This window comes from Adiantum capillus-veneris, chromosome 19 (assembly GCF_014529385.1).
Source record: "Adiantum capillus-veneris isolate H3 chromosome 19, ASM1452938v2, whole genome shotgun sequence".
In the NCBI taxonomy this organism is placed as follows: Eukaryota; Viridiplantae; Streptophyta; class Polypodiopsida; order Polypodiales; family Pteridaceae; genus Adiantum; species Adiantum capillus-veneris.
This window is the reverse complement of record NC_140949.1, coordinates 108,569,265-108,641,353: the sequence shown is the minus strand read 5'-3', so window position 1 is coordinate 108,641,353 and position 72,089 is coordinate 108,569,265. Positions and strand designations below refer to the sequence as shown.

General features: G+C 40.9%; 1 protein-coding gene, 1 long non-coding RNA gene and 1 pseudogene across 2 annotated transcripts; 2 read left to right on the top strand and 1 right to left on the bottom strand.

Annotated features, from left to right (window-relative positions):
- Positions 1 to 52,978: 52,978 nt before the first annotated feature.
- On the top strand, positions 52,979 to 56,025 carry LOC147434633 (uncharacterized). The gene is made up of 3 exons (XR_015185248.1): positions 52,979 to 53,234; positions 55,329 to 55,602; positions 55,705 to 56,025. It is a non-coding gene; the product is annotated as an uncharacterized LOC147434633 (long non-coding RNA).
- Positions 56,026 to 60,736: 4,711 nt separating this feature from the next.
- LOC147434632 (uncharacterized protein At4g28440 pseudogene) lies at positions 60,737 to 61,110 on the bottom strand (annotated as a pseudogene).
- Positions 61,111 to 66,840: 5,730 nt separating this feature from the next.
- Positions 66,841 to 67,026, top strand: LOC147434631 (uncharacterized). The gene has a single exon (XM_086489996.1). It carries the CDS (start codon positions 66,841 to 66,843, stop codon positions 67,024 to 67,026), a length of 186 nt encoding a protein of 61 aa, XP_086346122.1.
- The last annotated feature ends 5,063 nt before the right edge of the window (positions 67,027 to 72,089 follow it).

Below are 72,089 nucleotides of genomic sequence, written 5' to 3'. Positions count from 1 at the left end.
GCCGACATTAAGGGTAGCACAGAATCTTGAGTGGATTGTACATGAATTGTCAAAAATACTTGAAGATTTGAAAAAGCTAGACGAGCAAAGGCTAACTGCTGTAGCTCATATCTATGCACAAAAGCAGAAACAAAAACAATTTTTTGATTCCCACTTAAGCACAAAAATCTTCAAGAAAGGGGACTTAGTTTTAGTCTATTCCCTTAAGCAACACATTCCCAAGTTTAAGAAAAAGGGAAACATACCATTTATCATTGAAGATGTATCTCCAAGTGGAGCAGTAAAATTGTCCACCCTAGATGGTGAACCAATTGATAATTGGATTAGTGGATGTCGTTTAAAGAAATACAATTTGCCACTAACCAATGAATTGCTAGAGAGAATGCATGCAGCCAAACAAAGGAAGATCAAATGAGAGCAGGTTATTGATGAATCCCAAGAGGAAGCTAGGCTTCGGGTACTCAAGTGGAAAGCTACTCTCAAGAATCAACAGATATCGATTCCCATCAGCACTTTGGAAATAGAAGATCGACAATGGGAATTACCTAAAGATGCAATTTCAACAGATGATGACTGGTTAGATGGAATGGACCTACGCATCAAAGTACAGCTCAACAATCATAGCACCAATGCTTTGGTCGACACATGAGCTAGAGTAAATACAGTCAGTTATTCCATATACAAGAAGGCCACAAGTCAAGCATTGATGGCAGGAATAGCGACAATCAAAGGATGCAACAAGAACCCAACTCCAACATTGGGAGTAGTCAACTTGAACGTGATAGTACATGGATGTTCATGTCCTCATTAGTTTGTATGCTTACCACATGAACACATGAATGAGACGATGATTCTTGGAATTCCCTGGATGCAAACATACAAAGCAGTCCCATATTGAAATACAAATCAGCTAAAGCTATCACCTAGAGGAGGGCAACTCATTGTTCCAATTGCACCAAGCAGGGAGGAATGGAAAAGAAGCAATCAGCAGACCAAACCACGAAGTAGTCAATCTTCTCCATCCCCTCGACAATCAAATGCTACATGTAGCATGCAAGGACCAAAAGCACAGCTTAAGAATAAACCGACTCAAATCTGGGTGCCTGAAACTTCACCGATAAAACAAAAGAAGGTTCCAAGGGTAAAACACAGAAACGGGCATCTCCAAGCAAGGAACCTAACATGGGAATGGTTTGGAAGAAAAAGGAGCACTTATCTTCTCCACAAACTGAGAAACCAATCAAGCAATGGCAAGTTAAGTCTCAAAAGACTTCAACACACCATGCAGCACCAAGTCGACCAAGCTACCAATGGCGAGAAAAAGCTCGACAACAGTCAATAGTGCTACCAACAACTCAAGCAATCATAGTGCTAAAGCATCTTGATGTTACAATCAAATATAGAGCACACAAGCTACAAGATTTTCTCTTTGGAAGACATCAGCAGCAAACCTCGACACCGAAAACCCTTGAGTTAATTACTCAAGACCCAGCTCTTGCACAGCATATTGGTTTGAATTGCATTGATCTTCATATCATGGTAGATCCAATCACGGCTATGCATAGACACGATTGTTCAACCCATGCACACAGTCGTCCCGGAGTATGCCATCTAGGAGGGGTGGAAGGGTACTAAGTATTAATTACTAAGTAATTAAGGGCATTGTTTGAAGAGGGAGGAGAAGGTTTGATGTTAACGTGTGATTTTTTGCAAAATTACCTAATAATGCCCTTATAATTCATCATCAAGGGAAAATTCACAATTAATATCTTCCCGATGAGTGTAAATAGTGTATATACTATCAGAAAATCATCAAAATTAGTCTCTTTTTTGGGTATTTTTAATCATTTTTGTTGATAATGAGGCTTAAAAATAGAAAAATCCAACAAAAAACAATAAAGCTGTGTTTTTCAAGGGATTTTCTTAATTATTGGATTTTTAATTTACTTTTTTAGAGCATTTTGCTATTTTCTTTGATTTTTTAAAATAAACATGTCAAAAATTAATAATAAATAGTAGGGAAGCTCAGATAGAAAAACGAAAGACACGATGGTGATAAAAAATACAAGGCAGACAAGCACAAAAATTTTCAATGAAACCAGAAGATGGAAGCGGGAAGCCTAAATTAGGCGGCCAGGCCTACTTTTGCAAAATTCTTGCAGAATGAGCTACAGGAATCCGATCGGGGAAATTTTTGAGTCTAGCATAGATATCATGGCCTAGGAGGACTAACGGGGGAATCTGGGGAAATTTTGGTTCGGGAAGTCCGGGTTTAGATATCCAAGGTAGGCTAAACCGCCTCATTTTCACTTGGAGCCCTTGCAAAGAGAGATTTCGGCCTCTTTCGCGCAACTTTTTCGGAGTCCGCAGTTGACCATTTTCAACGCCTTCTCACACGAGACATAAGGGGTAAGTTCTTTACTTGACAATGATCCATTTTGCACGGCCGGTAGCTAGTCTAAAGCCCTTAAAAAAACCCTAGAAACCGAGCAGTGCACGAAGACCTACGACCTAAAATTGACCATAGCGGTCTGCCAGCTTGGCCAAATCATATGGGATTTGAACCATAGCATTCCCTAACATAATAGAACCTTTCTTTATCATCAGATGACCATTCAGCATGATCCAGGGGGTCCCCAGTAGAAAAGTTAGGTTTTTGGTCAATGCCAGAATTTCGACCTGACTCCACAGATGGCTTGCTTATGAGGTCCATATACAATGTATATGATTGGTTTGGTGAAATCCATCAAGAAAATCCCTCGAACAACAGAAAACAGCTTGAAGGTTACAAAGCGTCAAATTCGACATACGAGGTCAAACTAACTCCAAATGAGCCGGAATTGGACAGGTTGCTTCACGACTATGTTACGGAAAAGTCCAAAGCCTCAAAGTTGACCGTCCAACGCAACAGACAGAGTAGTCACAAAAAACTAGGATTTCAGAGTTTCCAAAGCACAAAGTGATGTCAGAATGACCAAACTTGACCAAATTCAATTTAGGACTTGTATTAGGTGTATGAAACATGTCTAGGTCAAAATTTGTAGGTTTTGCAAAGTTTTTGTCACTGTTGTAAATAATCACGATTATTTACTTTTGCATCAGTTTTTCTTGGAAATTGTCACCTCACCTCACCTATCATCTGTACACACCTATTACATGCCAAACATCAAGTATGAACCAAAATGACCACCCACTACTTGTAAAATTGTCAAAAAACGCAAAGAAGTCTTTGCAAGCCAAAGTATGGGTTATGGACAACATTTCTTGATCCAAATCACTTTATATCTCATACCCAAGGTCTATACAATGCTTATAACCAATTTTTACAAAAAAATGTCAATTTTGGAAGAAAAGTTAATAATCGTGATTATTTACTTTCTGGTCAAAATTGGGGAATTTTGATATTTTGCCATCATACATCCAAAGTACATGATGTGATAAGCCCACTAGCCAATTTTGAATCAATTTCGAGCTCAAAATCTCAAATTTTCTTTATATCTACTGTTTCAGAGACCTAAAGCCAAAATCTGATACCATTTTCACCATGTGCATCCAAATGAGCCCATATTTCACTCAAAGCGTGTATTTGGTATATACTTCAAGCCTATAAAGCCAGGGTTGCAAAAAGTGGAAATTTTTCTCATCTGTAAATAATCACGGTTATTAATTTGGTTGCAAATATTTGTTTTGACCATACAGCTTTGTTCCTCGCGTGTTTTTATGCATCTTTGCTTGTTCAAAAATTGATTTGAATCAAATGGGACCAAATTGTCAGCATTAGCCTGAAGGACATTTTAGAGATAATTCTGACAAATCTGCTAACTTTGCACCCTATTAACTGAACAAGAGCCATGCAAGCAGAAGAGAGGGCTAAAAAGAAGCTCAACCAAAAGGAGAAACTATAGGAACTGTCTGCTTATCAACTAGACCCCAAGTCAGTCAAAGCAGCAAAGGCATCCTACCTCTATAGAGAACAATTAGAAGAGCACCACACTATGGTTTTCACTGGCAGGTTCAAAAGTGAAGAAGGGCATCAAGTGGAGTTGCAAATCCTGCCCAAAGAAGTCTATGATGTAGCCGCAAAGCCAGAGACAAAAGAGGCTAATCGCAGGCTGGGGCTCAGGGATTTCTACGAACAAGAGCCTTGCAGAGTGGATTTTTAGAAGGCTTATGAGCTTCTATCCACCAGCAAAGAAGACGGAACCGCACAGATATCCGACACCCAAGGGAACAAGGTCGAAGTAGTGATCACAAAAGAGATAGTGGTAGAGGCACTCCAACTGCCCACAGAAGGGATGACCATGCGAGCAAGGGACAAGAAAACCACAGGCACATTTACCAAAGAGATAGCCGCGGCTACATTTGCCGACCTTATCCACAAACAGGTGGAAGAGCCAGCCCATTTGTACCACCAACACTTTCATTTTTTGGCAAAAAGGCCACCAAGGTACACTACACCAAATCACGTCCTGGCCACCACATTTACTCAGGTTCTCAAGTTGACGACAAGGTAACCAGTGGACCACACGCAGTATGTCTTGACAACCTTGAAGGGCACCAAGAAGGAAGGCAAAATCACGTACTTGGGTGCGTGAGAGGTCTTGACTAGAATAGCATGTCATGCCATTGGCATGGCCGACAACCTACCGCCTGTCCCTGATCAGAACACATGGATATTGGCAGCACAATCCTCTCCAAGAGCTACAAGGTCAGTTAAAAGATCATATAAATCTGATGAAGAGTCAGCTGACAACTCACCGAAAAGGCACATCAGCGAAAGCTCTGACAACGAAGAAAAGAGAGCTCGGAGAAAAGAAATGAAAAGAATAGTTGTGGCCGCACACCAAGAAGAGCCAGCTCAAAAACAAGCGCGCTTTGAAAGAGAGAAACAGGCGTACCAGTGCAGTAGGCAAGCACAAGGGAAGGACCCTGAAAAATGGGTACCTGCTGGACAAAGTATCATACAAGAAAAGAAACTGAAGATCCAACAGAGCATTTAGAGAGAATGTACCAAGAGGCTGAAGCTCTAAAGCTGAAGGAGGCAGAAGAAGTTGCTAAGAAAGACAAGGAGGTAGAAGACCAAAGGCAAGCCGAGGAAATGGCTAGACAAGAACAGAGTTATGGATCTCCCCGACCCACCTCACTGCCTACAGAACAACAAGACCATCCCATGCCTAGCCTGCCACCACCATCACCTGCAAGCAAAGACACCAATACAAAAGCGGAGCCTGAAAAAGAGAAAGATTCTGAGTCCACCAAACCAACAGAATCTACCACCCCGAGAGACAAAAAGAAAAAGAAGCCGAGCTGGAACAGGAGAAGGCAACAGAAGATACTTAAAAGCCAGAAGAGGAAACGGCAAGTAGATCTGAACAAGAGACTGATAAAGAAGCAAATGCGGAAAAAGAGTCTACCACTACACATGAGACACAACCTAAGCCAGACAAGGAAGAAAGGCCAACACCTGAAGAGACAGCAAGGGCGGAGCCAACACCCTCTACTTTTCCTCAGCCAGAAACTGTTGAGGCATCAAAGCCTCAGGATACCCAAAAAGAAGACCGACCATCTACCACTACAAAAGAACCACCAGCAGTTACGATGCATCATGAAGCCACACATGAGGCTGCATGCACATCTCAGCTGGCACAATAGGAGGAGTGGCAGTCAAATGATGAGATAATCGTCCAAATCAATGAATATGCACGGCAGATGTAGGAAATGACGAAGAAACTCTGCTCAGCAGCACTAAACTGTAGCACGAAGACCAAAGAACTTGAAATGGTGATCAAAACTCTCCAAGGAGAGTTAGAAGACAGGATGACTATCATCACTAATCTCGAAAGGCACGTGCAAGAGCTAAAGGCAGAAGCAGAACAACATCAGTTATCTAGAGATAGGCAACAAAAAGAAATGGAGGAGTTAAGTAATCTACTCACCAAATTATATGATGCCTGCAAAGCAAAAGACGAGCAACCGCTGACAGAAGTTATGAATGAACTTCTTACAAACTCTCTGTCACCTCAGAAAATTTAGGTCCAATTAGATGTTGCCAATGCTTCTCTGTAGTATTCTGAATAGAGGATCAATGATCAAGCCATTTTCTTACAGAAAATCAGATAAGATCCAGTCGTGGCTTCGATCAAAGGAACTGACGAAGTGTATAAGGCACTCGAGAAGAAAAACAAAGACCTTGAATTGGAATTAAGGCTAGAACAATCACAGCGTAGGGACGTGGCATTGATGCGGGTTCAAAAAGAGGAGGATCTTCTAAAGGAGATAGCAGAACTAAAGCGAATTAATCAACTCCTCAGAGATGGGAAACCAGACACGCAGGAAGAGGCAGGCACTTCAGAGCCGCCACAGATAGACATAACCTCGGTCTCGTTTGCTGAGTTTGAGACACGGTCCACAGCAGAGCCGAGTGGTGATGAAGATTTTCAGATTAACGTCACGGATGAAGACACAGTGCCAATGGTCCAGCTGTCAAAAGCTGAAGAAGACGCACTGAAGGAGAAGATCACCCTAGAGGTGGATGAGCAGTGGGAAGCTGCAATGGAGTGGGAGTTGAGAGTTTTACACTCTGCCAATGTCACTTAACTCACTCCCAATCAGATCAACACTCAATGGCACCAACAATCCCTACCGTACCCTCTCATCAAAGTGGAACTATTACAGGTGAAAGAAAGGTTGTACAAGGATATGCAAGAAGATGGCGCAGATAAAGACCACCACAAGTGCAGGTTGAGCTGGCTGAACAAGAATCTGAGATACCTGATTTTGTTCACAAGAGCACCTGTAGCCCTTCAAAGAGATCCAACATTCTGTCTTGTACCCAGAGTAACGACATGGCAAGCGCATGAAGCACTACAAAAGAAGAGGCCAACTTGGCTTAACTTCCCCAGTCTGCCAACTCTAGAGAGAGGCCAAGCGACAAAGGAATACATGGTGAAAACCTTAACGAGCACCATGTCTTTCTTCAAGAGTCTGCCATATCTCTTCTATGCCATGTTATATAAGATCCGCAGGATGCTGTTTACATGTATACAAGTTTTTAATGAGCTTGAGCAAACATGAGCCCCATGGCTATCTTTCTTGGAAGGAAACAAAGTCTTATGCTACGATCTGGGTGGGCAACCTTCAGAAGAAGTCCTTCACGGATTCTATGCCAGATGTATGTTCTTGCCATTGAATAATATGTTGGCCTTTGAAGAAGCTTTCTACATTGGATTCTTCACCTGACGAACAAAGATATTTGCACCAGTGATCAACAACCTAACATCCAGGTTTGTAGGCTACTCAGCAGTGGAGCTGAAGAATAAAGTAACAATGCAATTTCTGCAAGTGCCCGACAAAGAAAGAAGAATCAGATACCATAAGTCACTGGACGTGCTTAAAGACCGCCTCGCCAGCCATCAACCCAAAGACTATTTCAGCCCATAAAGCTGTGTCAAGGGACGACACAGGCGAGGAGGGGGGGAATGTTAGCAGTAAGCTAACACGGACACCATTTTTCGTAGTTCTCTTTGTAAAAAACATTATTATTTGATAAATCGGGAATATTGTAACTCCTATTTTCTTGGATAAACTCTGTAATTAATGAGCGGGGGCTACAAGCTTCCAGATTGTATCAGTCACTTATTACACAGCTTTGGTAGAACTCCAGATTATTAGTTTTCACCACCCAAAAACCTTGGCTAAGGTATAAAAGCCAATTTTTGTAAGTTTTTTATAAGTTTTTGGTTAAAAAAATACACAGCGTGAGCTAATGGCGCTCACTTCTCTCCTTCTCATGCTTCCTACTCCCTCTCCGATTGTCACATTGCGATTGTGTTTATTGCATTACAACCGCAGGTAAGAGCTCTATGCATTGATGTAAGCCATTCACAGTATTTCGTAGCTTTTGGCATCGCCGACCCGTGGCCTAATTTTATCATAACTAGGAATTTACAATTTTAAATAAAAAACTAAGCATAGGCGGGGTATTGGGGCATCATTGCTAAGCATTTAGATGCATTCTGGGTCGAAAACGACCAGGTCAAAAATCCATTGCTGTTATTAATCGCGATTTTGAAACTTGACCTAAAGCGGGGTTTGAGACCATAAGCATGTGTTCTTAGGTCTTATAAACTTGTCCTAGAAGTTTCTTTACGTTTGGATGTCATTTGATGCTGTATCGGATGTGATTTGCTTGCCGATGAGCGATTGGCTTTTGGTGATTTCAGTCACTTGAGTGTAGCTTGAGTTAGATGCGAGTTGTTATTTGTTTTCCGAGAGATTGACAACCTCTTGTAGACTCTATGCACTAGTCGAGTCAACTTCGTCCCATGGTTTGATAAATTAATCGTGGTTCTCGCTAATACTACAATAAGATAGGATGGTGAGGTTAGACATGCGTCCCACAATCAGCTTGTCTTATGTGCCAACACAGGACAACTTTGCAGATCTTTTCTCAAAGGCATTGTCTCGTGAGAAGTTTGAAGCTTTTCGCAAAGCTTTGGGCTTGCTCCCGTTTGTGGACTGATCCTATCCTCAAGACATGGCACTTCCCTTTACTCTGCATGCCAGTCCTTGTTACCGCATCACTCCGAGGGGGGATTTGTTACCATCATATACATGTGGTAGTGATGTGTATGAACACACTAGGACTATTGGGGCATTTTTTCCCTTTTTAGGAATTCCCCCCCCCCCCCCCCCCCCCCCCGTGCATTGCATATACGCCCATCCCTCTAAGGCTATGTATCCTTCCATTGCACACTAAGTAACACACTCTCTATTGTGTGCCTTTAGATTCCTTTGTCTTCTCCAAGCTGTGTGCATTCCCTACAACCCTAATTCCAATAGGATTTACTCAAATTCTTAAAGGTTGGATAACATCGCTTAATGAAAGAGGCTTGCAAGGTGGCTCGGTATCAAAGTGATGCTTAGGTGTTGGGCAGGTTTTATGTGGATTTTTTTTGTTAAAGGGGCATGTGAGACCAGCAAACAAAAGAGGTGGTTTGATCACCTAGAACCCATGGATTTCTCACATTTTCTGCAGCATTGTTGGGTCTAATTGTAAGATCAGCTCTGAAGATAGAAACCATTGTGGACATCGTTCAATTGTGGTGCAGAGCAATGCCATCTAGTGGTACAAAGACCCCGTAGGCAATAGATGTAGCGTTGCTTGTAGCAACAACCTTGCTATATTTCATTAGTGTTAAGTTTAGATTTTTCATCAGAGTCATGTTTTTCCACTATGGTATCAATGACTGCCAATGTTTCAGGTGAAGGCATGTCTTCTATGAGGACCTCATAGAAGTTCTAAGAAGAATACTTCAGATTCAAAGGTTTATTTTGAGGATATAAAACTCTCTAAATCCACCACTCTTTTACCTTTGTCCATTGTTCTTAGGGCTGAGGAAGAAGATGCACCATTGTGTCCCTCTGTATTGCTATGAAAGAGAGGCCTTGGATTGTAGGGAGCTCAAAAACCAAGTGTTCTAGCATAGGTTGGTGTAGCTGGCATTATCTTAGATGGGGTAATACTCCCTTTTCCTTGTTCCCCTTTAGAAATAGTTTTTCCATATATTTGATCCCTAGGAACCATAGTTTTACTACATGGGTAAGAGGCATAAGATCCACAACTTTGCTAACCAAAGGAAAAATTTTGGAGAAGTGGCCAAGATTGCCACAATGGAAGCAAGATTTAGCCAGCTTTTCCCATTAAAGATAGATGAATAATTTTCCCACTATGTCCAAGTCTATTTCCATGGTATCAATCAAATTTTTATCATCTTGCCACAAAATACAAGCTTTATTATTTTTGTTAGGACAATGGATAGTAGGGGAAAATAAAACTTTCCCTAAGGAGGCTGCTAGCTCACTGATATATAGCCACAAGAAAGTTGGAAGATCCACAAATTCAACACACACTGGGCATTTTATAAGCATTTCTTCCTTACGGTTGCCAAGGGTTAATATGCACTACTTGGCCACAAAGGGATAATATGCACTACTTGGCCACAAAGGATTATAGTAGGTGTGTTGGTATACTTGCAATGCCCACCTCTCTCAGTTTTTCCACCACAATATATGATGCAGAGTTTATAAGGCCCCCCTACGAGAAGAATCCAATGGTGCACATATATTTGTGTAAAGAATGAGGATGCAAGAGAGCTACACAAGACAAGCGCAAAGCACACAGAGATGGAAAGCTTCTTCTTCTTCTTCATAGAAAAGAGAGTACAAAATGACTAAGTGCTAAAGCTGAAAAGTAGCACATATGTACATGCGGTCACTAAGTGTGAACTCGCTAGAAGCGTACTAGGCTGGCACTATAAGTGTAGTCCAGCTGTAGAATCATTGGCAGAGATCCTCCATGTCGGTCACCTAACGCGCCAGTGAGTAAATGCCGTAAGCGGCCAAGACCCGTAGTGGATGCCAGCTCAAGGTGTAGAGCTCGACATCTCAACACTCCCCCTCGAGCTCTACATGTCGCAGAGTCCAAGCATAGTCCGAAAACGTCGAAGCTTCTCAGCTCCGAGGGCCTTGGTAAAGATATCCGCTATCTGCTCCTCTTTGCTGACGTAGACCAAGTCGATGTCGCCCGCCAACACTCGCTCTCGAACGTAGTGGTAATGGACCTCTATGTGTTTGGTCCTAGCATGGAACACTGGGTTCCTAGCCAACTGCATGCTGCTGAGGTTGTCACAATGAATGACAATCTGCTGGTCCACCTGCACTCCCAAGTCCTCAAGTAATGTGCGTAGCCAAGCTACCTCGCACGCCGCAACTGCTGCACCTCTGTACTCGGCCTCTGTGCTCGATAAAGCAACCGTAGGCTGCTTTTTGCTGCTCCAAGTAACAGCAGCACTCCCAAAAGAGAACATGAAGCCACTCGTAGATCTCCTATCAACAATGCTACCTGCCCAATCTGCATCTGTATACCCATACAATGCTAATGGTGCATCTGCTGCATAGAACAATGCATAGTCAAGAGTCCCTTGCACATACCTAAGTGTGCGTCGTACTCCATCCAAATGTGGCTTCCTCGGAAGCTGCATGAATTGACTCTCCAAGCCTACTGTGTAGCTCAAGTCTGGCCTTGTGATAGTCAAGTAGATTAGACTACCCACCATCTTCCTGTACATATTGACATCCTCAACAACATCACCCTTCTCTGCACTTAGCTTTGCATTCACATCCAAGGGAATGGAAATCGGCTTACAATCAGCCATACCATACTTTGACAACATGTCCAAAGCATATTGTCTCTGTGACAGCCATACACCCTCTGGAGTCCTGATCACCTCAATGCCAAGAAAGTAGCGCAACTCGCCCAAATCTTTCATTTCAAACTCCTATTTGAGAAGACCCTTCACATGGTCAATCTCCATAGCATTGTCACCAACAATAATAAGGTCATCTACATATATGGTAATGACCACAATCCCCACATCACTCTCACGTACATAGAGTGAATGATCAGCATGAGCTCTCCTAAAACCAATACTGACAAGATACTTGGCAATCCTGTCATACCATGCTCTAGAGCCCTGCTTCAAACCATACAAAGCTTTGAGAAGTCTACATACATAATTTGGGTAACCTGGATCGACATAACCAGGTGGCTGATCCATATACACTTCCTCTTGCAACTCACCATTCAAGAAGGCATTCTTTACATCCATTTGATGCATAATCCATCCTCTAGATGCAGCCACTGCTATGACAGCTCTCACAGTCGTCATCTTTGCCTCCGGAGCAAAGGTCTCCTCATAGTCTATGCCATACGTCTGTGCATAACCCTTTGCGACCAGCCTTGCCTTGTGACGCTCAATGTTACCATCAACCTTATGCTTGGTTTTATACACCCATTTACAGCCAATAGCTTTCTTGCCACTTGGCAATGGCACCAACTCCCATGTGTCATTTGCTTCCAATGCAGCCATCTCTTCATTCATTGCATCATCCCAATGCACATTTCCAACTGCATCCTCAAAACATGTGGGCTCCACATCCTGTATCACCTTAGCCATGTAGGCTTGGTGATGCACTAGATACCCATCATAAGTCAATTTCTGAACTGGATTTCTGACTCTATTGGATCTGCGTGGTCCTTGGTCACTCCTTTGCCCTCTAGAATCTTCTTGTACTTTCCTTACACCAGGTGTCCTGACAGCCGGAATTCCAAATTCCTCATCAAGACTTTGTTCAGAACCATCTGAATCCATGTCTACATGTGAAAAACCTGATGATGCATCAACCATAAAAGGAGGTTCATCAACCTTTTCCTTTCCTTTTCGTGATACATTCCCTGTACCTATTGGTGGAGTAACTTGCGTACGTAGTCTACCATTCCATGGTTTCTCAACAGAGCCACGAGAAGAGGACTCTTGTGGTCCACTCAAAACCTGTGACTGTGGCCTCACATTTTGTACAACCACATCATCTTTTACATCAGCCCCAATAGTGCCATGTGCATTACTGTACCAGCTGCTCATCTCATCAAAGACTACATCTCTGCTCACTCGTAATTCTCGTGTAGTAGGATTGTAGCACCTGTACCCCTTTTGTTCAAGGGAATATCCCACAAGAATACATTTCTCTGCTTTAGGATCCAATTTCCTACGCAACTCATCTGGTACATGCACGTAAGCTATGCAGCCAAACACTTTCAAGTGTGCCAAATCAGGCTTTGTACCTGTAAACTTTTCCTCAGGTGTTACATCATGCACCGCAGCTGTAGGTGTCCTGTTCATAATGTACACAGCTGTATTTACAGCTTCAGCCCAGAAATGATGAGGCATGTTCTTCTCATTCATCAATGCACGTGCAACCTCTGCAATGTGCCTGTTTTTCCTTTCTGCGACCCCATTCTGCTGTGGAGTATATGTGCATGTAAACTGCCTGTGTATACCATGCATTCGCAGAAAATCTGAAAAATCATTGGAGAAGTACTCTCCCCCTCCATCTGACCTCAATATCTTGATTTGCATATCTGTCTCCTTCTCAATCATGACTTTGAAGTCTTGAAAGTGACCAAACACTTCACTTTTGTTACGCATGAAGTAGACCCATACTTTCCTTGTATGGTCATCAATGAAAGAGACATAATACCTGCAACCATGTATACTTGCAGTATCGGTTGGACCCCAAACATCTGTGTGCACCACCTCAAGTGGCCTTTTACATACATTGCGCTCATGTGGAAATGAGCCCTTTGACTGTTTTCCAAACTGGCATGATGCACACACTTTATGCATACCATCCACCTTGAATTTGGGCAAACCTTTTACAATCTGTTTTGTTTGCATGCTGCGCAATCTCTGCTCATTGACATGGCCAATGCGTTTGTGCCAAATGTCAACATCAGCCACAACACCTGTGCCCTGTGCAAATAATGCAGCTTTTACCTCAGGCATGTCTACATTCAGCGTAAACATTCTGCCCACACATTTTCCCTCTGTGATCAGCTTACAGCCATTCTGGAAATCTTCTACATAACAGCCATTTGGATTGAAGCGAACCTGCAAATCCTGCTCAACCATTTGTCCAACAGAAACAAGATTCTTTGTAATGTTTGGGACATGAAGTACATCTGCTAAGTACTTTGATTTCCCACTCTTCGTATTTAGAGGTATGTCCCCTACATGAGCAATGGGGTGAGCTGTGTCATCTCCTATCTGCACATAGCCTGACACATCTGGTTTGCGCATATCTCTAAACCACTCTCCACGAGACGTCATGTGATTAGAGGCACCTGAATCCACATACCAAACATCATCTTGGGTGGAATTCTCTGCAGTCATTGTATTCATTACATGCTGCATAACAAACATGCGCTCGTTTTTGCTGTCATCTGCATCTCTGCTAGTAGATGCATAGTTGCCTTGTTCTCTCTTTCTACTTGCTTTTCCCTTTGGACAGTCACGTGACATGTGACCTCTTTCACCACAAGTCCAACATTCTCTACTATCTGGAGTATGTTGCTGCCTGCTTGATCCTGCACCACGACCTCTTTGACTCCCCCTGCCTTGAGACTGGTTTCCCCTGCCACCTATATTGTTTTGATTTGATTGACCTTCCAGAAATTGGCCCCTGCAACCCCTTGGGCCTCGACCACGACCTCTACCTCTACCTCTGTTGGAGTTAGAATAGAAGGCCTGTTCAGAATTATTTCTGCCATGAGAAGAAGATGTGTCAAGGTTCTTCTCCTCAAGAATAAGCATAGAAATCAAATCTTGGAACACGGGGATGTCGTCTCTTGTATTCATGGAAGACCTAAAATGTACATACTCATCTCCTAGACCATCCAAGCATGCACGGACAATGTCATCGTCTTCTACTAAGACTTTAATAGATCCAAGAGCCTCAATGATACTCTTGATCTTCAAGGCATAATCATTGATTGAGAGGTTGTTCCTCTTAACCTGATTTAGCTCCGACTTTAGTTGAAGCTTCCTGACCTTGGTGTTCACCTCGAACACTCTGCCTAAGTTTCTCCATGCAATGGCGGGGGTTTCAGCATCCTGTAGATAGCCCATCATGCCATCTGTGATGCTCATAGACAGCCAATACATCACTTTGCTCTGGCCTTGTTGCCAGTCCCTCAAAGCTTTCCTTTGTTCTACTGTAGCATTTGCCTCGGGAATCTCTGGTTCCTTTTCATTGTCTCCTTCTACATAGTCCCAATAACCTTTTCCTTTTAGGAAATTTGTTATTCTGAACTTCCATGCAGGGTAGTTATTTTTCTCAAGCTTCTCAGTAACAATCTGACTGTAACTCTCTAAATCCACCACTCTTTTACCTTTGTCCATTGTTCTTAGGGCTGAGGAAGAAGATGCACCATTGTGTCCCCCTGTATTGCTATGAAAGAGAGGCCTTGGATTGTAGGGAGCTCAAAAACCAAGTGTTCTAGCATAGGTTGGTGTAGCTGGCATTATCTTAGATGGGGTAATACTCCCTTTTCCTTGTTCCCCTTTAGAAATAGTTTTTCCATATATTTGATCCCTAGGAACCATAGTTTTACTACATGGGTAAGAGGCATAAGATCCACAACTTTGTTAACCAAAGGAAAAATTTTGGAGAAGTGGCCAGGATTGCCACAATGGAAGCAAGATTTAGCCAGCTTTTCCCATTAAAGATAGATGAATAATTTTCCCACTATGTCCAAGTCTATTTCCATGGTATCAATCAAATTTTTATCATCTTGCCACAAAATACAAGCTTTATTATTTTTGTTAGGACAATGGATAGTAGGGGAAAATAAAACTTTCCCTAAGGAGGCTGCTAGCTCACTGATATATAGCCACAAGAAAGTTGGAAGATCCACAAATTCAACACACACTGGGCATTTTATAAGCATTTCTTCCTTACGGTTGCCAAGGGTTAATATGCACTACTTGGCCACAAAGGGATAATATGCACTACTTGGCCACAAAGGATTATAGTAGGTGTGTTGGTATACTTGCAATGCCCACCTCTCTCAGTTTTTCCACCACAATATATGATGCAGAGTTTATAAGGCCCCCCTACGAGAAGAATCCAATGGTGCACATATATTTGTGTAAAGAATGAGGATGCAAGAGAGCTACACAAGACAAGCGCAAAGCACACAGAGATGGAAAGCTTCTTCTTCTTCTTCACAGAAAAGAGAGTACAAAATGACTAAGTGCTAAAGCTGAAAAGTAGCACATATGTACATGCGGTCACTAAGTGTGAACTCGCTAGAAGCGTACTAGGCTGGCACTATAAGTGTAGTCCAGCTGTAGAATCACTGGCAGAGATCCTCCATGTCGGTCACCTAACGCGCCAGTGAGTAAATGCCGTAAGCGGCCAAGACCCGTAGTGGATGCCAGCTCAAGGTGTAGAGCTCGACATCTCAACAATTTGGTGGATTCCAGCTTTGCACGTTGATGAGATCTCTATTTTTTATCGTGGATTGTACGAAGCAAGCCAAAGGGATAAAATCAACAAGAAGCTCAAGGGGAAAGGATTGAAGGAAGGTATGTTGGTTCTTCGCTATGATAACCGACTTGATACTCGACTTGACAAAAAGTTTTTGCAAAGATGGGAGGGACCTTTCATGATAAAAACAAAGTTTGGGAATGGTAGTTACAGATTAACAGATTTATCAGGAAAACTCCACAAGACCAGAGTCAATGGATGGAGATTAAAGCCCTACTTTCAACGTATCAATCCATTGATAGGCAGTTATCTACCTACATCGTCTAAGCTCCAAATTGACATGGCTCCCTTCGGCTTGGCAAATGCTCCACCTATTTTTAAAGCTTTTATGTGCAAAGAAGAACCAGCCTTGGAATCTGAACATACCCAAGGCAACCCTCCCATCTCCGATTTATGGGATTGAGGTAATGAAAAGCAGGTTTAATGGAGTAAAAGAGTGCATGACACTCCTCCTATTGAAAAAAAAAAATGGAAAAGGAAAAATGAAAAAAAAAAAGAAAAAAAGAAGAAGAAAAAGAAGCAACACCGTCCTCCTAAAGATATGAATATCTCTAGGCTTGGGGGAGGGCTAATATGAGTGGCATAAAATGGTAACCATCTTTTTGCAACATTTGTCAGCCTACTCAACGTCCTCTTCCTCATATGTGTATATATTTTTCTACGCTATTAAGTTATCTAGAGTAAATTCCCCCTCTTCGTTTAACCTTTGTGGCGACACATACATTATACTCTTCCCAAAAAATGTCACCTTAGTCATATATTTATATTACCACCCTTTTCTTTTTTGCTTTGTAAATAGAATAAGCATACAATAACCAACTATATATCCCCAAACTTTCTTACCTCTTGTGAATTAGTAGTAGAAAAATAATATATCCATCTTCCACCCCATATAGATAAATTCCCTTGGAAATCAACTCTCCACTTGTCTTTACCAAAGATTATGGTCCCTCTCTACAAGTCTTCTATGCCCCCTACATAGGTGGCCCAATATCTCTTAAGAATATACATATAGTTTCTCTCCTTTCAAAAAGACTCCAATTGTATATTCTTTTCACAAGAAAATAATATTGGGCCCTCCTCTATTTGTTTAAGCATCATAGCCTTTTGAAAAAGTATGATTCCCCTTGGATGCATACAAGCAAAGGGCCCATACAAGAAGACTTGGAAGCAAAAGGTTCCCTAGCCTAGTGTGGACCTCCCAAACCGAATTCCTTGGTGCATGGGCGTGAAGAATAGTCCAAATTCATATCAAACATGTTGAGAAGGTCAATTTTTCCTTTTGAAGCATGTCATTCCGAGCTACAAGTAAAACGTTATGGTCAAAATAGTGTAAATCTGTCAGATTCGCAGCAAAAGGGAACTGTAAATCAAGTAAATCAAGAGGGTGAGATCTTATTTTTCCCCTACTCATCTTCTAGAAGAGCAATGAGTGTTCAAGGTCACTTGCATGTGATGGGACCAACCTAAAGATGCTCTCTAAATGCCAAGACAGACAAGTTGAGATACCCCACAGGAGCCACCCGTAGGGCCTCATGGTGGGGCCCACGTACATTATGCACCCCTGTGGAGCCTTCATGGTCTAAAATGATATTTTTGGTGAATAAATAGTCCCTTTTATGTCCAATATTCAATGAGTGGTCAAAGGACACTTAATTAGGTCTAATCAATTACTCTAATTAAGTGTAGCATAATCCCACTCCTACACAACTATAAATAGCCCCCCTTGGAGAGACTCAAACACACACACCTATATTTTCAACTTCATGTTGTTTCTTGATCAATAGTAGAGAAAACCCCAACTCTCCCTCTTTCACATCCTTCCTCCTAACCCTCCTCTTTGGAGGAAGTGCAACTCTATTCTCCACTCTCTCCATTCTACAATCTCTTACTCCATCAACCCAATAAATCATTTGTAGCACCTCAATAACTTGTAAATACATCATGATCTCTCTCATGGTTATGTTAATGATCATGAAATCATCTTCAAAAACTTTCAAGTGTCGCAATTCGTGATGGTTAGCCAGCGTCTGTCCTCCCCTTAAAAGGTGTGCGAGAAATCAAGTAAGTGTTCTATTTTCAATTTACCATTGGTTTGTTTCTCCACACTTATTCAATTGGTCTAAAGAAATTTCTCACTCCAACTCTCTTTTTCTTCATTACATATGCATGTGGCTACCTCTCATGGTGATTTTATTTGTGTCACGGCATTGCATAGATGGAGATGATCTCTCTATGCAAAGTGTGTTAGTTTGATGTAAGTGATTCTCTTGTGTGTTTGAGAGGCAAGTCTTGCACGCATGATTTTTTTGATGAGTGCTTGAGAGAGGAAGAGTTTGGATGTATTATGGGTATTCTTATGGGGAGAAGGTGAATGCTATTCCACAAATTTCATATTTCATTTTGATGCACGGCATTGGGTTGCATAATTGTTGATGGTGTTCAAGTGTCCAAAGTGTATATAGAGTAAGGGGGTTTTCAAAGTGTGTTGCTTGGGTGGGTGAGTGCAAGTGTTATTTTTTTGATTGGTTTCCTTCTCCACTCCCAAAAGAAGGTGGTGCCCCAAGTAGTGTGCGTACCTCTTTACGAACATTTTGTGAGGGTAGGCCCATTGGTTTGGGTTTAGAGGCCCCATTTGAACCAATTGTAGGAACCGCTTCCCTAATACTCCTAAGATTTCAAAAACTCATTCCCATGTCCACAAAGAGACAACAACAAGATCAAGATGACGGTGGTTAAAGCACGAGAGAGAAACTTTGCGACATAACCAACTCACCATTTGCTTTGAGATTACTGTAAGTCGCTCCCATGTCCATTAGGACACACACAGTAGGATTGCCAAAGTGTTAGGGGTTCACAACCCTAACAGGTATTAAGTGCAAGAAACATGTAGTATAAAGGAAAACGACTATAGGAGACTGCACATTACACCATGAAAATTGCAAATTGTGTGAACACAAGAGACCATGGCTAAGCAAGAGAAAGTATTGTTCTACCCTGTATTCATCTTCAGTGTCTATTACATTCCCAAAAATAGCAGTACGACTGCAAACTACAAACTGCCTGTTAATTACATCTGAAAAATTGCTCTACTTCATATGACCATTCAGGTATTTCAAACTACCTAGGTATAAAGTCCTTGGGTAAACATGCTTCTAAGGTTTAAAGCTAAGACCTTAGGTAAAAGTCCAAAAAGATAAGTACCATGACACATCAGGCACTAACAGCGCATGGGTGGATGACGCTGTCACTTTGTAATAGTCGGTGCTACTCTGCTACTCTGCTTTCACATTCGTCCACCAGCATTCACCGAAGGAAAGCTTGACGGCACCAACAACACATTGTGGAAATTCATAATTTCCACAATTCTAGATTTATATGAATTTCTAGATACGGTGTTGGGGCCAAATGATGCTGACCCAAAGCCCACTGCAAAAACTGATCCGACAAATCCAAGCGTTGTAATTCCCACGGATGCTACTCTTGTACATGCCTAGAAAAGAACGAATGCAGATGCATTATGCACCATTGTCATGTATGTAAGTGATTATATCCTCACTTTGGTTCAGCATACCACTAAAGCACATGAAGCTTGAAACATATTGGCTTGCTAACATGAGGCACACAATCACACCATAATTCAAAATCTAGAAAATCAACTTGCTGACGAAGAGAAGGTGGAGGCCTTTATGAAGCGGATTAAGGACCTCCAAGATCAATTAGTTGTCGTTGGTGTGGCTATTTCTCCAAAATATTTAGCTCGGTGCTACATTGGCATACTTTCGGCTAGATATGATAGTCTCATTATGGCACTCAACACTCAGGTTCGTCCAACCCCTCTTATGTATGAAGAACTGAGTGCAATGTTTCTTGAAGAGGAGCTGCGACTCACGACCAGGGATGGTGGAGGTGATTCTGCGTTCACGGCCCATTGAAAAAGGCAAGGGGACTACAGCAAGTTCCTCTAAGAAGAATCCCAAGAAGAGAAACTTTTTAGGTAGATGTTTTTACTGTGACAAGAAGGGTCATGTTGTTAAAGACTGCAGGAAGAAGAAAGCAAATGAGACGAATGGCACCATGAAAGCTTCTTGAAAGGAAAGAGAATCTGCCAACAATGATGAGACATACCTTGAACTATGGGCCGTCATAGAAGAGGTATGATCATCAGCACAAACTCCGCTTGTTGATGGTTCTTGGATTCTAGATAGTGGTGCATCCCGACATATGAATAGTAAGAAATACTGGTATAGTCCTTGGAAGTCTCTACAAGAACCCATAAGTGTAATTTTTAGGGATAATGCCAAATTTCAAAGGGTCTAGGATAATTTCTTTTATAGCAGCTATAGGTGAAATTAAAGAGCTCTTTAACACTAGAATGGTAACCTAACAGGACATAAAAGCGTCCTTTCAGGGTTTTGGGAAAAAAATCCAAAACCATATTAGATCCACTCATTTTGAAAAATCCTTTCATGAGCTTATAGTTCAATAACTACTACATATAAAAAAAATGAGAAACTTGTAATTTTTCTCATCCCTTGGTTACTACAAGCCTCCAAAGTTGATGGACCAGTTCATTTTGCCCAAAACAACAATTTCTTACGGTTGATTGCATATAAATAAGAGTGGGGATTTTTGTAGGACATGAGATAAATGCCCCGTTAACTTCAATGGGTTGGTGACCAAAACATATGCATGGTTGCTTTTACCTCACTAATTTTTTTTTGGGCAAAAAAAATAGGTACAAAAATGCTGCATTTTTGCCATTCTGCGGACCTATCATCAAAGTTTCTATAGTCACGCTCAATACAGATACTATATACATGTTTTCTTAGTTCCCTTTGGGCCTTTGGATTCAAAAGGAGACATGGAGCATGTCAAAAGGATAATGGATCTCTTACAATTGGAACCTTGGGGGCAATGATAAAGTCCTAAATACAGCAAACATGAAAAAACTAGGTTTAGCATTATGACCTCTAGAAACCCATAGAAACTACTCAATATCTAGCCAAGTTTGTAGTCTATGATTAAAATATGGTTACTACCTACAAAATACACACAATTGGCCTAAGAAACTAGCAATATTGAGAAAGTTATACTTGCTACTCTAAAATTTATCGTATTCTTCATCAATCAAAAAACTCAACCATCATCATATACTATGCTATATAGAATATTAGGTCCCCCAAAACTCAAGGAAGATTAGATTTATGTTATATATTACACTTACACAATCAAAATTGAATTTGGATATCAAGAAAGCCCCCAAAAAAATCATAAAAGTGCTAATTTTGGCCAAAAAACAGGATTATGCAATTCTTGTAAATTGGTCATAACTTTCAACTTTAACACTTAGCTCTCCCTACAAGAATCAAAACATGTTGAGAAGTATGAAGGCCTAACCTCTAGCCATCTAAACCTCACAAACATGAAGTTTAGAGTGGTATAGTTGCCAAAAATTGAAAAAAAAGCCAAAAACAGCACCTGTTTTTTCACACAGTTTAGGTTCAAAAATGTTGTGCAAGAGTAAGGTTAATGGTGAGATCGATACTCCAAAAAAAATGCTAAGTTTTTTTCAGCTCATAAGGCAACTTTGTGGATATATAGCACCTAGAAATCCATTCTCATACTCTTCAAATAATTCAAGCAAAATGGTCACTTAACAGGACACAAAAGTGTCCAAGGACATAAAAGTATCGTGTTACCATTCTAGTGTTAATGTGTTGTATGTGCCTCAAATCAAGAAGAATTTGTTGACCATTGTTGCTGCGATCACTGATTGTGATCTTGAAGTCCGTTTCAAGAAAAGTGAAGCTGAAATCTTGGATTCTAAAGGAAACATAGTGGGAAAGGGCATAAGGTGCAACAACCTTTACGAAATTCTTGCACTTACGATCACTACAGAAAAAGGTACAACTCAATTATGGCATGCGAGATTTGGTCACTTAAGCATTGTTGTGCTAAAAGAGATGCAAAAATCTAAGATGGTGGCACACATGTTTCAAATCCTAGATATGAATGAAGTTTGTGAAGCTTGCATGATGGGCAAGCAACAAAGAAAATTATTTCCACAAGAGAGTAGTAATCAAGCTCAATTTCCTCTAGAGTTGGTACATGAAAACCTGTGTGGTAAAATATCTACGTCTGCTTTGGGTGGATCTTTTTATTTTTTGTTGTTATTTTTGTGACGACTTTAGTAGAAAGATGTGGGTGTATTCATTTATGAGAAGTCTGAAGATTTTTGAAAGTTTAAAATGTGGCAAAAGCTTGTAAAAAATGAAACAAGAAATCAGGTGAAGAAGCTTCATACAGATCGAGGAGAAGAATTCATCTCAAATGAATTCAACTACTACAACGAGCGTGGCATAAAACGTCACCTTACTACAACTTACACACCACAATAGAATGGAGTTGTGGAGCATCGCAATCAGACGGTGGTAGAATTGGCAAGGTGTATGTTCAAAGCCAAGGATATTTTAGATTCCTTTTGGACCAAATCAGTAAGTTCATCTGTTTACATTCTCAATCAAAGCTACACAAAGGCTTTGAAAGGGAAAATGCCTCAAAAAGCCTATTATGGTAAGAAACATTTGGTCTTGCATTTCAAAACATTTGGGTGTTTCTGTTATGCATATATTCTTGATTCACAAAGAACAAAGTTAGAAGCCAAAAGCAAGAAGTGTGTATTTCTCAGATACAGTGAAGAGTCTAAGGCTTATAGACTCTATGATCCAAAGGCAAAGAAAATCCTCACCAGTTGGTATGTGGTATTTGAAGAAGGGCCACATGCGGTGGCCAGGTTTGCCCACTTTCTCATCAAATGAAGAAATAACTCACCATGTGCCAGACCAAAGTCACGTAAAAAATCGAGAGGAGGAGTTGTCTCACTATGAAAACTCAAATAAATCTAACCAACCTATTGCAGCATCAGAAGAAAAGCCACTACCAAAGTGGTTTAACACCTTTTTGACGCTCGAAACCCTCAAGATCATGATCCTCATGAAGAGGAGGGGGGTTTGAGATGGTCAAAGAGAATAGAGGAGCAAAGGATATCCTTTGAACACATCATCAACATGGCTCTCATGACAAAAATTATGGGCTCTGTGAAGGAGCCAGCCTCTGTCGATGAGGCCTTGGCTGATCCAAAGTGGAAGGAAGCGATGTAGTCTAAGTACGACAACATCACAAAGAATGACACTTGGAAAATAGTGGAAGTCATGGGCACAAAATGGTTGTATAAGCTCAAGCATATAGCTGATGGCTCTTTACAAAAGTACAAATCCAGGTTAATAGCACAAGGAGACTCTCAAGTCAAAGGGTTTGATGTTAGTGACACCTTCGCTCCCACAACTTGAATGACAACTATTCATCTTGTGCTTGCTCTTGCGGCTATCTATTTATCGGTCGTCTACCAAATGGATGTTTTGTTTTCATTTTAGAATGGACTTCTCAAGGAGGAGGTGTATATTGAGCAACCACCATGGTTTGAGACGACTCGTTCAAAACAGAAGGTTTGCAGATTGAAGAAGGCTTTATATGGACTAAAACAGTCTCCAAGAGCATGGTATGTCAAAATTGATAAGTTTTTTAAAAAACTTGGCTCTAGAAGAAATTCTTCTAAAGAGAATCTATATGTGCTTAGAGAGAATGGAAAACAAGTCATTATTATCTTGTATGTCGACGACTTGACAATCACAGGTGACCACAAAGAGCTCATTTAACAAACTCGTGAGAGTTTGAGTTCTAAATTTAAAATGACGGACTATGGTTTGTTACATTACTGTTTGGGGATTGAGGTTTGAAAATCCGCAAAAGGTATCTTCATATCTCAACAAAAATATTCAATAGAGATCCTAAAAGCTTTTGGCATGATGGATTGCGAACCTATGAGCACTGCAATGGATATACCTTAGCGAACCTGTATTGTCCTACAATGACATATTTAAGAATTTTGGGAATTATTCAAGTCCCATTTTTTATAATGTTTCTCACAAATTAATTACTTTTATGTAGTTTCAACTATCATCTATTTGTGGGCATACTCAATTAAATTCCTTTGTTTGTTTAGATAGTGCCTACATTTTGACATACCTTAGCTATTTCTATGGGATCATCACTTAATAATATTCTTTAGATGATGTGATGTACTCTGCTCTACTCATAACATAATGAGGATTTTAGAGTGCTTGAACGTCACTTTGATGCTTGTTAATGAGTTCAATTTAGGGCATTTGGAGGTCTTTTTGGAAGGAGTTTGATCCTTGTCACCTATTGAAAACCAATACAGCTGAGAAGTTGTTAGAACTAATGGCCTTTTTGGTGGGAAAAAACATATATTTGATTCTAATTAGACGTGAAAAATTAATTTATACATGGAAACCAAGCTACGTAGCATGGAAATTTTAGGTATGACAAGCGCTTTCTAAACTACCAAGAATCTAGCATGGCATGTACAAAAAGGTGGGTAGGCTCGAACTTAAGTTCAAGACTCCACACTTGGCTCAAATGGAGCCTCTACTAGGTACAAAAGTGGTAGAGGGTAAAGATCTACTTGATAGAAGAATGTGTGGTGGATCGATCAAGCCTCTACCCTTGCTAGATACAAAGAGGGAAATATGAAATAGATGAGAGAGAGAGAGAGAGAGAGAGAGAGAGAGAGAGAGAGAGAGAGAGAGAGAGAGAGAGAGAGAGAGAGAGAGATCTTGATAATAGAGGGAAATTTCTTGCTAGCATTGTCCCTTGAAAATGCTTTTACATTGTTTGCGTGCAAAAGCTTGTCTTAGGTGGGAAAAGTTTCTCATGTAACCAAGGCTGGGTTCAGACTGAACTAGCGGAAGAAACAAGGTTTCCTAAATGTGCCGCCACCTAGTGTCAATAGTGTGGAGGAGGAGAAGTGAAAAAGTGAGTTGATTTGAGAGAGGCCATCACCTCTTCCGAGAGAGGGGGGGGGGGGGGGGGGGGGGGGGGGGGGGGGAAGAAAAATGGAGGGCCCAACGGAAGAGTGCCTCAACTGCAGCCAATTAAATTTTTCCATGGAGGAAGAACATCCCTTTGCTTTTTTCTTCCGTCGCCTAGTTTGAACCCACCCCAAGAGAGATAGTGTGACTTAAGAGAGGGCTTAAAGTGTGGCAATAAATATGTGTCTCCCGTCCAGCTACGTGTTTGCCTTATATGAGCTTCTTCGATCAGCTCTAGTATGCTATTAGTGATGAGCAAGGAAACAAACCCATGCATAAGGTTGCACCTTTGTGAGCGCTCTTAGCACCACATGTTTGATAGCTCAACACAACAACTATTAACTTTACTAGCTTCGTCACCAAGTTCAAGAACAAACTACATTGTCACCTTTGGCTAGCATGTAGATGAGCACTTATATGATAACTGCTGCAAGTAGAGAGAGAAAGAGAGAGAGAGAGAGAGAGAGAGAGAGAGAGAGAGAGAGAGGGGGGGGGGGGGGGGGGGGGGGGGGCAACCCCATTGTGTCAAGCCTCCGGGTTCCCACCTCAAGCACAACCCTAGCTTGCCTTGCATGGATGCATGTGATGCTCGATTAGTTCAGAGCTTAGGTGAGAGAGAAGAATAAGAAGAAGAAGAATGTTTTAATGTCGTAGAAAACTATCCCAAGAGAGAGAGAGATCGAAGAGAGCAGGTCAAGCCATTCAATAAGTGGAATACTACATTAGTGACCTTGCCTCGTAGCATTGCTCTATTGTGCAAACAACAACCTGCACAAAATGGAAGAGCAAGCGGTGTCACAAACAAAGAGGAAGAGTTCGCATGCTGCAATAAGCACCCTCATCCTCCATGAAGAGGAATATCAAGTAGCATTGCATGTAGCACAAAAGACTTTGATAGCTCAGCACGACATGCTTCTATGAAGCGATAGCTCAGCACAACATGATCTATGACTGAAATTGAATGCAAGACGATTGTTGGGGTTCCAAAACCATTGTTGAAGATTGTTCTAGGATCTTTTCAGCTGCACATGACTGATGATCAGTGAGCTCAAAACGAGAGAGCAGGAAAGCGGAGATAGCAGGAAAAAAGAGCTCTTACTGTGCAAGACTGTGGTGTCACACATGACAAACAGGTCGGCTTGCATGTGAATCCGCATCCTGCAAGAGCACAAATAGCTTGTGTGCAACAAGTGGAGCTTTTTTGTGTAGTAATGTTGTTCCCAACTGACTCGCCCACCTGCATCGTTGAAGGCTAGTGCTTTTGTAGCTTGCAGGATAGTAGTGACGGCATGCCCCGCTCCTCGCTGTCACATTTGACGTCCGACAAGTTTGAAATTCAAATTAAAGTGAAGTGGAACTCACAATAAAGTGAACCCTAAAGCCTTGCAGGTTCGACTCTCTATCATAGAAGTAAAGTGAACCCTACCTTTGAGGCAAGCCTTGGATCGGTCTCAAGTTCAAGTAACAAGCCTTGCAAGCATTCTAAAAGAGATCCAACCCTAAACCCTTGGAAGAAAGCCTTGGATCAACCTTCCGTTTGAATGAGCATGCTTGCAACCTCAAGTTCAAATGAACAAGTCTTGCAACATGCTAAAAGGGATCGAACCCTAAAGCCAGCCTTGGATCGACCTTCAGTTTGAATGAGCATGCTTGCAACCTCAAGTTTAGATGAGCAAGTCTTGCAACATGCTAAAAGGGATCGAACCTTAAAGCCAGCGGCCTCAAGTTCGAATGAACATGCCTTGCAAGCATGCTAAAAGGGATCAATCTCAAGTTTGAATGAGCAAGCCTCAAAAGCATGCATTGGCATTTGGACTTTGAGAGTATCATGTGGCCTTCGGTGTAATTTGGGAGCATGCTCCAACCTTGGAAGCATGCTTTGGTATTTGGAGTTTGGGAGTATCCTATGGCCTTTTGCAGAATCTAGGATCATGCTCTGGACTTTGGACTCTCCACTTTAGAGTGCTTATACAATAGCCCCCAAAGGCTCAACATTTTCTTGTCACAACAATTTGGTTCTAGAAAACACGAGGATTAAAATTTTTCCATCAATAAATTGTTGCATGTCTACAGTGTGTAGACTGTGTATTGTAACACTTCTTGTTTTTTCTTTGTCATCATTCAGTAGAATAAGGATAGCCACATGGTTGAATACCATGTATATTTGAGAAAGCTCAACCTAGAGTTTGGGCTTTGAATTGTGTTTTTCCACAATAGCTACTACTAGAGAATCACACTTGAGGATGAAGGTTCAAGAGTATTCATTTCTAAAAAAGTTTGTAGTTTTAAGTTTCAAAATCTTATCATCGTAAGTGATTTTACAACTCCATGCAAACCACTAAAAACCTCCTCTTAAGAAATAGAGAACAACAAGAATTGTCCCGTTTTTGTGCATTTTTTCCAAATTTCCTAAATATGTCTTTGTAACTGAAGATAATTATGTATATATATTCACCAAAGGTCTAGGGAAAGACCAGCTACTTTGAAATCTTCATCAAATTGGAGTTGGCACACGGCCAACTTAGAGCATCTTCGGGTTTCAATTGAGGGGGGATGTTGGTGTAATTGCAATGCCCACCTCTCTCAATTTTTCCACCACAATATATATGTTGCACAATTTTTAAGCCCCCCATATGAGGAGAAGCCAATGGTGCACATATATTTGGTGGATTATAGCTTTGCACACTGATGAGATCTCTATTTGTGATTGTGGATGGTACAGAGCAAATTCAAGGCCAACTTTGGGAGGGGGGGGGGGGGGGGGGGGTTGAGACTTTTTTTTCGTTGGAATATCTTAGTCGGACAACTACCCAAAGACAATAAAAAGTTGGCCGTCCAGTGGCCGGTTTTCCGTGGTCTTTGGCTAGTGATAACGGCCAATGGACTTTGGTTGATGGCCGGATTTTCTTGGCCAGTGGGGCCAAGTTCTAGGAGGACTTGTCTGCCCAAAACCGGCTACCCATGGGGGCATGGGAGAGTCCTACTTGGACTTGGTTACACAAAGGTGGCCACACACATTGACACATGGCCAAGTTCTTCATGGACTTGGCTATCTAAGGGCAGCTACACATGGTCTTTTAGAGGCTCCCTTACATCTATATAAGGAGGCCTTCTCAAGAGTAATTCAGTAGAATGGTGTGCACACTTGACGCACACAACACATCCTTGTTGAAGGATTTTATGAATCCCTTGTATTCCTACTTACTCTAGTTGTCTAAATCACCATCTAAGCTCTACCTTAAGAGCCCATGGGTGGATTCTTACTTGCTGTAGTTGCCTTCAATCCCTTGTTGAGATAAATTCAAAAGCACATGTCTCTATTATAAATCTTGTTCCCGTTTATTGTCCCACAAAAAATGATCACTTTAATCTGAGAAAATAATTTGGGTTAGATAGAGACTAGATTTTATGACATTACGTCTCTCTTGAAATCATAGTCGTCCTTGACTATGAGGTAGAGGAGATAAAGCCTTAGTCATTAGTCTATGTTTCTTAGCGGGTAGAGGATCCATTTTATCCTATGACATCACTCCAAAATGTATGACGAATCCATTTGGGGCTTGGTAGACTTAGGTGCTGCAAGAAAGTCTACTCTTGAGTCCATATCATACTCCCAAAGTAGAGTGAAAAATTCTCTTTGGTGTTTGAGAGACGTCGTCATCACAAACATGATTCTAAGCATGTAAATTACTACTTAAGTTTATGCACAATAAAAAGAGAAATAGTCTTATAAGACAAAAACATTTTTGATTTCAAAGGTATTTACATTTGCTTACTCTAATGTAGCATTGTAAGAATTAATAGACATACATAAAAATAAGGGGTTTTTAAATTCCATTTTGAAAAACAATCCTACAACAAGGGGTCATTTTATTCATTAAACATGTTAAAAGAGGGGTTTTTTTGATACCCCATGAATGCACGTTATATAGGGGATATTGAACAGTGAACCCTCCGAGGTAAGATACCATTGAATAATCTTACCAAGTCTTAGTACCTTGTCTTCATGTCGAAGAATCCATTTGGACTAAAGTACCTCTTCTTGACCTTTGATCTCAATGATTGGTTCTTGTGGTGGCTCTCCTTTGTAAGGCTTAAGTAGGCTCACATGAAAAGCATTGTGAATGAGCCAATGGTTGGGACCTTGCATTGATAGGCCATCTCATTGATTGGTTTTAGGATTTGAAAAGGAGGATAGTATCTTTTTGCTAGTTTAGCCTAATACTTTTGGTGGTCCGTAGGATTTTTGCCTGTAGTATGCCTCAATCGAGCCTTGGGAAATTTCAATAGGACAAATCATTTTCCTTGAAAGCTAACGCTCTTCTGTGCTTGTTAGCAACAACCTTTTGCCTTTGTTGGGAGATGGATATATCCTCCTTAATCTTTTGGAAAGAGTCTTATAGGTTTCATCTATACTCATTGGCAAAACGAAGATCTTCCCATGTACCTTAAGTAGCAAGTTATTTTTAGGTCTTCCTTCGATGATTTCAAAAGGTTCCTTCCCTGTAGTAGTATGGATAGTGTTATTGTAAGCATACTCTACAAGAGGTAGGTGATTTTCCCATTGGAAACATTGATCTACTTCGGTAACATATGTCTTAAGTAGATCTAGAATTGTAAGGTTGGCTATTTCACTTTGGCCATCCATTTGTGGACGATAGGCCAAAGAGAAATTGAGCCTACTACCTAGATTCTCAAAGAGACCCTTCCAGAAAATAGTAGTCATTCGAGGATCTCTATCCGACAGTATTGATGTTGGCAAGCCATGGTATTTAAAAATTTTGGATATGAAGAGGGTTTCCATTTGGTGTGCTTTAATAGTCTTTTTGACAAGTATAAAATGTGCGTTTTACTAAACATGTCTATTATTTTACATATTCTCATATTCCCAAGGATGGACTTGGGCAATCCAAAGATAAAATCCATGTATATGCTCTCCCATGGTGAATTAGAAATTGGCAATGGCTGGAGCAATCTAGGTTGCTTCCCAGAGTGAGTAACACATAGCCTATTTCCATGGAGAAGATAACCATCCTGCAAGGTGAATGGTTCTTCTTTCTTCCCCAAGGCAAGGGCTGAAATTACATCTTTAAAATTGGAGTTAGTAGCATACTCATCTATCATAGAAGATAGATCATTGTGAGTTGATATGGACACCACAATGGCTCTAGGCCATTGTGATAGTGCATCAGCTACTTGATTGTCCTTGCCAGCAATGTAAGCAATATGAAAATTAAATTGCAGGAAAAAAAATTTCCACCTCATTTGTTTGTTACAGAGCTTTGTTTGCATCATGAAGTACTTAAGACTTTGGTGATCCATGTGTAGGATGAATGGAGTCCCCAAAAGATAGTGCTTCCATGTGTTAAGGGCATGTAGGACAGCTAGTAGCTCCTTCTTGTAGATGCCCAATACTCACTTGTCAGAATTGAGTCTTCGACTCTCATATGCTATGGCATGCCCTTCTTGGAGAAAAACTGCTCCAAGGCAATCCTCACAAGCATCACATTGGACCTCGAATGGTTTTGAGAGATTCGGTAGTGTAAGCACGGGTTGAGAGGTAAGCTTTTCTTTAATCTTTTCAAAAGCACTTTGATCTTTAGCAATCCATATGTACTTAGATTTTTTCTCGGTCAAGTCATGTAGTGATCATTCTATTTGGGAGAATTTAGCTATTAGGCATCTATAGTATGCACACATACCAATAAAGTTTTGTAGCTCATGTAGATTCCTTGGATTAGGCCATCCTTTTATTATCTCAAGCTTGGTTATATCCATATAGACACCATCTTGAGAGATAATCTGACCTAAGTATTGAATCTCTTGGAGGAAAAATTCACTCTTCTTTTGGTTAATGAAAAGTTTATTCTCCCTTATAGCTTAAAAAACTACCTGGAGATGTTGCTTATGCTCCTCCAAAGATCTAGAGTAGATGATAATGTCATCAAAGTTAACTCCAATAAACTTGTTGTAGGGTCTATATATTTTCTCCATTAGGAATTTGAACGTGGCTGGAGCATTTGTCAAACCAAAAGGCATGACAAGATATTCATAAAGACCAAACATTGTGCAGAACGCGGTCTTTACTATATCTTCATTCACTATCCTTATTTGATGATAGCCACTTTTAAGGTCAATCTTACTAAAGTAAGTCAAAACTTGTAGCTTATCCCCAACAGATCTGCTACTAGTGGTATGGGAAATCTATTTTTGATATTGTATGATTTAGTGCTTGATAGTCCACACACATGAGGTATGGTCCAACTTTATTTTGCAATAAAAGGACTGGTGAACAAAAGGGAGAAGAGATAGGCATCACTATCCCCTTGTCTACCAGATCATGCACTTGCCTCATAATCTCCTCTTGTTGAGCTTGAGAAACTCTATAAGGAGGTTTATTAGGTGGTGAGCTCCTAGGTAGAAGCTCTATCCTATGGTCATCATCCCCTTGTTTTGGAGGTGGCTCCATAGAGATGTCATCGATAAATACATCTTGGAATCTATTTAGAAAATTAGAAAAGTCTAATTCTTCTTTCTTCCTACCACTTTGTTTGTTAAAACATAAGCATCATTTAGAGACTCTTTGACAAAAATCATGTATGAGGAAACCAAGCTCTTTATTGACTTATCAAAAGCATGTGAATTTACAAGTGGTAGAGTACAACCGGACTCATAAGCTCTTTTCCATATAGGTGAAATAGATTCTCCTTTCAAGGAACTTCATGTTGGTAGCCATGCGGTTGAACCAAGGTGCCCCTAGGATAACATCCTCATCTTGGAGAGGAGAGATCTTTGTCGACCTAGCTTTGGACATGAAGCCTCAACTTCCCAATCAGGGGAGTAACAGAGGCTTGTTGTCCCTTGAAAGCCCCATCAGCAATTACAGTAGCCACTTCTTTTGTCAAAAACGGAGGAAGGTGATGAAGAAGGAGAAGAGGGTGACCTCTTTCTCGGGTTTTTCTTCCTTTATTTCCTCTCTTCCCTTTTAGAGTGACGATGAGAAGGACTATAGGATGATCTTTTCCTCTTGGGAGGAGTTAGGGATTATTGAAACCGCCATCTTTGTGGAGCCATATTTTTACAAAAATTCAGAGATTCACTTCTTTCTTGCTCATTGGATTCCTCCTCTTCTCTTATCAGAGAGAGTCTTATTTTGGAAGTCTCAACAACAGGCTTCCTAAGCACTCTCTCTCTCTCTCTCTCTCTCTCTCTCTCTCTCTCTCTCTCTCTCTCTCTCTCTCTCTCTCTCTCTCTCTCTCTCTTCTTGGAGAGGTAGGTAAATCCCATAAGCACGAAGTTGTTGAGTAACTTTGTCTTGCAAGGCACGATTGCCCATAGCTTGGTACAACCTAGTAACAAGATAGTTCACAAACATTGGACATTATCAGTAGCACCTTCGTGTGCAAAATCAAAGTTGTCAATATTCATTCTACTCTCTTTATTATTGTCGCCATGCTAGCTAAACTTATGCATTTGCTACTTTGTGCTTTGGTACCCTCAAAAGCCTTAATTGCTACTCTTCTTCACCTTTGAAAATTAGCTCTCAACAAACCACACTGGTTCTTTAGAGATTGTTGATTCCAAAGAGTAATGGAGAGGGTCTAACATTGCTCGATTGATTATTGTTCCTCTTGAGCTCACTAGTAGCTCAATAATGGTTATAAGCCAAAGGCAAGCCCCGAGAGAGTCCATTATTAAGCCTATAGTTACCAACGGTGTACCTCAAACTAAGTCCTTTATAACCAAGATAATAGATCCCTGTCCCACTTACCCTCTCGCAATCAATAGGTCCAACCTTTCATGGACAACTTAAGGACCTATCTTCTTAAGCAAGAAAATACAAACCAATAGCTTTGATACCAATTTAATGGAATTGGATTGTGAACAATGAGAAATGTGGAATTTAGAGAACTATAGTGAGCATTTTGATGAGATTACTTTGAGAAAATAGAGAAATAACTTGATTAGAGGTAGCACCATATCCATTATACTTAATTAGCTTGTCATGGAAAATACTTTGCAAGAAATAGAACTAGAGAACTTGACAGCAATTGAGGACCAGATTTATGTGGAGATGATTTCCCCTCCAAAAGGCTTTTGTATTATAGCTTCTCCCATAAAGAAAGACTTGGTACAATACAAGCTTTGTGTTCCTTGATACCTTGATGGTGCAATGAAGATAGAGAGCTCCATGCACCACAATTATGCCCGTAATTTAATCTAATGAAAGCATTAACTTGTCCCCAAACTCAATCCCAATACCTCAAACACCTTTAAATTTGGTGAGAGCTAGCAGGGAATGAGGGTAGGGAAGAGGAAGAAGAAGTATTCTTACGTGAAAGAAGTAGTGTCCCATCATACCATTACTCATAGAGTTTAACATAGCATAGAGTATAGTAATGGAGATGAAGAAGATGGCAAGCATAGCATTGAAGCATGGCTCTTGGTTGGATTTTCATTCCATAGCCAAGAGTGTTGGTGTAGGCTCTCAACTTCTCAAGCTTGGAGAAGGAGATGAAGTTCTTACACTTTCACAAAGTGAGAATGAGAGCATGTGAGTGTGTGTGAGAGGGAGTATACACCAAGCACACCCCTAACTTTCCTTGGTCAACCCTTCCTTGTAGCTCATGATTGAATTTGATTGGACCCCTGCAAGCGTAGCCAATCGCATGCTTAGTGCATATCAAGCAACAAGGGTAGCATTTGGACAAGTGTCCTTCTTACCCCTTTGAGAGAGAGGGCTTGATAATTCCTAGATAATTATTTAATTAGATTAAATGCTCATTGGGCCCCTTAAAAGCCTAGCCAATAGGATTCAAGCACACCATGAGGGCAACATGAGGAGGAGCTTGACATGTGTCCCTGTTGCCTCTTGTGGAAGGGGTGACCCTTGAGAAGGTGCAAGTGGTAGTCTCTCACATCCCCTACTTGTAGGGCTCAGCCCCCTCATTGTAGGCCTTGGTTTGACTTCAAGATTCTCAAGCACCTTGTCCCATAAGCATGATGCCAAGAACCTTAGCCAGCAAGCAGGACAAGCACCTCAAGCTTGGATCCAGTTTCCACCTCAAGCTCAGCCCTAGCTTGCATAAGTTCATAGGTATAAGGACTTTTAACACTAACCTTTGGAGGTCTTTTGTAATGGAATTGGCCTATTAACTTAAGAGTAGCAGAAATTAGAGAGAGTACTTTTGAGAAATTACTTTGTGAGCATAGCGGGTGAACATAATTGAAGATAGTAACATAAACATAGCATTTCGTTAACTTGGCATGAACAATACTGTTGCAAGAGAGAAAATTTAGAGAACATGACAACAATTGAGGACCGGATTTATGTGGAGCCGGTCCCCCCTCCAATAGGCATTTGTATTATGATTTCTCCCATCAAGCGAGACTTGTTACAATACAATCTTTGTGTTCCTTGTGACCTAGGTGATGAAATGAATATTGAAAGATTCATGCATCACGAGCATAACATAAACTTTGTGGAAAGCATTAACTATCCCAAGACCTCAAACACCTTCGAAAGTGGAGAGAGCTAGCAGGGAATGAGGGTAGGGAAGAGAAAGAAGAAACATTTCATAGGAGAAAGAATTAGTTTCTCACTTATTATCACTCTTCTTGCTAGCATACATAATAGCATAGTAATGAAGATGGACAAGATGTCAAGCTTAAGCAGTAAAGCATGGATCTTGTTTGGATTTTCATTCCATAGCCAAGAGTGTTGGTGTAGGCTCTCAACCTCTACTTGCTTGGTGAAGGAGAGGGAGCTCTTGAACTTTGCACTTCACACAATGAGAGTGTGTGTGAGTGTGTGTGGGAGAGTATACCCCCTAAGCACGCCCCTTACTTGCTTTGGTCGACCCACCCTTGTAGCTCATTCTTGAAGCTCATTGGACCCCTCTAGGCCTAGCCAATCACAAGCAAGAGTCATACCAAGCAACAAGGGTAGCCTTGGGACAAGTGTCCCCCTTTCCCCCTTGAGAGACAGGGCTTGTTAAATGCTAAAACAATCAATTAAATTCACTAAATTATCATTGGACCCCTTGGAAGGCCAACCAATAGGCTTTAGGCACCCATGAGAGTAACCTAGCTAGGGGATTGGCATGTGTCCTACTTGCCTCTTGGGCAAGGGGTGCCCTTTGGGAGAGAGAGAGAGAGAGTGGTCAAGAAACCACCCCCACTTCTTGCATCGCTCGCCCCCTCCTTGTAGGGATCTACTTTGACTTTTGTGCCACCTCAAGCCCCTCGAACTTGGGCCTAGTTCTCACCACAAGCTTGGCCCTTAAGCCCCTCAATCTTGGGCTAGGTTCTAACCTCAAGTACAACCCTAGCATCTCAATCATGACAAGCATCTCAATCATCAAGCACCTCAATCTTGGGCCGGGTTCCAACCTCAAGCACAACCCTAGCTTACCTAATTTCAAAGGACATTTAGAACTAACTATTGGAGGTCTTCAATAAAGATAACTCTAAGTTCTTTATGTTCCATTGGTTAGCCTTGCTCTTTGATAGAACATCTCTCATTTGGGCCCGTTTACCATTGGCCCCATGTTGAGATAGATCTATAAGCACATGATTATAATCCTAACCCTTGTTCTCATTTATTCTTTCACATTGAATGATCACTTTAATATGAGAAAATCATTTGGGTTGGTTAGATATTAGATTTTATGGCATTACCTCTCTCTTGAAATCATAGGTGTCCTCGACTATGAGGTAGAAGAGATAAAGCATTAGTCATTAGTCAATCTTACTTAGCGGGTAGAGGATCCCTTTTTACCTACGACTTATTTCCAAGATGGATGACTAATCCATTTGGTGCTCGAGAGACATAGCTTCCACAAGCATGTCTGCTCTTTAGCCCATTTCATTCTCCCAAAGTAGAGTGAAAAATTCTACTTGGTGTTTAAGAGATGTCTTCATCACAAACATGATTCTAAGCATGCATACTATTTGAATTTCTGCACAATAAAAAGAGAACTAGTCTTATAAGACAAAAGCATTGGTCATTTAAAAGAAATTTGTACATGTGTTTACTCTAATGTAACATTGTAAGCATTGACAAGGTTCATAATATCCTCAAGTGTTGTATTCCTTACATCCATCTATCATCTTTAAAAGGATAGTTTTTGAACTTAATAAGATACCGTCGGATAATCTTACCATGTTGTAGTATCTTGTCTGCATGCCAAAGAATAGCTTCGAGTTGTAGCACCTCTTCTTGGTCTTCAACTTCGAGAGGGTCTTCAATAATTTTGGTTCACTTGGTGTATCTGCTTTGTAGGGCTTGAGTAGGCTCACATGAAAATCATTGTGTATGAGCCAATGGTTGGGAAACTTGAGTTGGTAGGCCATCTCCTTGATAGGCATCAAGATTTGGAAAGGACCATAGTATCTTTTTTCTAGCTTAGCATAATACTTTTGATGGCCCATAGGATTTTTACCCATTGTTGGCCTTAATCAAGCCTTAGGAAACTTAAGTAAGACCCTGTCATTTTCTTTGAGCGTCAAGGCCCCTCTGTGCTTGTGAGCATCAGCTTTTTGCCTTTGTTGAGAGATGGATATAGTCTCCTTAATCTTTTGAAAAGATTCTTATAGGTCACAGCTATACTCATCGACAGCAAAGATCTTCCTATGTACTTTAAGTAGCAAGGGACATTTAGGTCTTCCCTCTATGATCTCAAAAAGTGTTGTCCCTGTAGAAGTATGTAAAGTATTATCATAGGCATACTCCATTAGGAGAAATATGGATCTTGCATGGGCCTTGTAAGGAATCCTAATTTTTAGGGATTAAGGCTAATGTTGTGTAGGGTTAAGGGGACAAGGGCATTCAAGAAGCTAGTTTTGAGTAGGCTTTTCTAACCTTTTTTTTAGACACATATAGGGTGTGGACCTAGGAGGTCACCTTCTCTCTCTAGCTTTTTGAAAGTGAAGGGAGTAAAGAGGTGTGGCCACATCAGCAAAAGCATGGGTCACTAAGAGCCAATATATTTTTACTTCTTTTTTACTTAAAACTTCCCCCCAACATATATGCATATCAAAAAATCATTTTTTGACCTTTTTTAAAATCTACAAGCACTAAAAATCCAATTTTTCAAAAAAAAAACCTTTGTTCTCTCTTCCTCCTCCCTCCTTTCTCCCTCTCCTCTCCCTCCCTGCTCCCTTCTCTCCGCCTCTTCCCCTCTCTCTCCCCCACTGCCCCCTTCTCTCCTCCCATGTTTCTCCCTCTCCCTCCATGTCCCCTTCTCTCCTTCTCCTCCCCTCTCTCTCCCTCTCCCCCACTGTCCCCTTCTCTCCTCCCATGTTCCTTCCTCTCCCTCCCCCCTCTCTCTTTTCATCTTTTGCTTCCTCACGCAACAGCTGCCATGGTGCTCACCGAAATTAGAAATCGTATGCATACATGTTTGCTTGTCCGTGGCGTTTGCACCGAAGGCCACACTTAAGGGTGAGCAGAGGTCATCCCAAGAATGTCGTACCCTCGGTGAGATGAATGTTGATGGTTCTTCAATATCCTGCCAATACCATCACATATTGGAATAAAACACCCCTTTGTGCAAGGTAACAATATACTTCTTTCTTTTGGTTGTGTTCTTCTTATCATAAACTTTGAAGTATAATGTGTTGCCTCTACTTGTTTTGTAGTGCTTGGCACAAAGGTTGCTTTTGTTCACAAATAGTGAAAACCTGCAGGTTAGAGAGGCCAAGTGCCACCACTTTTCCTCTAAAACAATCTTCTTTATTACATCTTGCAGGTAGGTGCTTCAAATCCATGATTATTAGAGGTGGTTAATCTCATCATAATGTATATTTTAGGATTGTTTATTCCCAGTTGGATGGAAATACTTGCACATTTGTACAAGTTATACTTAACAAGTGTCTTTATTATACAGCTTGCAAATGTTGAATTCATACATGTTTTTGTTACAAGGTGACCTCTTAATATGCTAGTTGAGTGGTGGTGTTTTTTGAAAGAATGGCTCAAGGAGCTGGCATAATATGAAGCTTTTATGGTGACACAAAGCTCTCCTCAACACCAATGTGGCTCCTACTACACCAAAAATCATTATGCTAACATGGAGAGATCCCTAGTAGAACAATGCAACATCTGTTCATCAGCAGCAACACACCCTTTTCTAACATGAGGGCACTCCTACCAAAGATATTTTTATGTGACAGGTCACCCAATACCATGCCATATCATGGAATGGATGTAAGAACTATGACCGCACTACTCCTTGGAAGTTCTTCACAAATGTATGTTTATCAATGTTAATGAGAAGTAATTTGGACTTTTTTGTTGTTAATGTGAAAGAGCACTCTAGGTCTACCATATTTTAGATTTTTTGATAAGTTAAATAAGATTTGTAGTCATTTAAAGTGTAAATTTGTTTTTGTTTGCTAAGATTGTACATGAGAAGACATGATAAAGTAGAAGAGATCTTGACGGAATAAACCTCGATGCCACATCTCTCCTTAAACCCTTTGATTTCTATCGTTGTGGGAAGTTCAAGGGAAGTCTATTTTCAAATTTTTAGTAATAACTTTTTTTGAAATAAATTTTGGTATTTTAAAGTTTGTATAGAGTTTAGGAGTTCATTCTGATTATTTTCCTTCAGTTTCAAATTTTGACCGAGTGGAAGCCACTTTTGAAGGTGTTAGGGTGGGATTTTGGGAAAGTTTTGTATGTAGGAAATACAGTCCTTAACACAATAAAAAACATTGGTTCTTTGAGTATTTTCAGATTCCATGGTTTTAATGCTCGTTGGAGCCCGCAGATTAAGGAAAAAGTAAGAAATGTATGTTTTACATTAGTTCTTAAGAGATTGCCAACTTGCACGTTGTTTTTTAGAGAATCCGAGCAAGGTATGTTTTTTTTTTCATCAAAGTCTACAAGTTCAACACTAAAAAAGAAAAAGGTGGCCCAAGGGCGCGCGAAATGGCCATCCGGGACTTTTGGATAGCCATTTTGCACGCCCTTGTGGCCACTCTTGTTGAGGGCCCTGGAAGCTTTTACATGGCAAAAATTTACAAAATTATTGTGTATACGTATGAGATAAGGCTGTAAATTAGATGTACAGAGAGCACGAGCTCAGCCCCTAGGGCCTTTGAAGGTGTTAGAGCAAGATTTTGAGAAAGTATTGTATGTAGGAAATACAGTCCTTAACACAATAAAAAACATTAGTTCTTTGAGTATTTTCAGATTTCATGGTTTTAATGCTCATTGGAGCCCGCATATTAAGGAAAAAGTAAGAAATGTCTGCTTTACATTAGTTTTTAAGAGATTGTCAACTTGCACGTTGTTTTTTAGAGAATCCAAGCAAGGTACGTTTTATTTTTCATCAAAATCTACAAGTTAAACACTAAATAAATAAATATTTAAAAAAAAAGTGGCAGCAAGGGCGCGCGAAATGGCTATTCGGGACTTTTGGATGGCCATTTTGCGCATCCTTGTGGCCACTCTTGTTGAGAGCCCTGGGAGTCTTTACATGAGAAAATTTTGTAACACTATTGTGTATAAGTATGAGAAAAGGATGTAAGATAGATGTACAGAGAGCAAGAGCTCCGGCCTTGGGGTCTTATACTGACAAATAAGAGCTTTTTTAATGCATGGCCATGAGATATAGGTGTAGTGTTTGATGTAATCAGAGCACCCTCCCCCCCGGTCCCTTTTTCTATGTGTTCAAAGGTCTAGAACATTCACTATGTAGAATTTTCCTATATCATGTGCGTTCACCAGAATGGATTAAAGGTACCCCTTATAGACCTTATCTACACATGTTTCTGTAACTTTACAAGAATAAAAAATCCCTTATGTTGAACACGTGTGCTATGTTACATATACTTTAGTGAACTCCCCAGGTCAAAGACCTCACAAATCCTGTGCACTAAACATTCACACTAGAAATTGACCAAACAAGGAGCCAATTTTTACTTCCTTATGTCCACCTCGTGTTCTTGGGAATTTTTTGGTTAAGCCATTTGTTTGGTATTTGAAACCACATGTGACCCCTATTGTTATAGTATCCAACCAAAGGTTTCTTGATTAGCAGTTTACATAGGCTCGATTGGTACATATCTTCTATGTTAATAATGCATGTATCTATAATTTATGCTACACTTTCTCCATCCAAATGAGCTACATAGTAAAAATAAAATCCACAATTTAACAATTAAGTTCACAAGGTAATAGCTATTGGTATCAGCTTTAGCAATACCAAAGAAATAGCTACCAATAGCTCATGAATAGGGATATTTAAGAAGATTTGATACCAAAAACTTGTCAACACTACTCAAAAAGGTGGAAACTCAAAGGCTTTACAATATATGTGTGATGAAACATGAGCCAATAATAAGTCACCCTTATACATCGACACCTTCATCTCAGTTGTCATTTCTCTAAGTCAAGCTTGGCATAGGCATAGTATGAAAACAATAACATGTTGGAAAGCAAGAATTTAGCTTTCTCAACTTGTGAAACGTTGTTAATGATATATATTCAGAATCCCCAAATGAGGACATCTTGACAAAGGTTATGATCCACTTTAATAAGAATAACCATTAATGATTAAACTGAAATCAAAATATTGCTTGAATTTTTTATCAAGACTTGAGACTTGAAACATCTTACTGGCAAATAAAAATATCCATAAAGTTCAACAATAATTCTCAAATCTGTATGAAACTCCAGTAATCTAAATTAAATACTCTCACTCAATGCAACACCATTTAACAAAAAAACACATTTATATTGCATTTATAGAAGAATCCAGCCTCATGAAAATAATTACAAACGGAGACAATGTTGTTGTTATTAGGCTTCTCTTACAAGTATTTGTCTTCCTCATCTAGAGATTCATATACACTTGAGTATTTGTGTGTCTATGACACTAGGGAAGATAGTAGTACTATATGGATGGCTTTTCTAAGAGCTCCTAGAGAGTACCTATTGGTTCAAGATTCTACAAATTTCTACTATTCTTATCAAAATCCTTTAACATCGTAGTGAAAGGTTCCTCATGGAGCAAAAATAGAGTGATTTCCATCTCTGCACATGTTTGCTTGCTCATGTCCTCTGAAAAGAAGTTGACTCTGTAAGTAAACAACAGATTATGTGAGCACAAAGTTATAAAGTAGAAAACAATAATCTAATGACAACTATACAAAGAATAAATTATAAGAAAAATCTTTGATGACTCTCTATAGATAACAAAACTTACTTGCATTGTGAGACTCAATCACATGCTACACAACTATAGATGGCACGCCAAAGCCATCAACAAAATAGCACCACCCAGTGTTATGAGGTATGAAGCCTAAACATTGAAAGCCATAAATTCTCTCCAACATGATAAACTTTAAGATGGAGATGATGTTAAGCTCTGAATGTAAGCTACAAGGGTAGTTTTCTTACCATTTTATCTTTATGTTGGAGATCAACCCTTGCAAAGCCCACACACTATTCACACCTCCTATTGTTGCGGTATTCAAGTCATGTGAGCTCATATTTTTTCCATCTTCGGGAGTAGAGGTTTCCATGTAGTGTGAGTGAATAAAATTAGAAGGAGTAGAATCTTGTTTTATGGTGTAATGGAGGTGAGAGAAGGAAGAGAAGCTAGCTTGGTGTGAAACTATGTGGTGGCCAAGGGGAAGAGATGGGGGAGGAGCTTGCTTGGTGCTACAATGGAGGTGGGAGAAAGCTAGCAGAGAGATAGTGTTACACTATAGGGGGTGCATGTGGTTGTTGCATCAATGGAGAGCTTAGAAAAGAGTTTGTAGAGAGAGAAAATCACTTTTTAGCTATAGAATAGGTTTGGAAAGACTTTGGAGGGTGGAAAATGATGTTTTGAACTTTTTTGAAAAAATTCACATTTTTGTATTTTTTAGTGCACGTTTTTTACTTTTGGAGGTCAAAAATACTTTTTTGACCATGAAATAAGTTTGGGGACCTTTTAAAAAGGAAAAATTTGAAATTTGAAACTTTTTGAAAATTTGAATTTTTTAGTGTATTTTTAAATCCGGACCAAACAGTGGGGGAGAAAAGGTCAAAGTGGTCTCCCCCCCTCCCTTTCCCCTAGCCACCTCCCCTACCTTCTCACTAGGTAAGAAGCCATAAAGAGGTGTAAAGCTACCTTGTCCCCGTACTTTTTGGAGGGTATAGAGTGCGTCCACCACCCTCTTCCTATTGGCTGGCCTCTAATTAACCTTAATCCCAAAGGACCCCTAGAGGGTTCATATTTTTTCTAATCCTACAAGAGGTAAGTACTTTTCCCATTGTGAGTGTTGATCTACTTCTGTAATTACATAAGTTTTTAGTAGATCGAGTATCATAACATTGGTTGTCTCACTTTGGCCATCCGTTTGTGGGTGATAGGCCGAAGAGAAATTCAATCTTGTTCCTGAATTTTCAAAGAGACCTTTCCAAAAGTTACTCGTCATTCTAGAATCTCTATCTGACACGATGGATGTTGGTAATCCATGGTGTTTGAAAATCTCTAATATGAAGAGAGTTGCCATTTGGTGTGTCTTAATAGTCTTTTTGATAGGAATAAAGTGTGCCTGCTTGCTAAACCTATTGACTATTGTCCATATCCCCATATTCCCATGGATAGACTTGGGTAATCCAAAGATGAAATCCATGAATATACTCCCCCAAGGTGAATTTGGGATAGGCAATGGCTGGAGTAATCTAAGTTGATTCCCTATATCATACTTGGTCTTTTGGCATACTACACATTTTGAAACATACTCTTGTATGTCCACTTTTATGGTAGGCCAATAGATACATGTCTCTACTCCTTGGAGAGTAGGTTGAATGCCTCTATGCCCCGCATAGGGAGGAGCATGGGATTCATACATAAACTTCTCACAAAGGGAATAGGTAACACGTAGCCTATTGTCATGGAGAAAATAACCATCTAGCAAGGTAAATGGTTCCTCTTTCTTCCCCAAGCAGCAAGGGCTGACATTAAGTCTCTAAAGTCAGGATCAGTAGCATACTCATCTATCATAGAAGATAGATCATTGTGAGTAGCTATAGACACCGCATTAACTTTTGGTCATTTTGAAAGTGCATCATCCACTTGATTGTGCTTACTAGCAATGTGAGCAATATGGAAATTAAATTGCAAAAGAAAATTTTCCCACCTCATTTGTTTGTTTGAAAGCTTGGTTTGCGTCATGAAATACTTAAGCCTTTGGTGGTCAATTCGTAGAATAAATGGAGTCCCCAATAAGTAGTGCTTTCATGTGTCTAGGACATGTAGAATAGCTAATAGCTCTTTCTCATAGATGCCCAAGATTCGTTCATCCGTATTGAGCCTTCGGCTCTCATATGCTATGGCATGTCCTTTTTGAAGCAAAATTGCTCCAAGGAAATCACCACAAGCATCCCATTGGACCTCAAATGGCTTTGAGGGATCCGGAAGCATGAGGACTAGTTAGGAGGTAAGCTTCTCTTTGAGCTTGTCAAAAGCATTTTGCTCCTTAGGAGTTCACAAATACTTAAAGTTCTTCTTTGTTAAGTCATGTAGTGGTCCTGCTACTTGAGAGAATTTTGTTATGAATCATCTATAGTATGCACACATACCAATACAACTTCTTAGCTCATGTAGATTCCTTGGATTAGGCCATGTTTTTATTACCTCTAAATTTGATGGATCCATACAGATACCATCTTGAGAGACAATATGACCTAGGTATTGAATCTCTTGAAGGAAAAATTCACTTTTCTTTTGGTTGAGAAAAAGCTTGTTCTCCCTCAATGCTTGAAAAATCACTTGGAGATGTTACTTATGTTCCTCCAAATATTTGGAGTAGATGATGATATCATCGACAAAGAATACTCCAATGAATTTTTGGTAGGGTCTAAAAATTTCTCCATTAGACGACTGAACGTGGCCGGTGCATTAGTCAATCCAAAAGGCACGACTAGATATTCATAAAGACCAAATGTTGTGGGAAACGTGATCTTTAGGATATCTTCATCCACTATCCTTATTTGATGATAGCCACTTTTAAGGTCAATCCTACAGGAATTTGGTAGAGCTTTGTAGCTTATCAAACAGATCTTCTCCCGAGGCATGAGAAATTTGTTTTTGATAGTCATATGATTTAATGCTTGATAGTCCACACACATACGGTATGTACCATCTATTTTTTGCACTAAAAGGACTGGAGAACAGAAGGGAGAGGAGCTAGGTCTTACCATCCCTTTGTCAACCAATTCTTGTACTTGCCTTATGATCTCCTCTTGTTGAGCTTGAGAAACTCGATAAGGAGGCTTGTTAGGCGGTGATCTTCCTAGAAGGAGCTCAATGCGATGGTCATCATCCCCTCATTTTGTAGGTAAGTCCTTAGGGATATCATCAATGAACACATCTTGGATCCTTTTAGAAAATTAGACAAGTCTAGATCTTCTTGATTCCCACCATTTTTATTGGATAAAACATTAAGATCTTTTAGGGACTCTTTGACAAAAATCATGTATGCAAAAAATGAGCTCTTCATTGATTTATCAAAAGCAGGAGGATTTACAAGTGGTATAGTACGACCACACTCACTAGCATCTATATGCATGTTCTTTCCCCTGTAGGTGAAGTGGATTCTCTTTTTAGGGAGCTTCAGGTTGGCAACCATGCGATCAAACCATGGCACCCCTAGGATAGCATCCTCATGTTGGAGAGGAGAGATAAAAAAGTCTTCTTTGTCGACATAGCTTTGGACATGGAGCCTCAACTTCCCAATCAAGGGAGTAACAGAGGCTCGATGTCCCTTGAAAGCAGTGTTGGCTGTTACAGCATCTCCCATCTCAAAAGCTTGAATGCCCAGCTTGGTGGCCAACTCCATTGATATGAAGTTGTGAGTAGAGACAGGGTCAAACAAGATGAAGGCATCATGTTCTCTTACCTTTTTTCAAGCATAGAAGAGAGGTGCACCTTTTCAATGAGCATCCTCTTTTGGACTTTGATAGTGGAAGCTCTAGGAGTCTTATTGCAAACATTCTTTTTGGGGCAAGAACGATAACCATGTCATTGCTCCCCACACTTAAAACACTTATGGTCCTTGCAAAAAGCTTCAAGGCCTTCAGGAGAGAGCTTGTTTTGGCCTTTGTAAACTCCCTTCTCCTTGGACCGATTGTTGTTGTTGTTGTTGTTGGAAGTGCCTTGGGAAGAATTTTGAGCATTGGTTTTCCCCTTGGCATCACCTTTGTCTTTATTTTCCATGGGCTTGACATTCCGTCTAGCCCCTTGTTGGAAGTTGATGCTGGATTACTTAACTGATAGAACCAAGCCGTTGAGAGTTGACATACTTGGCCATCTCTTCAAATAATCCCGCAAAACATTGTTGATTTTGCTTGGCAAAGTCTATATTTTGGAAGACAATAGCCTTGAGATGTAGGGCAATCATTTGGTAAGAGCACTACAATAGTGATCCATCCACCTTAGTCTACTCCTCAAAAAGGTATGTCAAGGTACTCCATATTTTTAAGACCTCCATATTGGAAGAACTTAAAAATGTTAGAATTACACAACTCTGTTGCTTCACAAGTCTAGGGCATATAGATACGGCTAGTGTGCCTCCGGGCTGGCCACCCTTTGCATAGTCATTTAGGCTGCATCATTGTCTGGACGCCCACTTATGGCTGATTTCCCACTTCTGGGCTTATCGCCCACTTTGTTGGGGCATCCTCATATATTTCATTTTTCTATTGGGTCGTGGGGATTTTTATTAGGCATTGCCCTACCTCCTCTTGGGCACCAATATATGAGGTGAGGGGGGTACCCACTTCCACATCTCATCACACAAAGATCATTTGATGTATTAACAGGGTCTTCTTCTCATGGTAGTCATGGGAAGTTGATCGCCCCCTCTTCACCATATCTTGTGTTTGTGGTCTATTGTCTCTTGCTCTCTGTCCTCTCTCATGCTTCCAGTATGCACACTCTCACATTGTATTAGAGCTTCAGACTCTCCATCTCTGAGGTAAAATTCAGCATGAGGTTCCTCTTCCCAAGATGATTTCATCCAGCATTTTTACATCAGCTAGTGATCAACATTCTACGAGGCAAGTGAAGAATCCTGTATTGTTTTTGTCGTGGGAATCTCCATTTCCACCCGTGTTTGTGCTTCCTCCATGCGATCATTTTCTAGTTTCCAGTGTCGGCCATTTTTTCATTTGTGTCGTGGAAAACCCCTCTATATCACTTGCATTTTTTTCTAGAAAAAAGGGGTGTTACACTTACACCATTCTCCTAATTCACAGGTCTAGGGCATAATTTCTAGACTGGCCACCCGTTTCATATGCATTTAGGTTGCATCATTGTCCGGACACCCACTTCAGGACCGGCTGTCCACTTTGTCTGGGTGCCTTCATTTATTTCATTTTTTTGCTAGGTTGTGGGTATTTTTTTCAAGCCTTGCCCTACCTCCCCTTGGGCACCTGTATATGGGGCCAGTGGGGTACCCTCTTCCACATCTTTTCACGCAGATATCATCTGATGTATTGACAAGGTCTTCTGCTCATGGTAGTCATGGGGGACTGATCGCACCCTCTTCACCATATCTTGCATTTGTGGTCTTCTCTCTCTCTCTCTCTCTCTCTCTCTCTTTTCTGCACACGCCCACTCTCACAAAAAATCTCTTGGATCCCATGCACATAGTCAAGAATGTTGCACACACTCTATGGGACAAAATTACGTGAAAAAGGACTCTTTGGGGGCTAAGGAGGATCTTTAGCGCTTGGAATGTCTTCACACCTCCACCACTCCACATTGAGCCCCAAATGGGAAGATTTTGCTTCCTTAAGCCCCATGGAATCTAACCAGAGATGAGCTAGATCAAGTAAAGGGTTCCATTGCATCTATTCGCACACCCATTGGGTACATGAGATCACCAAAGGGAGCTTTCACAAAGGCAAAGAAAGGTGGAAGCATTCAACTGTATGGGTTGAAGACCCATGATTGGCACAAGATGTTACATGTGATTTTTTCTCCTCTCTATCCTCTCCCTTATTTCTTTTAGATATTGAAATTTGTGCATGACTAAAAATCATATGGTATTTTAATCTTTTGACATTGTAGTTAATTTTTCTGGTGAGTATGTGAGTGTGCCGGGAAAAAAATTGAGGGAAGCTTCAAACTCAAAGAGTTAGTAAGGTATGTACATACGTCATATCTCTATTCAACCAATCCGTCTTCTATATACACTATATCTTATAGTGTGTTATCTGACACCCCCAATACCGTGACACCGTACAAGTTTCCTAGATCTCATTAGTGCCGAGTGGATCCATGAGAGAATGATCAAAGAAAACACGTAGAGAGGAAATCATCAACAAAGAATGGGAGTGTACACAAGGTTGCATGCTAAAGGTATAGTACTCATATGCTTAAACCATTGCATATTGCATAGTTGTTTCTTGATTTTATGTTTGTGATTGATTATATAGTTTTTTCTATTTTATAGTGCCTTTCCTTTAAGTCTATGTGGTCAAAGGTTCAACATTTTCATACATGCCACATTGATGAGTTTCGAACCACCATGGATTTTGGAGTCATGAGAAACCTTTGACACAAATGGTGATGAAGCTAGATATTGTGGTACTATTGAAAGAACACTGAAGGTCAATTTTAGAACCTTTCATACCGTTATCTTTGAGTGCAATTGGTTTGAAAATGTGTCTAGACTACATGAGAATGGGCTTTACATGGTAGAATCTAGTGTGTTTCACATTGGGAGCTATGACAACTTAGTTTTGCCACGCAATTGTGAGCAGGTGAGTGTAAACATTCTTTACCCTTATTTGCTTGTAACATGATATATACCAATGTCACTCCACTTTGAACTTCTCTTCTATAGTTCATCTACATACCAGTAATCCATCAACCAAAACTTTTGTTTATAGTTCTTCTAACATCTTGGAGAAGAACCATTTTTGCCTCTAATGAAGTGGAGACAGTCTTTGATGTCCCACCTCTTACATTGGATGACGGGGAGTTGGGGGAGAGAGAGAGATTGATGATTCAAGTCCCAATGCTACCAATATCAATGAAGATGATTTCCATGATGATGATGATGAGATGGATAATTCTGAAGAAGATGAAGCCATCACATCCACAAATGACAATTCAATTTCTCTCTTTATCGATTTAAGAGCCATGGGTTGATCAAAGCTACTTGTAGAGATATTTTGGAATATGCTTTGTAAAATTTTTTTATATTTTATTCTATGAATTTTTTGTTGTGTTTCCCATTCATCTCTCTCTCTCTCTCTCTCTCTCTCTAATTTGTTCAAGCGTGATAAGTTGTCATTGCAACTACATTTTGACATTGCCCCTAGTAAGCTCTACCATTTTAATCATCATACACCAAGTTAGTAAATTTGAAAGTTAGTTTTAACTAACCTAGTCCTTGATCAGCTACCACAATGGCTAGTTCATGACAGAAAAGTGTGGAAACATGAGGGCTATGATAATGGAGATAGCGGGCTCCTTGAAACAAGAAATGTTGGTTTCCATGCCTCCCACCATTTGCAAGAGAATGAGGAGGGTTCTTGAAAAAGAGGGAGCCATGTGCACATTGTTGGAGTGGATCCACATGGTGGGATAGTGCCTACTAAGATTGAGGCTCCCTTGCATATCTTGTGTTCTTTGTTTGCATATAACATGTTGCAACATCTTGAATTAAGTTTTTCTGTAACGAGATGAAGCAGCTGCCTCTCTATCATTTTTTTTTGAAATTTTAAATAATGTTATTTTTTTCCACATGAAAAAAAGAGGGAAATACCCAAATTTGAATGTTTAAGCACCAAAGTAGAGCTTGGTAATAATAGTAGTAATAGGAGCCGTAATTTATGTGGTAAAGAACGTGGTAATATTGTGGTAATATTTGAAATGCAAAGAAATGCCCTCCCATCCCCCTCTCTCTTCTTTGGCCAGTCCATTTTCGGCTCTCTCTCCCTACAAACCGTGGTTAAAGGTCACAATAAACGCTTTCAGATTTTCATAGTGCTATTACATAAACCTGTCTTTGATGGGGGTGCTGCATGCTAGGAAAGAATGTCTTGCTCATGGAGATCTTTTTTTTTTCCCTACTAAGGATTTGTCCATGTTAGCATAATGGTTGTTGTGATGGGATATGCATTCAATTATACCATGAACTTGCTTCAAGAGGGCTTTGTGCTGCCATAGGAGAGTCATGTTATGCATGTAGCTTGAGCCATCATCACAAACACCATCACTCAACTAGCATAGTAAGAGGTCAACTTGTACCATGATGCTTTAAAGACCTTCTCAAACAAAAACATACATGAGTTCAACATTTGTAAGTTGTATAATAAACACACTTACCAAGTATATGTTGTACAAACTAGCAAGTATTTCCATCCAGTTTAGACTTAAAAATGTTGAAATATACATTATGATTAGATTACCCATTTCTAATAAGCATGGATTTGAAGCACCTACCTGCAAGATATAACAAAAAAAGTTGTTTTAAGGGAAAAGTGGTATGTAAGCTCTATTGTGTCAAAGATTTCTAGAAGGTTATGCAAGCTCTAGAATGAAAGAGAATGATATGATTGAGTGCATGTGTGTGTTGGTTATTCACATACACACAGAGGAGATTTTGATGAAAAATGGTTCAAAATTTGAATTGGACATTTTAAGAGAAAGAAAGACAATAGAAATTGAATTAGAGTATATAAACTATTAATTACATAACCCAACGAACATGCCTTTTCTCTCTCAATATATTGAATTGTGACCTATGGGAGTGGTGGTCACATGGGTACAAATGTCATCCACCGAGCGGTCCACATTGGTGTTAGCCTAAAGCACGGCATTGTTGTGATGATCTTTAGTCACCCATGTGTGTGACTTTTGATGCAAATTCTATGAACAAGAGAATTTACACATTTACGGGTTGCACAGTGCATGGTTTGTGATATTGTTGAGCACAATGGATGCTAAACTTAAGGATGCAAAGGATGAAGGCAATGGAAGGAGAGAGGGAGGAAGGGAGAGAGCTATTTTTTGGAGGGAATTTTTGTTAAAAAAATTGGCCTTCTAGAGAAGTGTAAGTAAAAAAAGGGTCAAAAATACTTTTTTTGATATGTACATAGGTTGAAAAATAAATGAAATGGATTTTTGGAAAAAAATATTTTTTAGCTTAAGATATTGAGAGAGAAAAGGACCTCTAAAAGCACCACAATCTACATAGCCCTAAAAAAGAATAGACAATCCTACTAAGAAGTAGCATATTGAATGCACGTGTCACCCAAAGTCTACATCTTGACCTAGAGAGGTATAACATACAAATTTTTATCACCAATTTCATTATGTTAATTTGTGTGTTTGTATATCAGGTTGCTAAATTTTTTTATTGTCTCTTTTTTGTTTTGCAGAATCCGATTAGAACACCCTTGCAGCTTGAGGAGACCTCCCTCATGGCCTTCGCCTCACTGCTGTGATCGCTTGGTGCCTCACCTTGCCTCCTTTGTTGATTTCCACCTGCCTACAAGTCCGGGACAACCCTTCCCTTTCCTACCAGAGGGGATCTTCTCCAATTCCCACTAATAAATTATTAAAAAAATTTGGGTCCCCCCTACCCTATGGATACTTTTGTAAAAAATCAACAGTTATTGAGATACTTCAAATGATTCAGTGTGTGTGTGTGTGTGTGTGTGTGTGTGTGTGTGTGTGTGTGTGTGTGTGTGTGTGTGTGTGTGCATGTGCGCACGGACAATACCTTGTGGCTTGTCCTAGATATCAGAATCTCTATCGACGTGGAAGAGAGGTCCATCTACAGGCAATCAGGTCTTTTTAAAAGGGGTTAAATAACATAGCCGGTTGTTGAACACGAGGTGGGGGTTGAGCAAGGTGGTTGAGCAACAATCTCTCTTCGTTTTGGGCACCTGAGTTTGAACTCTACGTGTGAATGGATTGCAATGTTTAATCACTTTTTTTTATTGAGCATTTCTCCCTTTGTGCAAATGAAGGCGCTTGGGAAAAACTTAGTCTCAATATGTGACCTACTACATTGGCCAGCACGTCAACATGATCGCCACTTGGACGACTCTCAAGGGTTCCACATCCTTGAATGTCTATTTGGAGATATCCATACCTTGCTATGCAATGACGATAGCCATCACCATTATGAGGATGGACGTTATTGGCATAACAATTGGGGCTGCATCAATTGTCGAGCTAGTAATGTTGGTCGTGGAGGACTATGGAGTAGCCAAGGTAGAGCAAAAGCAACTGCAGCAATGGCTAAGGTCGTAGTGCTAGCCATGGAGGGCTATGGAGTAACTAAGGCAGATTGAAGGTGGGTGTGGCATCTTGGGGAGTCACTATGTATAAATTGTGTTTATCACGTGTGTTTAAGAAATATTTCTAAAAATCCTTATTTGTGAATTTTTGAAAAATAAAATACACCCTTTTTCTATTCAATGTGTACATTTTTTTCCAATTCCATTTTAAAGTACCACTCTATACGTGAAAATGTGAGAAAAAAATGAAATTTAATAACTCCTATTGCACTCATGTAATAGTCACATAAGTATACAGTGACCCCCTCGAGTGTGGCATATTTGGGGATTTAGCAAGTGCTCATGCGGCATGGTGAGCTATATAACAACCAGAGTCATGTTAAGGCAAGAGCAAAACGTGTGGGCAGTGATAAGAGATGATGCAAGGAAGTTAGCAAGAGGTGAAAGGAAACCAGAGATATTGGTCTATTTAGAATGGGGTGGGGTAGGTGAAGAGAGAGAGAGAGAGAGAGAGAGAGAGAGAGAGAGAGAACTTCCAAATGGAACTGGGTGCATGCCTTCCTCATGCATAATAGTTTTTGGACCTTTGTTTTTTTTTTAAATCTTTGTTGATTCTCCAATGACTTTAAAAAAAAAAAACTAGCATTACTTGATCTTTTCTGCTTCTAAAAAAAGCTTCAATAACTTCATTTTTTTTTTAAAATGCTACATTCTACCTACTTCCACCCCTCGAGGGTGCACCATGTAAGCATCTTAATGTATGACGTGAGTTCGAAAGGAGGGGTTTTAAAATGTAAAATTTTTAGGCAATTTAACAGAGATACATTAAAATAAGGTGGTTTTATATTCAATTTTGAAATTCTAAAGTAAAGGGTCATTTTATTCATTCACACATGCTAAAAGAGATGGTTTTTTAACACCCCATGAACGCACTTTATATAGGGGTACTGAGAATGGTGAACCCCCCGAGTTCCACCCACTACTAGATACCTCCTCTATACTCTGTCTCTATTGGTGGACAACACCACATCAACAACCACGCATCAACTTATAGTTTCTTGCCGCCTTGGCTACAGTAGGTGAACAGGTGTTTGAGATTTCTGTTTGCCTCCATGCTGAGAGTCATCTGCAGGTGATAGAGGTTGACCCAACAGCCCCCCGCCCCCCCCTCTTTCCCTCCCTCCCTCCCCCCCAAACCCCAAAACAAATGCCTACCCTTCTCTATTGTTGAAACAAAGCAGAGAGAGAGAGAGAGAGAGAGAGAGAGAGAGAGAGAGAGAGATGCATTGTTGTAGAAAAGGCAATGATCTGGCTATTCATGCATTAGAGAGAGAGAAAGATAGAGCCCATCTATAGAGATTCTCCTTTTATTTATTTTTCCAAAATCGTAGTCCCCTACTTAGAGAGAGAGAAAGATAGAGCCCATCTATAGAGATTCTCCTTTTATTTATTTTTCCAAAATCGTAGTCCCCTACTAGTCACTTTCCTTCATATGATTTTATTTTCTTCCAAGATGCCTTCACCAGATCTTCTCAGACTTCCTACCACCATACATACTGGCTCTACGCTCTTCTTTAAAAAAAAGCTTCAATAACTTTGAATATTCTATGAAATGCTACATTCTACCACTACTAGATGCCTCCTTTGCGCTCTGCCTCTGCTACTGGACAGTGCTACATCAACAACCACGCTTCAACCAATAGTTTCTTGTCATCGTGGTTGCAGTAGGTGAACAGTTTCCCCAAAACAAATGCCCGCCCTTCGCCGTGCTATTCAAAACAACGGAGTCAAGCACCAGAGAGAGAGAGAGAGAGAGAGAGAGAGAGAGAGACTGCCATAGAAAAGGCAGTGATCTGGCGACTCGTCTATTTTACTCTGTTATGCTGAGCCCTTTCGAGGCTTGCCACGTGGTAGAAGGAGGAAGCGAGGCTCGGGTGACGGGTAGACCTGATCACCACCTCTAGCTGAAGGGGGGAGCTGATGGGTGACAACAGGCAGGTGAAGAGGCACAGAGTGGAGATAGCCGAGCAAGCGGCAGTCCAACTCACCTCTTTTGCTTGGAGGTAGATTTTCACTACATGAGAGAGAGAGAGAGAGAGAGAGAGAGAGAGAGAGAGAGAGAGAGCTTATGACGGCCATTGCTGCTATGAGAGAGCGAGAGAGAGGCGGCTACTATCTGCGATCGAGCTCACACACAAAGTTTGACATGTTGTCCGATCGAGCTGACACAGAGAGAGAACTGCATACGAGAGAGCTGGTGTCCGCTGTTCGAGCCGATGTGCAGGCAAAAGAACTTTTGGTGATGTCCGTTGTCCGAGCTGGTGCAGACGAGAGAGCTAGCCACTAAAACCTAGGCGTGTGTGTGTGTGGTCTATAGATGGCCGGTAGGGTGAGCTCAGTCTAGCCCGCTCTCTCTCTCTCTCTCTCTCTCTCTCGCTCTCTCTCTCCTTCTTGCAGAAGAGGGGCACAAGTTCATGCAAGGTGGAGCGCATGCGTGGGCGAGGCAAGGTAGGAGGGGGCTGGCTTGCAAGTAGCCGGCTTAGATAAACATAAACATAAACATTATACTATGTAAAAATTGGCCTACAAATCCATCCCAAAAAGATGCTTGGAACTTTTGAAATTTGAGGGGTATTTGGGGAATTTCCACAAATTAAAGGGGTATTTTGGTAAATTCCCCTTGAAAATAATCACATGATTTCAAGAATTCAACAAGTTTTAGTGTAGATAGCGCCAAATGCTTCAAAGTTAAAAGTTTGGAGAGTTCTAAGTGTGGCTTGGTTGGGAAAAACATTGTTGGGGGCAAGGCTTGATCATAGGAAAGGAGATAACAACACCCGCATCACTGCTTGAAATAAATAATAGTTAGACAAAGCTAAAATAAAGGAAAACCTGCAAATAAAAAATTGTTGAAATAAATTGTTTTAGAGAGATTTAGGATGAATTTTGTTAAATTTATAGATTCCCACCTTCAAATCTCAAACATACAGATAATTTCAAATCTAGTCGAACCTAGGTCTTTACAGATCCTGAGTGCGTAATGGCTAAAATTGTGTATACATATTATCACACACTCTCTTCATTTGAAAAGAACAAGCCTCTGAAGATGTGGGGCCTCATCATGAGGATGACTTGGAATGTGCTTTTGTTTTGATTTTTGAACAAGGCACATCGGGGCTTCTGAATGTTGACATTGACACTCAGAAGATCCAAACTTGATTAAAGAGCTCTTTCTTCTCTCTATAAATCCTTAAAAGACCTCAATACATGACAAGTTGAACTCATGACCTGTCACTCCACACATAACTAATAGAAAAGCTATTCCACGTTCCTTCTTCTAATTACAACAACCCCTCCGCTTGGTGGCTCAACACACCCACACACATGCATGCATTCCTTAATCGTTAATGTTTAATGTCATAGGAAATATCCCACAAGACCTCAAAGATCTATCCGACGATCGACCAGTCTTAGACTTAAGGACAATTATTCAAGAGAGAATTGGGATGATCAACCTACCATGCTTGGATGACAGAAATGTTATTCCGTGGCAAAACCAGAGCAGTGGACGATCCACACACACACACACACACACACACACACACACACACACACACACACACACACACACACACACACACAAACAATCCATATACACTCAATTACACTCTTTGGCATTTAGTTTTTTTTTTGTGCTTGAGCTTAATGTCTAAAGATTAGCAAGGACCAATAAAGGTAGCTTTCAAAATTTGAGATGGGATTACAATAAACCTAGGTTTTTATTGGGTGTTGCTCCCTTCTACCATGTCTACTTGCAAAGAGGAAAAAACTCTCCTCTCCTATTCATTTTGAAGGGACCAGCTCGGGGAAGATGGTTTTTTTTTATAATGATTATTTTGAAAAGTTTTCTTGAGCACGCCATTGGAAGGGAAGGATCATGGAGGTCAAGCAAACCCATGACATCAAGCGACTTGCAAAGGTACATCATGTGTATGTTGCTTCACAACTGAAGCTAGAGACAACACTGGCTCCATCGAGGTTTCCTTCAAACTATAATTTCACTCCTCTGTCAAGTTTTTAGATTGTGTATTTTGTATTTCTTCCGTATATATTTCTTTGATGTCTATAAATTTTTCATTGTTTGTTCATGTTTGCAGATGTTTTCCCATCCGAATTTGTAGCGTGGGAGCCAATAGAGTCCTTCACGGGAACTTTTGAGGCCATCCACATTGACCTTGGCAAGCTGCTTTATGCTTGTTGTCCATCTGCAAAGCTTCTCTCATGGGGCATTTTTTTTATAACCATACTTATGTAATGCCTAGGAAAACTAGGTATGGTAATCTTTCTCCGGTTCACCCACCAACCTTGCAGAGTATGGAATGGCCTAAGCCACATAGTGCCTTGATCACAACAACCAAAAGGAGAATTGAGGTAGATGTGCATTTAGTAATGAAGTGCACCTATGGTTCCCACAAAGCTTCACTAACTTGGTTTATGTCCCTTCATGTGTTTGTGTTTATCTTTCAACTGCAGAGTGTTCACAGGACACCAACAATGTGTACTTGCGAAGGGAGAAGTGTTATCAATGGCTTCCTTGTAGTTGCATGGGAGACTAAGGTGGTCAACCACCAAGGAGATACAATCAAGTGCTTTGTAGTTGTTGAGAATGTGATGTGCAAATACCATATTGCGAAGTAAAGCTTGTCAATTGTGTTTCCCTATAGAAGATGGAAGCTGACGAAGGGAGAATGGGAGGAACTAGACTCTGATGTTGCTACTAGAGAATCAATTGATCTGCAAATATGCCTCCATGACAATGTAGTGCATGACATCTTGGTGTAAGTTTTTTAATCTAGAGCGTGAATACTTTCAATGTTGGTGTCTTTCAATGGCTTGTCGCGTAATTTTGTTTATAGGTATAGTTTTAAGTTAATTTATCGTTAATTTTAAATGCTTCTAAAAAGTGACATTGAGTATAGAAGTGACTTTCTAGGTTTTAAACTTCATTTCTCACATTCACAAAACACTAGCTTTTAGCTCTCTTCCCATCTTCTTCGCGAACAAACTCATGGAAACATCTTCTAATGCACTTCTCACACAACTACAAAAGACCGTGCACATGAACTAGTCAGTGTGTTTGAGGGGACGATTGACATGCATGCCACTACTAACCTTCATGTAGAGGGATTACAAATCTTTCTTGACTACATGATGGTGCATATGGAAGAATATGCAGTAGTCTTCAAGGGATCCGACATGGCGTGGTTGCCAATGGATTTTCTCAAACACCTCTATGCGACCAACAAAAACTTTTTTTATCACTTTTTGAGGTTTATCATACGGCTTACTGAGCGGGACTGCAGGACAGAGGATGAGAATGACCTCATAGACTTGGGCATGGGGTGCATAGGCACCCAATTCATCTCTTGAGACATGGTTCTGGTCTTGCTTGTGCTTGAGAGCATGGAGAAGGGAAATCAAAGGAAAAGGCCAACCAAAAACCGCCTGTGACCATTGTGGAGGAATCAAATAAAGTTATCAAAGAGGTTTATGAGTAGGTTGAAGCATCTATGCTACTCATCCTCCTTCAAGATCCCAGCTCCACTAGGGAGGAAGATTGGATGATAGAGGGAGATAAAACGTTGGAGAAAGTTCCTGACCTCCAAATTCTTACTTTGCATGCAGTGGTGGATGGTCATCACTTTTTGTTCCTTGATGACATTGCAAAGACACTAGGACTTAGAGAAGATGAGTCGCTCTCAATGCTTGCTATCTATGCGGGCATGAAAGATCCTAGTGGAAAGCAATAGAAGATCAACTTTCAAATTGACTTTGACAACCAAGGTCTCTCAACAAGCCTCTCTTTCCTCCCTATTGAAAACGAACAAAATTTGGTACAAACTTCATGGCAAATACACTTATAGAAATCAAATCATGTGCCTCATTTTATGAAAGCATTTCGAAAAGCGCTTTCCATCCACACAAACCGTTGATCACTATGGGTGGAGAAGATCGCAATAGCATCGACCTTACAAGGAAAACTCTTGAAGAAATGGATGAAAAAACTAAGGTAAGCATTTTTTAACCTTGTCAATAGTCTATTGTACCTTATAGTAAGTGTTGAAGTTGTTTAAAATGTTTTGCAGATAGCATACCATGTTGATAAGTTTGTAGTGTGTACTAGAGGTCCGCATAGCATCGAGACTTACACTAAAAGAGTAAGGTTGTTGCCACTCGAACAAATCTCATGAATAAGGAGAGTCATGGAGCTTGAGCTTCTTTTCACTTCTTCTTCTTCTCCTTCTCCTCTCTCTTGCTCTACCTCAAGTTATTGAGGGTTGATGTACGATAACATACTATGCATTTTAAGTTACTCTAGAGAAAACGGAGGAAACTTGAAAATAATTCTATTATTGCAATGAGGCTATTCTTTTGAGAAAATCCACATCATGGTATATTTTAAAGTTTGGATCACACCATCATAGGTAGCTTTCTATCGGGGGAGGGGGGGCGACAAACATGTCAAGGGAGCTAGGTGGTAACGATGGGGGATTATAAAGAGTGCTTTGATAGAAGAGTATGCAAGGTAGATAAAACTATGAACAATTTTCTTATGACAACTTTGTCCACATGCTAGTTCTCTTTCACCTACCCATATCGCTAGAAACCTAGGTTTAGTGTAATTCTACCTACAAATTTTGAGATTTATCCTTAAATTCAAAGTAGAAGGTGAACAAACCTACAAACTTTAGAGAAATTTAGTGTAAAAAACTTCTCTTAAATTCTTCATGTTAATATGAGCACAAATCAAAGCTCCTAGATTGCTCGGGGTTCCTAGTCTGATGAGTTGTCCGTCATGCCTCGACCCAGATTACTCACCCAACGTGTGATGCCCCTATGTTGAATACACTTCTTAGAGCCATGGTGTATGATTGTCATTGTAGTCCTTTGAAATGCTTTTCCTAATGCGGCTTAGCCCTCATTTTTGTTTGTACTCTATTTACTGTTTGGGAGTTGTCTGTCCATCAATGCCTCATAGCAATTCAAATGGATGGTAGTCTAGCATTGCATCTGTCATCTTGTAGAATGATGTGGCCCAAGCCTCAATCCTTAGCACCCCATAAGGTAACCCCCTCAAAGGGGTAACTGGGAGGTTGGTTGTGCTACAACAAACAAAATTGTGCCACGTTGAGACAATTGTGTTGGCTAGGGAAGGAAAATCTTAGGGTCCCTAATCATTGAAAATTTTGGCTTTGAAGGAATTGGGCAAGGAAACTCAGAATAGACGAGGCAAGAAGGTCCTCAAGTTAATCCGTTGTCATTTTCAATAACTATATAGTATAAACAAAACCCTTCAAAAAATCTCTTTGAAAGAGACGCGGACTCTTTCACGCACGAGCAGGAACCAGTGCTCCAAAAAAACTTTGTTCTGAAAACTTGGCAAACTTACCTATGAGAATTTTAGTGGTAAACTGACTAAATTTGAAGGGTTTACCAAATGACGCTAAATTTCTTTAAATTTTGAAGGTTTTCTCACTAGTAAATTTAAAATTTAGAGGTAAATCTCCAAATTTGCAGGTGGGATTACACTACACCTAGGTTTTTTTTTTTACCCCTCCCCCTCTCTTTATCTCTGCTTTCTCTCTCTCAATCTCTTTATAAAAAAAACTCTTTGAAAGAGCCTACGCCCGCGTGGACTTTCTGTTTAGAGAGAGAGAGAGAGAGAGAGAGAGAGAGAGAGAGAGAGAGAGAGAGAGAGAGAGAGAGAGAGAGAGAGAGAGAGAGAGAGAGAGAGAGAGAGAGAGAGGGAGAGGAGGGGATCGTATATGGGCGAGGGAAGGTTAGAATGGAAGAGGCTGAGGAGGCGGAGATCGTGCATGCTATAGGATCGACATATCTGTGCTGATGTGCGTCACACAACCTTGTACTTTGTCACAAGGAGAGCTTCTACATGTTGACACAACTCCACCTAATCTCTTGTCACACCATCGTTTTTGGTCTTGCGGCTTGAGTAGGTCTTTCCCAACCCAATTAAGCATCCAATGTGAAAAATCATGGTGGTTGCTGGACTAAGCGAGGCAGGGGAGGGAAAGCACGTGCTCCTGCGAGGCAAGAGTTCAGAACTTTGGACTACAAAAGGAGACCCCCGGACTCAGAAGAGGTGCAGCTACTAAATCGCACTTCTTTCCTTCCCCCCCCCCCCCAGCCCCCCCCCTCTCTCTCTCTCTCTCTCTCTCTCTCTCTCTCTCTCTCTCTCTCTCTCTCTCTCTCTCTCTCTCTCCCCCTCACACACACACAGAAAAAAAGAAACTGTCTTGAATAACAGGTTTTGAGTTCAACTCTCCTGGTCGGCTAGATCTTTAAGGTCTTTTGGGATAGTTTCCTACGACGTTAAAACTCTCTTCTTCTCGGGTGTGTGGGTGTGGGTGTGGGTGTGGGTGTGTGTGCTAATAAAAACAAGAAAATGGTATAACCTTTCTATCACCCAAGTGTGGTAGATTGGTTATGCCATTTCCTCCTTGAGTAAAAGGTCGTGAGTTCTACTCTCCTCATTGGAACTTAGATCTTTAAGGTCTCTTGGGATAGTTTCCTACGACATTAAAACTCTCTTCTGCTCGGGTGTGGGTGTGTACGCTAATAAAAAGAGGAAAATGGTATAACCTTTCTATCACCCAAGTGTGGTAGATTGGTTATGCCATTTCCCTCTTGAATAACAGGTCTTCAGTTCAACTCTCCTCATCGGCAAGATCTTTAAGGTCTCTTGGGATAGTTTCCTACGATGTTAAAACTCTCTTCTTCTTCTTCTTCTTCTCTCTCTCTCTCTCTCTCTCTCTCTCTCTCTCTCTCTCTCTCTCTCTCTCTCTCTCTCTCGATCCAGAATACTGTACTAGATGTGTCCAAAATTTGAACCGCTTAACACAAAAATTTAAGCATTACAGAAGCCGATCCAATTGTATGATAAAAAATTTGTAATTCTCAGAAAGTGAACCTTATTGATGTATTAATTTGTTAAACATATTGCAAAACCTAACTGCGAGCCCTTGTAAGCTCATCAGAGAACTGTTAGCACACAAAGAGGCTGACCTTGAATGAGAACTACAAAGCTAAGCCTTGAAACAAATAGAGCTTCTACTCTTGCTGCATGCAACGATTGAAGTGATACGATAGCACCTCGCAAACTTGAGATGGACGAGAGAATACAACATCAAAGATAGGGAAGGGGAAGAGGAGCTGCCACCCTTAAGGGCTATTGGGAAGCATCATTGCAGAAGGCCTCGAGCAAGCTGGCCTTGATAAAGCGCACACCCATGCAGGAGTCAGGTAAATGGAAATGCAGAGGAGGTGCATACATGGAAGGCGAAGGTGCAACTTGTGTGTAAGAGAGGAGCGCTGACTGATGTAATTAGCGGCGCGTTCAATGCCTTCCTTGACGAAGCGTCTGCTCTCTCTCTCTCTCTCTCTCTCTCTCTCTCTCTCTCTCTCTCTCTCTCTCTCTCTCTCTCTCTCTCTCTCTCTCTCTCTCTCTCTCTCTCTCTCTTTATTAAAAAATCACCACAAAAAACAGCTATTCATCTACAAGGATTACTTCAAACTCAATCAATGATAGATTATTGTCTGACTTGATTGAAAAAGTGGCAGGCTCCGTCGTCACCTCAATAGAGCCTTGCCACTTGTCCACTACAAGGCGCATGGAGCACCTTCTTGCATTACATCCACTTGCTCATTACGGGCAAGGAAAACGATCATGGCAGTCTCATCGCCAATGACGCATTCAACAAAGTGCAAAGGGGTGCTCTGAAGGTCATCGAAGTGGCTCTTCTGCATCACCTGCTTGGCTCCTAGCACCTTCATCACCTGCAAGTTGTGGCCGGATGTGCCGGGCCTTAGATCTTGCACCTTATAAATTGCCATCCCCTGCTTCTGCTTCGACGCCGCCATGCCTACCTCTCTCTCTCTCTCTCTCTCTCTCTCTCTCTCTCTCTCTCTCTCTCTCTCTCTCTCTCTCTCTCTCTCTCTCTCTCTCTCTCTCTCTCTCTCTCTCTCTCTCTCTGAGAGAGAGAGAGAGAGGAGGAGTGAGTAGTCCACGTTTGTCTGCAAATCGTTCCAAAATGCTTGCCTCATCAAATGTTATCAACAGAGCTGGACGAGGTATTTTGTTACACGCGCAAGCTTTGCCTTCTTTCCTTGAGCTCTGCCAAGCTAGCTAATTGTTACCACATACATGTGGTAGTGATGTGTGTGAACACATTAGGACCGCCCGATCATTTTTTCCCTCTTTAGGAGGTTTTTTCCCCCGTGCATTGTATATACGCCCATCACTCTAGGGCTATCCATCTTTCCATTGCACTGCCTTGAGCTTCCTTCGTCTTCTCCAAGATGTGTGTGTTTCTCTGCAACCCTAATTCCAACAATTGTTATCAGAGCAAGTCACGTCCTCCCGGGCTTAGTCGTCAGCTGCTCCAGCACATGCCTGCTCACTTTCTCCGATTTCAGTGAGCTTTTGCAAGCGTTCGCAGGTCAACAAATATTTTGGTTTGGGCTTGAAGAGCTCGGTCTGCTCAGAATTTTGATTTGGGCTCATTTCGGTCTCCGTTTCCACTACAAGGAGTACTGCACAGGCTATTTCGTCATTTTGTGCAGAATTTTTGTCAGTGCCATTTTGTGCATAACAGGTGCCTTATAGTCTATTACGGTTTGTGCTATATAGCACAGGTTGTTCCCGCTCCGTTTCTACTATTTTCGGGCAGTTTTCACATCAGATGCATCATTTACCATGGCTGACAACAACAACACAGATGTGTTCAAGATGTGGGCTTATATGATGCAACATGTTCTTGTGTCAAAGGGTGTCTGGAACATTGTACAGGGCATTGATGTACGTCCTGGTATTGAGGATGTAGGCGATATTGAGGATGTTGTAGGTCTTGCTGCAAGGATTGCAGCTGTTAGAATTGTTTTGCCTACGACAGAACAAGCTCGTTGGGATGTTAAGGATGCGCAGGCTGATGCATTGATTGCGTTGTCTGTGAAGTGCACCATTGTTCCTCACATCCGTTCAGCAAAATCTGCAAAACAGACTTGGGATATTCTAGTAGGTCTTTATGCAAGCCACAATGAGGCTAAAATTGCTTTGCTACGTAAAGAGCTGGAGTCGAAGATTATGCATGAGGAAGAAGATATGGACACTTTTCTTGCTAGTGTCAAGGATATCAATGAGCAACTTATTTCTGCAGGTGAAGTTATTTCATACAGTTCCCTTGTGCAGACTGTTCTTGATGCCTTACCAGATTCTTACCAGACTTTTGCTAGTACTTGGAGACTTATGACCCAAGGAAATCCAGAAGTTGTCAAGTTTGATGCATTATGCACATTGCTGTTGCAAGAGTCACTTTCCATAAAAAACAGGACTAGACAGCGTGCAGTTGAACATGCTTTTATTGCTTCTCAAAGAAAGGGTGGTAACAGCAATGCAGCCACTTCTTATGGTTCTGCTGCGAGTGGCAAAAATTCTGTTCCTAATGCTTCTGCTGGCAGCAATTCGTTTGGAAATTCTCGTGATAAGGGAAAAAAGAAAATGCGTTGCCATTATTGTAAAGCCAATGATCACTTGGTCAAGTCGTGTCCTAAGTTGAAGGCCAAAGAGGCTAAGAAGAAAGAGGGTGGTTCCACTGCAAATGCTGCTTCCACTACAAATGCAGCCATTGTTGAGTCTTCTATGAAAGGAGACTGTGTTGTTGATGTTGATACAGAATGGGCTTTTAGCGCAGAGTGCACTTACAATCCTGCTGTCCATGATGCATGCTTGTCAATTGATGCAGATTCACGTGTGGTATTTCGATAGTGGTGCTACAAAGCACATTACCTCACATCGTGAATTGTTTACCTCTCTCGAGTCTCCCTCATGGGAATTCAGTCACTTGTGCCAACAACGCCTCTTATCCAGTTTAGGGAGTTGGAAAGATTGTGCTCACTGCTTCTAATGGAAGTTCCTTCACACTTGTTGATGCACTTTATGTACCTGGGATCAAGAAGAATCTCTTATCTGTATCCGCACTTGCTCGACTTGGACTTGTAGTCAAATTTGTGGATGACAGATGTACAGTTCATGATCTGAGTTTTGGTGATGAAATTGTTGCATCTGGCCTTTTGTGCCGTGGGCTGTATAAGCTCACTTTGTATGACAAGTGTGGACAAAATTTTGCAAATGCTATTGCAGATTCAAGGGCTATTTCAGATGCAAAACTTTGGCATGCACGTTTTGGTCATTTGAATTTTGCTAGTTTGCTGCGTTTGCAGAAATTTGATATGGTTGCTTCTTTGCCGCCTCTTGAAGCACCTGTCAAACATGTTTTTGAAGGCTGTATTCTGGGTAAAATGCAGCATTCTAAGTTTCCAAAGGATGGTTCAGTTAGGGCCACATGCAAGTTGCAGCTTGTGCATAGTGATGTTTGTGGGCCCATGCAAACTCTGTCCTTGGGCAATTACCTGTACTTCGTGACTTTCATTGATGATTCCTCTAGGCATGCATGGGTATTTCCGCTTAAAGTGAAGTCCGAAGTTTTTATGTGCTTCAAACAATTTCTGGCTATGGCTGAAAATGTCTCGAAATGTACTATGGGCACCCTCCGTTCCGATCAAGGGGGGAGTATATGTCTCATGAATTTAATGCATTTTTGGCTAGTCGTGGGATAAAACACCAATGTATAGTGCCTTATACACCTCAGCAAAATGGTGTTGCTGAGAGGAAAAACAGGTCACTGACGGAAATGGCACGATGTATGGTCAAAAGTCAAGCTTTGCCGCATTCTTTTCGGCTTGAGGCCATCAGGTGTGCCACGTATGTACTTAACTGGTGTCCTACGAAAGCTTTGCAGTCTATTACTCCATATGAAGCATGGTATGATAGAAAGCCTTCTATTGATCACATGCATGTTTTTGGCTATTTGGCATATGTTTTGAGGCCACAAGTGCAACGCAGAAAATTGGATGATAAGGTTGTCAAGTGTATTTTTGTTGGTTATAGTGCTGAAAGCAAAGGTTACAGGTTGTATCATCCGCAAACAAAACGTATTCTGGTTTCACGGAATGTAGTGTTTGTGGAAGATTATGTTCAGCCCTTGTTGTCATGTACTAGAGACAGTAATGTAAGCTCACAAGACATTTATGACACTTTGTTGCCTCTTTTCAGTGGTGGAAATACGAATGTAAGTTCCAATGAGGCAAATGTACAGCCTATGGGGGTTTCTGAAAATGTTTTAGATCAGCTTATTACTGATGCAGATGTACATTATGTACTTGATGAGGAAAGGGCTAAAAATGAGCAGGCTAGAGGTATGCCAAAATGGCAGGTGCACACTTTGCGTGACAGTAAATTGGATGCACCTTTGTCTAGTCGTACTCATTCAGGCTCTCGCCATGCATCTTATGCATCAGATTGTTATGCTTTGGCTTTGTCTAGCTTACATGACGTTGAGGAGCCTCTGTCTTTTAATGAAGCACAGAATTCAAAAAATTGGATGGCTGCCATGCAATCACAATATCATGCACTTATAGAAAATGACACATGGACTTTATGTGATTTTCCTCTTGGCAAAAAGCCATTGGTACGAAGTGGGTTTACAAGTTGAAACGCAAGCCGGATGGTGAGATCGATTGCCATAAGGCTCGACTTGTTGCAAAGGGTTATGCATAGCAAAAAGGCATAGATTATGAAGAGACTTTTGCTCCAACTTGTCGTATGACTACTGTGCGTTTTCTATGTGCATTGGCAGCTCATTTTCATTGGGATGTACATCAATCAGACATTGTTACTGCTTTCTTGAATGGTGACATATTTGAGGAAGTTTATGTAACGCAGCCTCGTGGTTTTATCATAAAAGGACAAGAGGACAAAGTGTGCAGATGTAAGAAGGCTTTGTATGGGTTGAAGCAATCTCCTCGTGCTTGGTATGAGAAAGCTGACACTCATTTGGTTAAACGAGGCTTTCGTAACAGTCCAACAGAAAGCACATCGTATGTAAAGCGTGAGGGTGATGTACTTCTCATTGTGGTTCTTTATGTTTATGATTTGCTAATCACTGGACCAAATGAGAGACATATTGCTGAATTTAAGGCTGATTTGAATGCTACTTTCAAGATGAAAGATTTGGGGCTGTTGCATCATTACTTGGGTATACAGTTTAAGCAATGTGATGGTGGTATTGCCTTGTGTCAGAAAAGTTACATAGAGACATTGCTATGTAAGTTTGGACTTGAGGATTGCAAACCTATTTCCACTCCCATGGAAATAGGTTTGAAGTTGAGTCTACATGGTGCTGGCGATCCTGCTGATGTCACTCTTTACCAAACTGCTGTTGGCTGCCTCATTCATGTATGCAACACGAGGCCGGATCACAGGTCAGCAAATTTATGCATAGCCGAGGGTCTAAGCATTGGCAGGCTATCAAGAGGATTTTCCGCTACCTTAGTGGCACTTTACATTTTGGCTTGTTTTATCCCAAGAGGGGATCATTGCCGCCAGACTTACATGCTTTTTCGGACTGATATTGGGTTGGTTGTTTTGACACGCGAGTGTCCACAAGTGGTTTTTGTTTCATACTTGGTAGTTCATGGATATCATGGTTGAGTAGGAAGCAACCTACTGTGGCCACTTCGAGTTGTGAGGCTGAGTACAGGGCAGTCTTCACAGCTACGGTTGAGTGTGTATGGCTCAGACACCTTATGGATGAATTGGGTGTTGGATAGGACACTGCCAACACTATCTACACTGACAGTCAGAGCGCATTGGCAGTTGCGAGAAACCCAATTTTGCATGCTCGCACAAAGCACATTGAGGTGCATTACCACTATGTCAGGGAGAGGCTCTCAGCAGAAGAGATTATCTTGGCTTATGTGCCAACACAAGACAACCTTGCAGATCTTTTCACAAAGGCATTGTCTCGTGAGAAGCTTGAAGCTTTCCACAAAACTTTGGGCTTACTCCTCTTTGTGGAATGATCATGTCCTTAGGGCATGGAACTTCCCTTTACTCATGTGCCAGCTCTCGTTCACCGCATCACTGCAGGGGGGATTTGTTACCATATACATGTGGTAGTGATGTGTGTGAACACATTAGGGCCGTCAGGGCATTTTTTCCCTCTTTAGGAGTTTTTTTCTCCTGTGCATTGTATATACGCCCATCACTCTAGGGCTATCCATCTTTCCATTCCACACTAAGTAACACACTCTCTATTGTGTGCCTTGAGCTTGCTTCGTCTTCTCCAAGTTGTGTGTGTTTCTCTGCAACCCTAATTCCAACACTAAAGGCGAGGTGCTAGAGGTGCGTGTCTACCTGTGGAGAGAGAGAGAGAGGGAGAGAGGGAGAAAGGAGGAGTGAGTAGTCCACGTTTGTCTTCAGTTCGTTCCAAAATGCTTGCCTCATCAAATGTTATCAACAGAGCTGGACGAGGTATTTTGTTACACGCACAAGCTTTGCCTTCTTTCCTTGAGCTCTGCCAAGCTAGCTAACGGCGAGGCGCTAGAGGTGTGTGTCTGCCTATGGAGAGAGAGAGAGAGAGAGAGAGAGAGAGAGAGAGAGAGAGAGAGAGAGAGAGAGAGAGAGAGAGAGAGAGAGAGAGAGAGAGAGAGAGAGAGAGAGAGAGAGAGAGAGAGAGAGAGAGAGAGGGAGATATGGTCCTGGGGTGGTTCATCAAGACCAAGTACGAGAAGCTGAAGCAGTTGAAAATGGCCAAGTACAAGAAGGTGGATCTCACCAGCAGCATGCGCGTGAAAGCCCGCAGCCGACTTGCACAGAAGATCATTGCAAGAACCCTCAAGGATGCGGATTCTCCGGGCAGGAAGGCTCTTGCCATCTAATTCACTCTCTCTCTCCCTTCATCAGCTACTTGGACTTCCCCTCCTCGACTATGTACATGTCCAGAGTAAGTGTTTCAAATCTACATACCTAATCTGATAACCAAACCTGTAATTATGTAGCTCACATTCATTTATCAACGAAGCTGGATGAGGAGTGTGAATGAAGCCAAAGGCTCATCAGACCATGAGTTGCAGTAGTGGCAAATTGCAAATATGCCTTTCCCTCGACATTGAGTTGTCTGCCACTAATCCCCTCACACACTCTGCTAAAAGCGCAAGCAACTAGTTGCACTCATATTGAAGCCGCTGGCTTAATTACTTGAGCATTATAACCATCATAAGCTTTTCTGCCCTCATGTCCACTTTGACGTTTACTTGTTTAAAGTTTTCTGCATCGTCAACAGCCTGATAGCATCAACAGAAAAATGTGCTGACAAGTGGGGACTCAAGTACTTGAGCACTAACATTGTCTCATCCAAATGCCTTCTGAAGGGGAGGATCACATAAGATCTACGATTTATCAGTACTACTCTGGAGCTTGTGAGCCTTGATTTAGTCCCATACTCGCTTGAGGGCATAAGGCTTTGTGATCTCCGAGGTTTCCAAGATGGGAGTCAGGTTGGAGGAGACCCTATAGAGGATCTGAGCACCACCTCTGGGCTCGGGCTTGGGGTCGGGCTCGGGAGTGGTGTTGAGTTCGGTCTTGGTACTTTCTTGCTCATCTATATATTCATCAAATCATGCAAAACGCAGAGCACTCACACACTAGACAAGGGTCAAGATCCCAATCGATGGCAAAACGAAGGATCGCGATCGATGACAAGAAGATGGATTGGGATTGGCTGGGGTTGAACGATCGAAGCTGGAACATGCACGTACAATACCCCATATTGTAGCAACAAAGCTGCATGATACAACCAAGCATTGGACGGTGGAAGTCAAGTAGTAAATCATGCAGGTGCAATTAGGAAGCGAGAGCTAATTGGCCATCCGATATTGGGAAGAAGCAGGAGGCATGAACAACAACTTGCACAACCATGATATGATTCCTGCAGCCGCTAATATTTCAGCTGACTACAAGTAGTAGTACTAGCACCAGCACACAGCATTTGAAGAGCATAATAATTCATTGTTTATTAGATATGATACGGATCACTGCACTACAAAATTACAAAAAACTCTTCTAAAAGATCTTCTGACAAACAATCGGCCATAGAGCGTATGATAATTAAGGCCTATGATAGAGTTGAATGTGAGTTTGTACTTCAAAGTCTATATGATATGGGTTGGGACAGATTCTTTTTCACATTCTTTTTGCGAATGCGTCAGCTAAAATTTCAGTTAATGGTACTCTTAGAGATGTTATTCCATTCCATAAATCCATAAGACAAGGGTGCCCACTTTCTCCTTTGCTCTATGCTATCTCATAGGATGCCTTGAAGTGGCTTGTTAAAGATGTTATGTAGTAGGAAAAACTCACTGCCATAAACATATCTTGCTTTATGAAGCAAATGTGCCTCCAATAGTGTGTTGATCATACCAATGCAATTGTGAGGAATGATGTACATGCAAAGGAGAATTTTGGGGCTTGTCTCATGGTCTTGCAAGTGGCTCAATTATTAACCATGCTAAAAGTCTGGTTTGATGGGGCTGTCTGCTTTGTCTAAGCCAATTTTCATCAGAAGACTTAAATTGCTACGTTGGGGGAAAAAACATGCCCATGCTGCTTGTTGACTGGTGTTTTAGGTCGAGCCACTGTCTGATAGTTTATAGTTTAGCTTCTTTTTTATGTGCCATATCCGTACGACATGCTAGTCATCAACATTGATGGAGTCATGATGTAAATATCCACTTTCTAGCAAGGCAATTTGAATTATTGGAAGATCGAGACCAATTAAAACTGTAAGCAGAGGTCTGAATACTGAAATAGGAGTTTGGTTATGACTTGAAAAGTAATGGTGTTCCAAGGATCCTATATCCTCTTGACTAGAGAGAGAGAGAGAGAGAGAGAGAGAGAGAGAGAGAGGATTTTGCAAGGAAGTGTTCACCAAAACCTTTTGCAGGAACCAATGGAAAATTTTTAACAATTTTTTTTTTGGATTTTTACTGAGTTTTACACTAAAAGCCTCCAAATTTACAAATAGATTTTTAGAGAATTTTACACTAAAATCCATTGAAAACTCTTTTTGTTGTAGTGCATCAATATATAACAAACAATAAATATTTTTTTGATGATAAAATTTACTATATTGCATACAAACACTTTCTTGGGTTTGTCTTTGCTCGAAAAAATTCGCTTGGTGCGTGGTAAGACTCTCCTTTTGGCACTACCTTGGCCATCTAGGGCCATCCATTCTTCAAGTTTCTCACACAGAGTTCTCCAAGCATGCTTCTGTGGAGTTGCTCAAGTGCAAAGCATTAAGTGCCATCCTTGTGCTAAATATTCCCTTACCCTTAATGCTCACAAGTGTATCTTGGTGGACCGGGAGGCGGCATTGTATGCCTTTACAGGGTTCTTAATGCTTAATGCTTAATGTATTCCGTTACCCTTAATGCTCACAAGTGTATCTTGGTGGACCGGGAGGCGGCATTGTATGCCTTTACAGGCAAGCACCCTGGGTTAGTTCTCTCACATTGTGCCTTAAGCCTAGGCCAAAAGGTGACAAACCCAGAGGATATTGTAAAAACCCTTGGTGTCAAGTCTTGCCATTCGCTCTATACCCAAATGTAATTTACAAGAAAACCAACCAACCAACCATGATGTAATATCCAAAGCAGTATACAATAATTTTGTCCTTTTTTTAAAAAAAATTCACTTCCTGTACTTTCTTTTTTATATTGCTCATATTGACCAATAAATTTTATTATTGCAACACGTTCACACCTCCTAGACCATCGAAGCACCCACCGGATGTAGGACGCCTAACGATGAACTTTTTGTAAAACGGGGCCATTTTGTGCGCACCACGTGCGGTGCCGCCAAGCATCACCGTGGAACTTGACGGTCCTGCGACCTCCGTGCACACCCAAAATGGCTCTGTTTTGCAAAAAGTTCATCGGTAGGCGTCCCACGTCCGATGGGTGCTTGGATGGTCAAGGAGGTGTGAAATCTAACAACTTGATTAATTCAAATACTTCAAGAACAAAAAGTACATAATTAATTATTACATTAACACCGAATGGTAGAAATTTGACTTATTTATATTATATGGAAAGATTACAAATCTCATAAACAGAGGTTACATGGGGTAAACTAATTCTTGTGGAGGCACCCTTCATTCCTTAGATTGATCGCTAGAGCTAGGTCTGTATTTTTTAGTGTAATTTGCTTAGCATGCAACATACATGAAACACCATCTTGGAACAACTGTACCAAAATGTCCTTGGTGGCATCGTGTAAGGCCAATAGAGCTGCATGATATATACGTGTAACAAAATCTAAATATTCATCAATTATTTATCTCACCACCCGAGAGAAGGCTGCTTTTGGTATTATTGGCTCAATGCTCTTTTGATATTTTCGGATCTCACGTAAAGCAATCATGCTTAGCTTCCATCACCGTTTCTTCTACGTTATTGCTAGTGGTCGAGGAGACGCTTGTCTAGCCCATTGAGGAGGGTCATTTTTGTACTTTTTTCTCCTGGGCCTGTTGCTCTTCAGGTGTGAGATTGTCCTTTTTCTTTTTAGCACATTTTTTTGCTCTCTGAGGAATTTTTGAAGGTCTGGAGCTCACAACCTTTGCTTGTTGGGCGGCCTGAGCTCTATCCTCTTTCGCTCTCCTCTCTGCCTCTGCTCATGCTTGTAAGTTATCCAAGTGAGATCTCTCGGCCTTGGCCCTCTGCCATTCTTCTTGCTCTCTCTATCTTCTTTGTTCTTCATGCATCTTTGTGCTTCTCTATTAGTTGCCTGTTTATTTTCTATCTCTCTCATTCTCTTCCTCCTCTTGGCATCTCGTGCTTCTGAAACAGGATTACCTAGTATTACTTTGATCATCCTTTGTTTGACCTGCAAAGGGGGATTTTTGCGACGTAGTCACAATTGCTTGAGCTTCAGGTCCAACCGTTGCTTGAGCTCTAGGTGTTGCCATTGCTTAAGCTCCAGGTCATGTTTCTTTTGTAAGTGTGTTTAAAGCTGCAATTGATGGGAGATCCGACACAAGTGTGTGATTTGCATGATGTAGTGGCTAGAGATCACCAAAAATCTGCCGCATGGTATTCTCATCCTCCGGAGTCAAATATTGGGAGAGCGGTTGGGTGTTTGGAGTTGGTTGCTCTGTTGGGTTATTCAATTGTGGTTGAGGATGTGGATTTGAAGCGGTCGATTTTCTATGAGGTGTTGGCTGTGGATTTTCATTGGTGCTAGTGGAGGTGGTGTCATTGTTGTGCATAGTGGTGTGCTCTTGTGTATCATCCATGTTGTGCAAGATATGAGTGCGTGTATGTTTGGGCTCGAGAGGATCTTCTAAAATGTGTAAACAAGAAATGGACTTTAAGTTGTGAGTTTTGACTTAGATAGCACTTAAATTTTTTGTGTAAAAAATTAAAACCTCAATAAAATCATTCAAAATTAAAAAAGACTCCAAACTTGACCCATGGGACTAATAATTGTTGCCTTAACTAATCACTTTGTATGGCAATGCATGTTTACAATAGAAATGGTTAGTGTCAAAAAAAAAAAAAAAATTCCATTCAACGCCTGCCATCACGCCACGTCGGAATTGATCTTTTGCACTCGAAGCATGATATGATTGTGATCGCCTCAAGCTAACCACTTTCCATATTCTACATTTCAAAATTCTTTGTTCCTTAGTCTTCTTTCTCTCTCTCCCTGGTAGAACTTTGTAGAACCAATTAAACATCTCGGGAAGGGCATAGCTCTTTTTTCTTCCACCTCCATGTCGTGTATTTTTAAAATACCATGCTTTTGCTTGATAGTGTGAGCGCTCCATTTTTTGACTACTCCAGATGCCTACTGAACCCTAAGTGTCGAGAAAAAATGCACTATGTGGAAAAAGAATATGCTGAAAAAAAAACCAAATTTTAGTTTCGCACAAAGATGCATT

Excerpts from the sequence above, each read along its gene's own strand:
- LOC147434631 (XM_086489996.1), top strand. The coding sequence starts at position 66,841 with ATGGTCCTGGGGTGGTTCATCAAGACCAAGTACGAGAAGCTGAAGCAG.